This window comes from Spea bombifrons, chromosome 1 (assembly GCF_027358695.1).
Source record: "Spea bombifrons isolate aSpeBom1 chromosome 1, aSpeBom1.2.pri, whole genome shotgun sequence".
Classification (NCBI taxonomy): Eukaryota; Metazoa; Chordata; class Amphibia; order Anura; family Pelobatidae; genus Spea; species Spea bombifrons.
Genome location: NC_071087.1, coordinates 79,158,277 through 79,209,716, shown reverse-complemented (window position 1 = coordinate 79,209,716; position 51,440 = coordinate 79,158,277). Strand labels below are relative to the sequence as shown.

The 51,440-nt window shown below is 40.8% G+C and overlaps 2 protein-coding genes across 2 annotated transcripts in view; one reads left to right on the top strand and one right to left on the bottom strand.

Annotated features, from left to right (window-relative positions):
* Positions 1–333, top strand: part of C1H19orf25 (chromosome 1 C19orf25 homolog) — a 2,111-nt gene extending 1,778 nt beyond the window's left edge. Inside the window, exon 3 of the mRNA XM_053465066.1 lies at positions 1–333. This exon is cut by the window's left edge and continues 608 nt beyond it. The gene's annotated coding sequence lies outside the window, so the exon portion shown is untranslated.
* Positions 334–13,285: 12,952 nt separating this feature from the next.
* Positions 13,286–42,834, bottom strand: APC2 (APC regulator of WNT signaling pathway 2). Its single transcript, XM_053464769.1, has 16 exons — positions 42,750–42,834; positions 41,730–41,795; positions 29,024–29,182; positions 27,720–27,804; positions 27,418–27,601; positions 26,683–26,791; positions 26,341–26,454; positions 24,599–24,682; positions 23,336–23,422; positions 22,488–22,866; positions 21,999–22,094; positions 21,738–21,877; positions 20,755–20,832; positions 20,528–20,644; positions 20,109–20,323; positions 13,286–19,055 (listed from the first exon to the last, which is right to left on the bottom strand). Exons 2-16 carry the CDS (start codon positions 41,733–41,735, stop codon positions 13,880–13,882), a joined length of 7,029 nt encoding a protein of 2,342 aa, XP_053320744.1. The 5' UTR covers positions 41,736–41,795; positions 42,750–42,834; the 3' UTR covers positions 13,286–13,879.
* Positions 42,835–51,440: the final 8,606 nt, after the last annotated feature.

Below are 51,440 nucleotides of genomic sequence, written 5' to 3'. Positions count from 1 at the left end.
GGGTATCCTTTCTTCTTATGTCTCCTCATTCCATCCAAAACCCATGGTACCAGCGGGTTTCAGAGTGGTGTATGGTGAACTCTATAGATGGAAAGCCAACTAGGGTAGTGCCAATATATTTTGGACTCCAAGAAGATCAACGGCCACAAATAGTAAGGATTTTGACTAGTATTAACTACAACAGTAGATTCTTTAACAAAAAACTCCTGGATAGTATGAAGTTTAAGATGTGTTGATTACTTGGCACATATATTGTATGATACTATTCAGATTGACTATATTTGTATAATGGTGAATGGTCTTTCATTAGTCTAACCATGTATGTCTATTTATGACCTCATTGGGTATTGTTTTTATAATTTCCTAGTTACTTATGCAGTGCTAATCCTCTGTATTATTAATACTAATGTTGCCTTGCATTAACCCGTTGACAACAATTAACGTGCCTGCCATTTAATGCATTTCTACAGGTTTGGAAAGTGATGAAATCGGTTCTAGCAAATGATGTTGCTTTTCACCAACACCGAAAACTGAGACAGGGGCCCTGCCTGGAGCGTCAGTGCGTTCCATATTAAATATGGCGCCGGCCTCCAGCTTTAAAAGAAGTTAACCTTAAACTGTGTTGCTGAAATGTCTTGATACCCATCCCAAGGTGTACTGTGACCACTCCAGAGAGCAGTCGCGAGCACCATAGCAGGACATGGAAAGGGTCAGCATTTGAAATACTTTTAGGTGTCTAGTATAGGGTTGCAACAACTAATTGATAAAATCGATATTAATCGACAATGAAAATTGTTGCCAATGATTTTCATTATCCATTAGTCGAATCGATTTTATTGAAGATGAGGGTTTTTTTTCTTTTAGATCAAATTCTCTAAAAAATATCCCTCGCCTTATAATCAGACCACAAATATAGGTCAGATAATAAAACTAAGACCCAGATCCCCTGCAGTGCAGGGGCCTGGATCCTCCTCTCTGGCAGACGGTGAACGTCTGTGTGATGTGCGTAGACATCCTCCGCTACTGCCCTCTACTTCCGCCGAGGCTTCTGTGATGGAGCACCAGCGTGACATGACCTTCCGGTACTCCAACATAGAACCCCCTGCGGAAGTACCGCCCAGCAGCAGCGGAGGTTGTCTGCGCGCATTGCGCAATGTTCACCGGCTGCCAGAGAGGAGAATCCGCTGTAGGGAACCTGGATCCTTCTCTCTGGCAGCCAGTGGGTGTCTGTATGATGGGCGCAGACAACCACCGCTACTGCCGGCACTTCCACTGGGGCTTCTATGATGGAGCACCAGCGTCACATGACCTTCCGGTTCTCAGTCATAGAAGCTCCAGCGAAAGTGCTGGCAGATGCTCACTGGCTGCCCCACTAGACACCAAAGAGTCTGGCGCATGGGGGGGTAAGTCTGGGGGGGGGGCAGAGTGGCATATCTGGGGGTATAAGGCATATACCTGGGGCACAGTGGCATATAGGGGGTTATAAGGCAAGTCTAGGGGGCACAGTGGCTTATCAGAGGGCACAGTGGCATATCTGGGGAGGGCAGAGTGGCATATCTTGGGGTATAAGGCATACAGGAGGTATAAGGCTTTTCTGGGCTCAGATGTGCATAACTGGAGGAGTAGAAACCAGAAATGCATTTTTCTCAGTTTTTTTTTTTTTTTTTTTTTCACATCCAGTTTGTTCATTAAACACATCTCCCAAGTCTGGCCCCATATAGCCTGACAAACCTATGCATAGCTGTTATCGCTGTACTCGGGACACTTGGCTAAACAAATCTTGGGGTGTGTGACATATACCAAAGTAGAATTGGTGCTTAGAAGGAGTTAAAATTAACTGCATTTGAAATACCCTGGGTGTTTAGTTTTCAAACATATATATGCTTCATGGGGGTAAATTAAATTGGCTAGCTGCAAGGATGTCCCAAATAGGAGCAGGGTGCAGGTACACCAGATGTCAAAATTCCATGTTGAAAAGCTAAAATGCCGATGTTAGTCAATGTTTGCAGTTGTAAATTTTTGGTGTTTTTTTCCCACACACATTCTAGTTCAGGTATGAATTTATACCTCCTGGTATATGTCACCGTCAAACACCCGAATATATGTTCGGCAATGCCTCACATACATACGTCAGTTTTGGGGAAGCTATGGGGCCAAAGCAATAACATGCGCAACTCTGTTTTCAAATTAGGAGTTTTCAGAAACTGGTTTTCTTGGCAGCCACCAATTCAAAATCCTCCCAGAAATTATATGTTTTTACAAACGTAGATAACTCAAGGCGTTCAACGTTCATTTGGGCACTTCTCAGGCAGCCATTTCTTAACTGATGTCTGCCAAAGTTTGCAGGAACTTTATTATTTTTTATGCATACATTTCAATGTTGCTTTAAAAAAATTTGCCAAGCTTATGTGCAACTCCAGAAAACCTAACAATGTGTGTCTAGCTACATTTCCCGAGTACAGCAGTACCCCACATACATAGGACAGGCATGTTTTGGGGAAGTTGGAGTGCCAAAGCTGGGACATGTGCATTTCAGTTTTAAAATTTAGAATTTTGGGAAATTAGTTTGCTGGGACCATATCCCATTTTGGACATTTTAGTCCCCATAAAAGTCTATGTTCGGGAACTGTAGACAACCCCAAAAATAGATTAATTTATAAAAAACATTAACCAAAAATTATAAAGAGGGCCCAATAATAAATAAATAAAAAAATTGAATGGGACATATGTTTACTGATGAGATACTTGATGGAAAAGGAAAAAATGAAATGTAGTAATTCTAAACAATATGATAGATCTTGAAACAGTACAATACAGAACCCAGGCTGATCAGGACAGTGAAACCTTGTTTCGTTCTTGTAGCACACCCTACAATGTTTCTATGTATCTTTCTTTTTTGGGGTTGGGGAATTTTGCAAGGAAAATGTGCTGCCCTAATTCTATTAGGGATTGTTGGAGGCACCAAATGCCCAGAAGGTACGTGCTCTATTATCTCAGAAAGTAACCGGAGCTGATATCGCAAGAATGTGCACCTTATTCGAGGGTTTGATTTAAAAAAAAAAAAAAAAAAAACTGTTTAAACCACAATCTTCCCTAATATCTCACAAGGGATTCTTTTATACATATTTCCTTCAAAGGGGTTTATACCTCTGCAAACTTTCTGGATGTGACTATTTAGGGGCTGAATATTAAATAGCCATCATATTGGAGGTCTGAATTGGGCAGATACTGGCTGTTATTATTAAAACGTATGAAATGCAATAGCATTTCATAGCTGGATCTTGGCATTCTTTGAGGGAAAATAAGAGTGGAGCAAAAGGCATCAGTGCTCCAGTATGACCGTAAAGACAGTTTCTTTATAATCCCCAGCATAGTGTGTGTGTGTATATTTTTTTTATTATTATTATTATTATTTTTTTTAAATTCCCACACATTTGCCATAGACCTTGTCTTGAAATATAGGAATTAGGATTGGTGGCAAGATATTGGGCTGCATACAGATTAGCCTGGAAAGCTATTTCCTCCCATAGATCATCCATGTACAATCCCATAAATTGAATGGAGGTGACATTGGTGACACCTACAGGAATTCCTGAAGTGACAGTCAAAGCAGGAATTTCAGGGAAAGTACCAGCTGCATGGATCCACTCAAAAGGGTCAAGGTTTGTGCTGGAGGTACTACAGCTCTTTTAAACAGGGGACACCTTTTTTTAAAAGATCATATTGCATTATACATCCACCTCCGTCAGTCAAGAAATTGAAACTGTGTGTTTGAGCGTAGCCCAAGGTGTCTGCAGTGCATATACATGTATTTAACTTTTTGCTTGGTGCATTAGGAGGCTATGCAGGTCTTAGGAAATTAGTTCTGAACTAGTCATGCTGTTTATCAATTAAGATTCATAAGTAAAATAGAGGGTAACTTATTATAACTGGACCTTATAAATAAATCAAAATGGAATCCATATTGGTGTTGGAGTTGGGGTAATTGATATATTCTGGTGTAATTGATATGTTTTGTGATAAACTGACATCTCTGTGTGACAAATGGGCAATGCATTTCTTTTATTTTAAGGTTCTGTTCCACTTCTATTGAAGTTTACACTTTTGTAACTAACTCAAACATTATAAATATAATTTCTAGCACAGTTGAATGTCCAAACCCTTCCCAGGATTAATTATTTAAAGGATCATTGCATATTCGAGCCTCCTGTGTCTACTGAAAGCAAGGAGCATACCTCAAGATGTTTCTTAGATTGGCTGCTGCTACTCGCAAAAGTTAATCAAATGTATTTTTTTTTAAAAAAACATGAGTGAGCAAGGAAAACACATTTTTTATTTCTTATGGGATTCATATTCAACTGTAGCTTATAACAGAATGGCACAATCATAAAGCAAAACATGGCAACAAAGAAAACAATGAAATGTCTCCTGTTCAAAAGTCTGCATGCCCTTAGTTCCTAATACTGTGTCCCCCTTTAGCATCAATGACCATGTGCAGTCTTTTGTAATAGTTGTCTATGAGCCCCCAAATTCTTGCAGGTGGTATAGCTGCCCATTCATCATGGCAAAAATGCCTCCAGGTCATGCTAAGTCTTTGCATGAGCCGCATGTTTGAGATCTCCCCAGAGTTACTCGATGATATTAAAGTCAGGAGACTGTGATGGCCACTCCAGAGCCTTCACTTTTTTCTGCTTTAACCTCTGATGGGTAACTTGGCTATGTGCTTAAGGTCATTGTCGTGCTGGAAAGTCCAAGAGCGTCCCATGTGCAGCTTTCGTGCTGAAGAATGCAAATTCTCTGCATTAAAGTAAAGGCATCTAGCAACTTGCCATGCAGCTCATTTTTGTTCAAGTATCTTCGTATTGTGCTCCTTGAAACAACCACACTGTCTTTTTTCCAGAGCAACCTTTATTTCTCCTGAGGTTACCTGTGGGTTTTTCTTTCTATCCCCAACAATTCTTCTGGCTATTGTGGCTGAAACTGTGGTCTGCCTGGCCTTGGCTTGGTATCAAGAGATCCCCAAATTTTTCACTTCTTAAGTGATTGAAAAGTACTGATTGGCGTTTTCAAGGCTTTGGATAGTGTTTTATATCCTTTTCTGTCTTTTTAAAGTCATATTACCGTGTTACACAGGTCTTTTGGCGGTTCTTTTATGCTCCTCCCATTGCCTCCATATCTAGTCTGCTCAATGCATCCACATGAGAGCTAACAAACTCATTGACTATTTATACACAGACGCTAATTGCAATTAAAAAAGCCACACGTGTGGGAAATTAACCATTAATCGCCATTTTAAACTGTGTGTCTGTAACAAGGCCAAACATTTAAGGGTATGTAAACTTTTAATCAGGGCCAGTTGGGTGATATCTCTTATATGTATCATTTAAAAGAGCCAAACCACTATGTGATAATAAATTACTTCATATGACTGCTAGCCTTAAATAAAAGACTTGAGATTTACAAAATCAATGCCAACATTTCACAGTTTCTGCCAGGGAGTTGAAAAACCTTCAGTCTAATCAATGAAGCGGGAAACCCAGAAACACTCAAACATTGAGTTTGCTATTCTCAAGAAGAACTGTTCTTCACAATCAAGAACTGTTGGTTTGCATAGAAGAGGAAAGGGTTAGAAAGTAATCTCACAGAGTAACATATTAATCAGTCCACAGTTAGACAAATTGTTTAAAAATGGAGAGGCTTTAGTACTGTGGCTACTCTCCACAGACTAAAAAAACACTAGAGTAACCGCTTAAGTCTTGAAGGAATTATTGGAATTGGTTAGCCTCTGTTCACACTGGTTAGCCTCTGAGTCTACTGTACACAAAACATTGAGCAGGCATAGAATCCATGGTAGGACACCGCAGAGGAAGCCTCTACTCTCTAACTTAACATTGCTGTTTGCCAAAGAGCACCTTGACTCTTCACAACGCTACTGGGAAAATGCATGAACTGAAGGTTGAATTGTTTGGGAAGAACACACAGCACTACATATGGTTTTTTTAAAAAAAAAAAAGGGCACTGCATACCCACATGAAAGTGTTAGTTCTACTTATCGAGAGCTGCTTTTCCCTGGTGACACACGACAGATAGACTCCTCCGCCATACCTGAGATAGGGCAGAAATCAAATTATAAAACCCCTCCCCAACTGGTGACCTTCAGTGAATAACTAGGTTCACCTCAGGAGACCATGTAGATGCAAAGAAAAAATGTATTCATAGAAAAAAAGGGGGAAGGAATGAGCGTGTCACCAGGGATCAGCAGGGAAAAGCAGCTCTCAATAAATATAACTTACTGTATCCCTGCAATCCCTGGTAACACACTACAGATAGATGTAACAAACAACAAAATGGGAGGGAAATGCAAGAACAGATTCGAAAATATTTCCCCCCCAAAGGCAGAGTCCTCTCTGGCCAGGTAGTCGAGTCTATAATGTCAAGAAAAGGTATCGGGGCTACTTTTACAGACTTGGTCAGGAGGAATCAACAATCTTTCCGCGCAGGAGGTCAAGAACCTAACCACGCAGGAGCGTTTGTAAACATTTAAACCTTTATAAACAAAGTCCTCTCCAGATAGACAGTAATGCATCTCTTCAGAAGTGTGAAGACGCTCTTCTGCCGCATTTTGGGGAGATGGGGAAAAAATGGCAGGGTGCCATACTAGGTCTTATAGGATAAAGAGTGGACTTTAGGTGCAAATTCCAGGGGCAGCGAAATGACCACTTTATCTGGGAAGATCCAAAGAAAAGGCTCTGCTGTGGACAATGCCTGTAGCTCACCTATGCGCCTAGCAGAGGTAATGGCAATCAGGAATGCTGTTTCCAATGACAGAAAGGGGAGAGAAACAGATTGAAGAAGCTCAAACGGAGGGAGAGAGTTGTTCCAGAACAAGATTAAGGTCCCAGAGAACCATCTTGATCCGGACCATAGCTTTAGAGAAATGTCTGATGGGTAGAAGAGCTGCCAATTCAAGACCTCATGTAGCGCTGATGACTGATATCTAGAATTATATAATAAATGGTTGCAGAACTTCATAAAAACATTCCTGGAGAAAGTAAAAAATCGGGAGAGGTGAACATGAGGAACTAGAGCTGACTCTTGAGCTACACCAGGAACAGAATTTCTTCCAAATTTTTTACAGCTAAGGAGGAGGGTCTCCGTGACTGATGGGGTGAATCCTTTGCCAATTAAGGACATGCAAGTTCGTATGGAGCTTCTGTTGGAAAACAAGACCTGATGGACCAATGGCATGATGTCTTCCCTTTTTGAAGGTATCAAGAAGGCTTTCCCTGAACGTGTGTCCAGGGGTAGGCTCCAAAATACAATCTGTTGAGTTGAGATGAGGCTCGAATTGTCCCAATTTATCGGCCATCCCAAAAACTGCAACATGGAGATGACTTAAGGATGCCAGACAAGCCAGTCCAAATACGGGATGACCAATATGCCCTGGAGTCTGAGTTGTGTAGCCACAACTGCTAAATGTTTTGTAAAGACCATAGGGGCTGAGTTGAATCCAAAGGGAAAGGCCTGAAATTGAAGGTGGATCACTCCTGAGGGAAATAGAACCGCTATACGCAGGTATCTCTGGAGCATCTGGATAGGTTACGTCTGCACTCTGGATGATTCCATTTCTGTTTTATGATGTCTGACAAAACAGGGTGGACAGGAAAGCAGGGATTCTGTTTGGAGAAGACGGGGAAAAAGGGTCTAATTTCTTAGGTCTAGATTCCTCCTCAATGTGCATTGCAGCTTTAACAGCAGTCATTTTCCAATTCAGGTTACTCAAATTCAGAGTCAGAAAATGGCATGATAGGCTGAACATGGACAGTTCTGGTGGAAGCACAGAGTGTAAACCAGAAGGAGTAGGCATAGATTGTTTGAAGGCGGACAATGTGGCTTGCATCTCATCCTTTAGCCAGGCAAATAATTCTTTACCCCTGGCATGCTCACTGTCTCTGCCACAGACAGGATGAACACAGTTTTTTCTTAGGGTCTTGAAGAGACTTATGGCAGCCAGAACATTGAATGTGTTTAGTTTTGGCTAGCACCTTTTGGCGTTTTTCTTTCACGGGAGGGGTAACAGTGTTATGAGGGGCCTATATCCTACAACAATAAAACATAACTCATGGAGAAAATACTAACTGGATATATAGCTAGGAGAGTGCAACAGCACCACTAGCAGAGCAAAAAAAAAATAATAATCCTGTTAGGAAGGAGCAACAGCACCCCTAGCAAAAAAAAAAAACAATATACATAATAATTAGCTCGGTGGGTAAACCAGCACCCTTAAGGAATAATAAATATAACGTCTTACGAGGAAGATTCCAAAGCACCATTAGGCAAACATGAAACATGTAATACATAGCTAGGAGGAAGCAACAATAATATACATTACCTCCTGCTAGGAGGATGCAACAGCACCATTGAAATACAATAATACACATAATCTGTTGCTAGGAGGGTGCAACATCACCACAACAAAACAATAATACACATAATCTCTTGCTAGGGTGGTGCAGCAGCACCACCAGCAGGATGGAATAAAAACAATATATTGCCAGGAGAGTGCAACCGCACCACTAGAAAAGCAAAACATGAAACCATAAGAAAAATGAGTCTTCCCTACCAGAGGTAGGGCAGAAAAACACTGAGGGTCACCAGGTGGAGAGAGAGGTTTTCCCAGGTATGCTTACGGTATGTTCCCTATGGGTGCTGGGAAAGTATGGAAATTCTATATAAATTAGGTATTTCTGAAATCAGAACACCTGAATTTATAATCTTGGAGGAGATTTTCCATCACTACCTAATTTTCGCTAGTTTTTACACAATTTCTCATCCTAAATTTTCATCTAATTATCTAGCTATGGTATCAAAATATATAGTTCACATGGGTACACTATTCACAGGAAAGGAGAATAATCTCTGAACTGACATACTGCTAAATTGCTCTGGGACTTTGAGGTACCAAAAAACCCTGGGACTGAAGGGGTTAATGGGCGTGTACAATAAAGACATGAACGATTATCATTGTTTGTTTATCTATATCTTTATATCTTTGTTTACCAGCCTACACTTCTTTAGTGTGCAAAATTGTATAACTTTTTAGAAATTATTATAACATGTTTATTCTAATTATTATCATTAAAATGATAAGTCAATGATTAATTTTTGCAGGTAAATGCCTGACCAGGAATTACTTTTCTGAAAATATGATCCTCCTGTTGATTACAGTTTTATAGACTGAACATATTTGTCTTCAAAATTATTACCTAACAAAATCTGCCCCAGATGAAGTCTGATTAAACATGAAGATCACTGCAGGCAGTGTTATTTTTTTTTACCTGATAGATTTTAATCTATGTGTGAAACATTTTTCTACTTGCTGACATTAACCATGGTTATTTTAAAATATTTTCCAAAAACTACCAGAGTAGTTTTCATGTTTTTACTATGTATTCATTTAACTTTGATTTCCTGCTAACTCATTTATTGCACCCCCAAAAATTATATGATTTTTTTGTTTTTTTCCAGGACAAATTTTTTTTTTTGGTTTTCAATCATAAGTAATATACACTACCTATCAATCAAGAAAAGTGCATTTTGTCCATTCAAATAACATGAAATGGATGAGAAATACACTGTAAACATTGCTGGAAATGGCTGGGGTATCCGCGTACCCACTTTTGCAGTCTGCAGCAGGCACCTCCATGGTTCCCTTTAACATTAGGCCTGAAAACAAACAAATTGGGATCATGACCAGCACTATGGGACCCGCATGCGCTTATGCACCCTTTTATAGGGTTTGCAGCAGAAACATGGTAAGGCTCACGAAGATGACATCACACAATGGGGTGGATTAATAATCAAACACTGTATAAAAGGGACAAACAAGACTTACTCAGTGCGCAGTTATTGCGTTGAAATTGCTGCAGTCAGATGTTTCTGCGATCCAAGTCCCTACCTTCCTTATCAAGACTATTTCAGTTGCAAGTAATAGTGGTCTTTAGACTTGGTCTTTAACCCCATCACTGCTGAAAGTATTTTTGGTCTCTGTTTTCATATTCATACTGCCGGTGATTTCCTGGATCTCGGTATCCTCACCTTTGATCCTAACAATGAGATATCTTCAGAGGCCCTTTTATCAGCAACAATCACTCCTGTGTTCAACGGCACGTTGTATCTGCTAATCCATCTTGGAAAACCCTTTTGCAACGTTACTTTAGCACACCTAGAACTTCCTTGTTACCACAAACTTTTGAAGAGTGTTTATATGTAAACCACTATTTTATATAAAAAGAAATAACGCTAAGTATTTACAGTTTAACCTATAAAGGCTACAACATAGCCAGTGCAAATGCAAAAATTTATGTATTCAGGTATTTCTCCTGATTTTGAAAACACCTCATAAGTATTGTATTTCTATTTATTTTGGTTGTTTCAAGGCTAAAATATGAATAATGTTCATCCCTGTTTACAAACTACATATTTTTTAAAAATGTGATATACTTACGGTTATGCCCCAGTCAAAGTGCTGAAAATACTATATATATTATAATTTATATATTATTTTGAAAGTTTACAAGCAAAAGTATTTTACTAGGGGCATTTAACACTTTTTATTTAGCCATTTTAGCCATAGTCTGTGCCGAACATTGCAGGATTTCAGTAGATAACTTGCACTTAACCTTGTACCCCATGTGGCACCAGGACATGTTGTTGGACGTTGCGGGGTGAAAATTGGCACATGCACATTAGAGTTTTCAATCTTAAAGTATGGATTACCTGATCATTTGTAAACCGCAAGTTTAAGCCACTGGCATTGATAATGATCAATAATCAGTTACCTGAAGTGTCACTCATACACCGATCAGCCATAACATTAATGTGATTCATCAGCCCAGGCCACCTTCTTCCTTTGCTCCGTGGTTCAGTTCTTATACTCACGGGCCCATTGTAGATGCTTTCGGCAGTGGACAGAGGTCAACATGGGCACCCTGATTGGTGTGCTACGCAGCCCCATATGCAACAAACTGCGATGCACTGTGTGTTCTAACAACTTTTGAATTAGCATTACCTTTTTCAGCTATTTGAGCAACAGTAGCTCATCTGTTGGATTTGACCACATGGGCCACCCTCTGCTCCCCCACGTGCATCACTTTTCCTTCCTTTGACCATTTTTGGTACTAACCAGTGCAGGCCGGGAACATCCAGCAAGAGCTCAAGTTTTGGAGATGCTCTGACCCAGTCCTCTAGCCATCATAATTTGGCCCTTGTCAAAGTCACTCCGATCCTTACACTTGCCCATTTTTGTCCTGCTTCTAACCCATCAACTTTAAGGACAAAATGTTCACTTGCTGCCTAATTTATCCCACCCACTGACAGGTACCATGATAAAAAGTGTCTGTGATTGCGAGTGTGATGGAAGTTAAGGTGCCTGACTTAGTATAAAGTAATGGGAGTTATAGTGTACCACTGTCAATGTCTGGTTAAGTCACGAGAGTTATGCTGTACCATCGTCAATGTCTGGCTCAGTAGATAATAATAGGAGTTATGCTGTACCACTGTCTGTCTGGCTTCTGTTCCCTGTTTTGCATGCGATCTATCACCAAATCTTTGTTTTACGGAATATACGTTCAGCTGAATAGACCTCCTGTTCAGGACAGACTGGCCATCTGACACACCAGGCAAATGCCTGTGTAGGTCGGTGGCTGACAGCACCACATATTCATTTGATCTGCCACTCAAGCCCAGCTGAGAGTTACATGAGCACAAAAATATAGAATAGGGCTGCAGATATGTAGTCAGGTGGCCACTGACCTTAAAGTGTGAGGGGGTCCTTGTCATTGCCAGTCCAGTAACTGCGTGTGAGTCTGTTCAAACCCAAGTGTGCACATACAGAAATCAAGCAGCCAGTCAGTTGCAGGAATCATCAGACCACAGGGGATGGAGACAGCTGTGATTGCAGACACACACATGCAGACAAATACATATACTTAAATCCATACAGACTCATGCAACTCACTTACCCTGTCTACAGCTTGCTTTCCATGCAACTCACTGCTGTGCTACACACAGGATTACACAGGATTATGTGACTCTGCTCAGCCCTACCTCCGTATTAAGATAGTGTCATAAAATGGTTACGTCCGGGACTTTATCACTACTTGTAAAGCATGCCGTTGGCTTTCTTGGGTTGGGAGGGGGCGACAATGGCCTGGATCATGCTTGGGGTGGCAAATTGCTGCCGCTGTAAAATTGCTGCCTGGGTCCCATGTAAGGACTAGCTCTGCTTGCAGTCCTAATGTAGTTTTATAATAAACATAGGATGTTCACTATTTTCTTTGTTTGTTTTTTTTTTCTTTATTTTTTTCTTTAAATTTCATACATACAGTTGACTGGTATTCTGGTATTTTCAGAATTGTAAATAAATTGGTGCAAATCTTCTTTTGTATGCTAACAAAACCACCTGATGTCCCAAAAGCCTTGGCCAGCATAATAAATGTCATTATTCAGCCTGCTTTTCAGTACTATAACACAAAGTGCTAAGACCTTATACATATTTTGTTAAAGGAGCTTAACCCCTACAATTCATGAAACCCACATCTATGTCTTTCCTTCACAAATATATGTAAAATGGCTGCCTGGGGGACCATATCAATGCCATGTGTAGTTGACCCAGTTATGTTATGTAATGCACACAAGGCATCTATTTTGTATATAGTAACGCATAAGCCTATAAATTATTGGCTACATAAGTGGTAATAAATGAACACATCTGTTGTTAGAATCAGTGCCGGCACTAGGGATTCCCCACGCACTGACAGAACAAGCTTTATACCACCCCCAACCCAGGATATTAAGCAAGCCTTAACTAATGCCATAGAAAAATGTTATGGATAACTAGGGTCTTAGCATGCCTGGGGAATAGCACTGTATTACATAGGAATGTGGTGCTCTACAAACTTTTTGGTCTTTTCAGTAATCCATAACAAGATTTTGCAGTGGGTAGGTCTTCCCAGCATACCAGATTGGATTTTTTTTTCAGGAACACATAAATGCTAAAGCTGCTTGGCACAAAGGACACATTTATAGAGTTAAATAACGACTTCAAGTAGCACAAAAAAGTATTGAAAATTGGAATTTTTTTTAGATTCTGGAAGCAGTTGCTTGAGTATTTATTTGGCAATTCAAAAAAAAAAGTTTTGCTGAAGCATTTTTTCATGGCACTGCAGCTGTGGACTGCCTGTAGATCTGCCTGTTTTTTTTTTTTTGTTTTTTTTTTACAATATGCTGTGCTGTGGTTACATTAAGATAGGGCAGACAGGATGTGTAGAATGCATGCAGCATATACCCTAATTAAGGCATTGCTTAAAGCATTTTAAGAGTTCAATATAAGCTGTTAATTGTGATTGTACACTGGGAATTAAAGTCTGTGCAGTATCCTCAACAACTCAGTTATAGGCTCTGAGGAAAATGTGCCATATTGTATTTTGTTCAGTATGACAACCTGAGCTCCGGTACGAATTTGCATGTGAGGGCATAAATCTTTTTTTTTTTTAAATAATGACCTCAAAAATATCCCTCACAATCTTCAAAATGTATGTCACTGGGTAATGTCAATCTTTCTCAACATTTTGCAGATTCTTTGTCAACCTTGTCATCACCATAAAGTGCGAATATCATCTGCATGGAAAATCCATGATTCAGCCACTTCTGGGAAGTGACATCAGCTGTGGAAAAGTCTTCGTTCAAAGGTGCACATGATTTGTGAGTAAGAACCAAGTCAGGTCCAGATGGATCAAATCCAGAAATATAGGACTTTTGCATCAGAACCAGAACTTTTGGGGTATATCCACAAACCAAGTTCCATATATCCAATTAATCACTCAGTGGTTACCTTACCTGCTGCTTCCTCTGTGACTGTGATAATTGGACTAGGAACATAGTTAAATGGAGTGATTCGAGCAGCCTTGCTTGGAGAACTATGTCTACTGGTGGGTAAATTCACAACAGCAAGAGCTGCTTTACCCAGCTCTGGTACTGCTGAAGCCACACCTGGCCTATTTCTAACACCCATGGGATTGTTTTCCAGCGTGGGTGATGTGCTGGAATTCGTCTTTGTGATGATGAAGTCTTCTGTCTGAACTACAGCATCACTTGTTTTCCTTCGCGGTTCAATGGACTCTTCTGCTAATGGCAGAGCACAAGCAGGCAAGGTGCTTCGAAGAATATGTGGAATATCTTCATCACGAATCCTTCGCCAGGTTGCTTTACCTGAGCTATCAAGTCTTGTAACTCTTGTGCCTTCACACTTTGAAAGGCATTGACTTGTCCTGCTTTCCCCACGTGGCCCAGGAAGATTGATGTGAGGAGAAGAAGAATGTCTCTTGAAAGGTTCTGGTGCAGATGGCATATTTCGGACAGGAAGGCGGGATGGACTCTCAGAACTTGTCCTTCGTGGTGGTCGACTTGGAGATGGAGGACCATTGGCTTTAGAAGATTTGTGCACTTTGAGTTCCTCACAACGTGAAGAACAGAGAAAAACTGCAGGCAGAGCTGCGCTACTTCGAGGGGGAACACCGTGCTGACGCTGGGAAAGGGACAAGTCTGAGTGCTGCCTTCTAATGCTTCCTTTTGTTTCTTTGATGAAAGTTAATTGTCGGAGGAATCCGGTTTTCCCAGACTCACTGTTCCGAACCTGGTTGAATCGACTATTATGGAGACCAGGTTTTTTGATAGGGCTCTGTCGAGGGCTGACAGATTCCATGGCAAGTGGAGAAGGGGCAGGTGTGCCTCGTGGACTTGGCTTTTTCATGTAGGGTATGCGCACAGGAGACTTCTGAGTTTTATTACCAGGAGACGCCTGTGTGTTCCTTGTAGCCTTTGACTTTGGTGATGGTGGATTTACTGGGTCCTGTGGTTTGCGTGATGGTGTTGAGTTTTGTGAAGAACCAGCTGAGGGAGCAGAACTTATACGGGCTGGAGGGGTTGCACTTCTTTTGGGTAAAGTGAGCTCTGTTCCAAGGTCTGAAGATTTGCCTAGACGATGAAGGCTGCGAGAGCGCACAGTGTTAGGGACCTTTATGACATCCTGAACAGGTTGATTTGAAGGTTGTTTGTTGGCAGGATTTTTGTCCTGAGTGGGCATGTAGATCACAGTTCTTCCTCGAAAGACCATAGGGATATGACCCTGCTTGTGGTTTGGGGTAACTGCTGTATTACCCCTAGCAGATTTGGTTACCTCATTACCACTATCAACTGGGACTTGATTAGAGCGCTGCAACCTTGAACGTAAAGCCAATTCCCTAGTTTGTCTGCTGCGTGGTTGTAAAGGATGCCGAGTGGAGACTGAAGGACTAGACATCAAAGAATCAGATGATGGGCCTCTGGAGATGGTTGAGGAGTCTCTGGAAATAGAAGCTGAAGCTTGGTGTATCCAACTGACAATCGAGTTAGCACCTTCTCTGATAGCTTCCCAGTCCACACTGTCTAGATCAGACAAGTCCCCTACATCTTGTGCCCTTTGTTCTTTTGAGTTATTCTGTGTTTCCCCTTTATCAGCATTCCTGAGCTTGTGCTTCCTCTTGCGAGCTGAAAGTTTTCTCTTCCTGGCCACTGCTGAGTTTGTGCAGTTGTCTTCTTCTGATGTATGGCTAGCAGATGCTTCCCTGTTTCCTATTCGACTGCTTGCAACTCGGCATTGTGGCTTAGGTGCATGTCTGCTAGAATTGTTTGCTTTTTCCTGTGTATAAACAGGTTCCAGGTCACTAAGAGAGCTCATGGATGAGCTGAGTGAGTAGCAGGGCATAGGCTCATCTTCTATCATATTCTGAAATCTAGTTGGAGGAGGACCAGGTTTGATGATTAAAGTGGTCTCTCTGGTTTTAGTTCCAAAGTACTGACCTTTGCAAGTAGATTGTTCCACCTTCTTTTTTGGAGAGTCTTTGCTTAAATTTGTTGTGTCTGCATCGTCTTCGTAGAAACAGTACACTTCCTCCTCAGTGGGTGTTGTGTGACAGAATGACTGGAAAGCTAAGTTCCCATGAACATACTCACTTTGCCTTACATCGTGCCTTGTTGGGTGAATAGCAGAACAAATCCCCTGTTTACTGTTTGCAGTTACTTTTTTACTTGAATCGAGACTTCTTATCTTATCATCTGTGCGGTGCGCTTTTACAGGAAGCACTTGGTTCATAGTGTTACCTTTTCTAGTAATCTTTGAATTCACATAAATACATTTCATCTTATTCTCCTCAGTGGTTGCTACATTTCCAACTGAATATACCCCAAGTCCTTCTACTTGTTCAGGAGTGCCTAGCATGGTCCCATACTCTCTACTCTCTGTTCGGCTCCTTGACCTATCCCTTGGCTCTTGATCATCTTTCAATGAATACTGCAAAGTTTCATCACTTAGTGAAGCAGCGCTTGAGAAGTTCACAGGGGTCCCTTCAGCTGAGTCAGTGAAAGATGAGTCGTCCTTAAGTAAGTCCCTTTTCAAATGGAAATTCTTGGATGCATGAAGTTGTGTATGTGCTGGAACCAGCATGTATACCGGGACCTGCATTGACTTTTTGGCCTGTCTATTAAAGACTGGGGTACTGACTTTACAGAGTCTGGAAGGCATGGCTGAGTTAATACACTCTTTAAGAATATCAATGTCATCATCTGAAACAAGCTCAAGCTCAGATTTCTTCATCATCCCTAAGAGTCTTTCCTCACGACTCTCTCCACTTTTCTCATGTGCTACAAAATTTAAACAGTTCTTCTCAGGAAAAGGAGGAATAAGTTTAAGCTCCACATCCTTTTGAATATAATGCTCATGCAAGGGCAATGCACTCAGACTAGATGCACATGAGAAATTCTCTGTAGGATTCTCCACTGTAAAGTAAATCATGGAGTCAATGTCTTTGGGAATCTGGAACCTCTCCTTGAAATCTGTTATTTCCATGAACTTCTTTACATTATTTTCCCACTGAATGTTGAATTGATTGGTCTCCTTTTCTAAGAAGCCACCAGGATCACAATTTGGGGTTTTGCTCCTGCTTGGTGGCATGGTCTGTCCAGGGCTGTCTGGTAGCTCACTGGGGCTTATGGTTCCACTGATCATTTCACTACATGGGTCACTCTGAATTGAACTGGCAATGGAATGGCTTTCAAAACTCCCAAGGGAGCTGACAGAACTGCATCGGCTCATTACCAAAGGTGTTTCCTGAATATAGTTTTCAGAAGAGCTGGATGGGGTCATATCGTCATGTCTAGAAGGTGAAACATCCCGGAGGAAGAGTTTCTCTGATTTTGGCAGAGGGATTGCAATAGGCAAACTGGCACTGGGTGAAACATCATCCTTTTGGTAATTTCTGTCTGATGCATCCTCTCTCCCTTGTTTACTCGTATTGTGGTCTGGGTTACCCTCATCCACTTCCAAAATCTCCAGAGAGGAGTCACTGTCCAACTCATTCTCACTACGGCTTTGCCCATCTAATAGATTGTCACCAGAAGATAGTGAAGAGAGAGAACTGCACCGAGAAAAACAAATTGGGGTGCCCTCAACTTCATATTTTTGTAGTGATTCTTGCTCCCCTGCTGAAGAAGAGTAGACAGAGGTCTTTTCTGACGTTTTTATGAAGGTGTCTGTCTGTAATGACCCCAGCCATGCATTTTTTTTACCAGACAAAGCATTTTGAAAAATGTTTCCAGGGAACCCTGTACTTTTTTTCGCAATGCTTTCAGTGCCCGAGATGTGCTTGTAAGATGGAGACAACTTTATGGTATGCACCAATGAGTCTGTTGGAATTTTACTGCTAGAATTTACCATTGTATGGTCTTTGTTGTGTACCACACCATCTGTGTTCTTCAAGCTAAGAAACGTTAAATTTCTTTTCAGTGAGTTGTGAGTTTCTCTTGAATCTTCTTTATGAATTATCTCCTCCAGCTGACCCTCAGCTGAATTACTTTGCTCTGGCTTAACCAACACACTCTTTAGATCCAAACGACTCGGACGTTTTTGATACCTTTGTAGTTCTTCTTTGTAATCCATGATGGCAGGCCTGCTACAGGGTTTCATGTGCTCCCTTGGGCAGTATCCATCACTTGTGCTCCCACTGTTTAAACTGTCATTGGAGAGACTGGTGTAGGCAGTTTTTAGACGCAGAAGTGCTTGAGCTCTACTTAGGTTATCTCTCCTCATTATGCCACTATTGTCAGAAAGTCTACAAGGAGAACAGGACTGAGCTCTGGCCTCATGAAGCTCATCTGAGCCATAAGGCCAATCAATGCAGTGGTCTTCAGAGCTTAAACTAAAGCTGTCATCTGAGGATGTATGCATGATGGAAATGTCTTCTACCAGTCTGTCTATTTTGGCCACTGTACAAGTTATCTTATTGACCATTTTGTCAGGTGTTACTGAAACCTCACCATGTGGTTTCTTCAATTCACGTATATTGCTGTCAGGTTTTTCCGCTTCTGGCCCTCTCTTTATTGACCCAGCACATGGCATAGGTTGCCCTTGGTTAAAGGAGGAGTTTAGGTACATGGACAGAATTGAGGAGTTCCCAGTTTCTGCACTGCCAGATGTGTTTGGGATGTCATCATCATCAAAACACCCTGAGTCAGAGGCATAATCTTTTACCAGGCTCTCCATGTGCCTTAATGGGCCCTTCATAGGCTGAGATTTAAGTCCTTGTTTATCCATGGAGTCAAAAGTTTCTGCAAGATGTTTAGCATCCAGCTCAGCTTCCAGTGCCTTTTGCTTTCTCATATAAAGAGAGGGCATACAGGATCCTGGTGAGATGACAGAAGCATCCTTGTATTTTAGAGGCCTGTGAGCAAGCAAGTTTCTTAGAGCAGCTGCACTGCCCATTGCAATCATTTTATGCTTGGAGTGAATAAGGTTGCGCAGCATGCTGACGGCTCCTAAATCCCAAAGTAGTTCTTGGTCTTGTGGACACCGAGCAGAAAGATTCCACAGTGTCCCACATGCGTTGCTGACGATGGTCAGGCTGTGTGATTTAAGGTGCTGCAACAAAGTCTGGAGGCAGTTGTGATCACGGAGAATCTTTCTGTAAAACAAGGAATTCGTCTATTTATCAAGGAGAAACAATAATTGGCACATTAGGGATAATTGTTCCATAATTAATTCACTAAAGCAGGAAAGCACAGGTGAGTAAAATATTTGGACTCACTCACTTCACTATGAATTATGAAGAGCGGATTCTACCAAAACATTATTAGTGAATAAATGTCCACATTTATTGCTCCAATTCAAAACCCAGGTGAACAAATCTAAGTTAGAATAAGCAGCATAGAGCTTTTCTCCTCCGGTAAACATTACAGTGGGTAAGAAAAATACTAACCGTGTCTTAAGTTGTCATTTTTATATATAATTTTTTATGTCATTTTTATATATCATTTTTATGTCATTTTTATATATCATTTTTTGTCATTTTTATATATATTGTCTATACCTTTTTAACTAGGGCTGCAACAACTAATCTATGAAGTCGATAAAAATTGATAATGAAAATAGTTGCCAACGACACGACCTTCCGGTGCTCCACCATAGAAGCCCCAGCAGAAGTACCGGCCAACAGCAGCGGAGGTTATCTTGGGGGCAAAGTGGCATATCGGGGGTATAAGACATATTAGAGGGCATAGTGGCATATCAGAGGGCACAGTGGCATATCAGGGGGTATGAGGCATATAAGAGGGCAATATGGCATATAGGAGGGTATAAGGCATATCTGTGGGGGACAGAGTGGCATATCTGGGAGGCAGACAGAGTGGCATATCTGGGGGTATAAGACATATCTGGAGGTATAAGGCATATAGGGGGTATAAGGAATATCTGGGGAGGGCAGAGTGGCATATGTGCCAATTTAAGGGCTATATAATGCTTACATCACCAGGATTACTAATGACGTTTGGAAGAGTTTAAGACTATAGGTATATCTATGCATATCATTCTCAGGAAAGGGATGTACGAAGTATCAGGAGCACCATGAAGGGAGAGGGAGGGTTTGAAAGAATGCTATTCACAAAGAGCAGGATACATACGAAGGGAAAATGGATGCAAATGTATGACACTGGGGTAGCCATAAGTTGTGGGTCCTTACCTGTAGTCATCACGGGTAGCAATGAGACTGGACACATTTCGTAAGATGCCTCCGCCACTCTCTATGATGGACAGGGAGTTGCTTTGACACTTGTAGGTGAGAGTGCTCACCAGGAAGCCCAGAGATCCCTCCACAGAGCAGACAGATGCCTTGTTCTCGGTGCTGTGAGCAGACAAGTTCCACAGGGCACTGAGCACACTTTTGAGTGTTGACTCCTAGAAAAAAGGGAAAAACTGATCACTATTGTTTACACAGAGTATATAGGTGCCACTAGGCACTGCTAGGCACTGCTATATGCAGTAACTAGTGAACCTTGTTGATTTAGCCATATGTCATTTATCCATGCGTCATGCATTTTTCTGCATTGGTACAATTGGTACAATTGATATCCTTTAAACAATTCCTGATGATCATCTTACCTTTGTGGCCCGCAGGGCACACTGCATCAGACTGATTACACTGCCAACTTCTCGCAAAATCTTCTTGCTGTTCATGTCTGCTCGCCAGGATAGATTTCTCAAAATGCTTGATGCAACCTGTGATTTGCAAGATGAAGATCCAATTATAGCCTTTAAAGACCAAACTCTAAACCTAGTATAAAATGAACAAAGTGACCCACTACAGGGAATTAAATGGAAGACTGCACCTGGTGAAGTTCTTCACTCTCAGAGGCAAGGTGAGCCACAATTGCCTGCATACAACCACGTCTGGAACAAAGTGTAGCCTGTATGACAAAGAAAAAGTACTGTGATTACAGACACAGACATAGACATTCAGATTACCCTAGTTATTGCACTGAGGTTTGTGATACCAGACCTTTAACCGACACCCATAAGGTAAAAAAGGAGTTTTCTACGTTTTATATTGTGTAATTTTAAGCTAATCATACTAAACATGAATATACTGTATTTAAGACATTACTTTGGTTGAGTGTAGGCACAATGGACCCTAGTTTACTGCACAATAACAATATTTGAAAAGATTCACTGAAATAAAAAAACCTGATGTGTGGGGATCATAGAAAATACCCAAATAATGGACCCACATTCCAAATATCATGTGTTCCCCAAACATTCCTATCCTAGAACTTTGTGAATGAGCTCGCCACGAGACTCTTCAATACTTTATAACAAAGCAGCTTCTGCAACGTCTCTAAATGTCCTTGTGGAAACATTTACTTGTCAGGAGTAATTCTGAATGAATTCAGGCAGGGTTTTCAGCCATAATATACTACTGAATACCATTAGGGATATTCAAACATCATTAAATCAATGTGAATAAGTCAGCTCCAGACTATGTGACCCTGGAAATCTTCCCAATCACCCTGATATTATAGTTATAAACCCAGAGACCCAGGTTTGTTATATATAGAATTATTGCATAGTCCCCACTCCCAAGAATACAAAGGGAAACAGTGCATGTTAGGTGATTCCTTCTCCCAAAAGCATATAAGCAGATCTCATTAGACAATGATAAATAAACAATATTTAATTACATATAATTTGGTTTGTTTAGTAATCAGCTTGTCATCACTTTTGCCTTTGTGTGCATTAGAAGCCTGGATTTAACCATGCAAGGGGCTACTCAGACGGACTTGCATGTGACATTACACAGTGAGGTTTGTCTCACCTTGTTAACCACATCTCCAAAGGTCAGATTGGTGAGAGCCATTCCTGCATAGCGTCTTAGTGCCAAGCTGAGGGGATCACTAGTCATCTTGTGCATCTGATAATCCACCTCTAGGAGCTCTGCTATAGCGTGAAGGGCACCTACAGGAAGCAAGGCAATTTCGCACTATAAAGAGGGCCAGGCAATGACAGTAATTACAATGCAACATATCTGTCTTGGGTCGTCATTAATTATATTTCAGTGTTTTATTACCCAACCTACCCAGTTCATTCATTGCTCTGCGATATTCCTCATCAAATGATAGCTTCATAACAGCACAGCTTGCCTGACAAATCTGTGGTTCAACAGGGACTGGAGCTGAAAGAAGAATGTAATGTGTTATACACTGCTGATAAAGGCATAAAACACAGAGACTGGAAAAATTACACATTGTGTATTGTCAGACTGCTCTGTAGCTCCTACCTTCTAACATCCCTTAATTTCCACTTCTCCCGAACATGTGAAATTTTAAAGCAAATACTTGCTTCAGAAATGCTCGAGGTTCATTTTCCCCTCAACTTATTTCAACATTCATGCAAACCTTTTGGTATTATCTAAAGACACCCCCTACATCTGAACATGTAAGAAAGCAGATATCTCTTCTCAAATTCCTCTTCTCAAATATCCTTCTGATATTGTTAAGCAGTCTTGTAGTCTTTTCTTTGCTCATTTGACACAGATGTTTGTGGCTGTCTTTCTCCTCATACTTACCTGGGCTGCCCTCTTGTGCATCCCCACTTTGTTCATGTCCTAGCATCCATTCCCAGCAGGTTTCCGTGTAAGATCGGATTTGCTCCAGGATGTGAAGAACTCTCATCTCCTTTTTGGCTTGTCCTTCATCTGGTTGTGAGAAGATAACATTGTGCAGTGCAGCATTTGCTCGCATTCTGGCATCTTTGAGTTTCTGGGACTCCTGAGGCTGCACATCTCGTTCTGCTTCATGTAGTATCTGGAGCAGTAGGGGTAAGCAACCAGACCTCCGCATTGCCTGACAACTTTCTTGAGAACTGGACATGGCAAGCAAAGTGCGTGACATGTCATCCTTGTCACGTGTGGCCAACATGGACAAAAGCCAGAACACAACCTCCGCCTACGGAGAATAAGATGGCACATGCTATTTAGTTATACTATTTGTGCAACCAAGCAGTCCAAAACATGTGGTCATCAGCTAAACAACACCCCATAGAAAAATGCTTTGTATTATATGTACCACCCTATAAACCATCTTTCACGTGATCTCTGCAACTGAATTAGGTGGAACCTTTCAATACAATAAACCCTGTCAAGTTCACCGCAACATCTTTAATGAATAGCATGCTTCAGATAACTTTGGTAGGGGCCAGTGTTTGTGTTAGGAATTTACAAATTCAGCTGAAAACACTTTGAAGTTGGGTTATCATGGAAAGTCTATTTCCAACTTCTAAAACAGTGAATCTGTTGCGTTATTACTATGTTAAAGTTGGGGATGAGTTGCAATTGAAGTATAATACGCTATAGTTAATACTCAGGCTTTAGCGGACAGATGCTGATGGTACCGTCTGTATTTTGACTGCTCTTACCTTATTTTCTGGCTGTGCTGAGCTGTCTTCAGGCTGGGGAATGTTCGGAGCATTAACCTTGTCTGTGGGCTCAAGACTTTCAATTATCTAATGTTAAGACATAAAGACTCCTTTACAAAGACATAATAGTTGTACTATGTGTTACAATGGGTATTGTTACTATAACATGCTGAGCCATGCTATGGTGTAGCTCAATGTCTGGTGGCTGGAAAGCAGTCAAGTCAAACATTTTTTTAGGATGCAAATATAGGCATAGATCTCCTAAGTATGTATTGCTTTCATTGCACCTCTTTTGGGCACCAGACTGATGTCTACACATTGGGGGCAGTTTCCGGGCGACGCCACCCTGACTTCTGTGGCTACCCCTAGCAGGATATCATCTCATCACTTGCTGAGGGGATTATCTCTGGCAGACAGCCAGGATCTGCAACCAGGGAGTGACTGCCATTGTTTTACTTTAATATCAGACCCAAGATGGTGTACTAATATGTTGTTTAAGTCAGTCCCCCCCAGTTCCTCCACTATAGACATTTACCCCGGCCAATCCCTGGAACTGATTTTGACCAGTAATAGATAGTGGAGGTTGGGACTCTATTGTATTGTTGTCTCTGGGGGCGGTTTGTACCCCAATATCTTGTTTTATGTTGATGTGTGCTTTGCTGGCTATATCCAGCCCTACACTGAGTCTCGGCTAGTTACTGGGAAACCGGGGAAAGAGTGTGTTGTCCCAGGCTAAGGAAGCACAAGTCAGCAGAGGTAGTCGGTCAGACTATCCAGCTCCATGACAATTATATCAATAAATTATTTTTCTCTCTTATCACCTGCTGACTTTCGAATATCTCCTTACTGCCAATTTGGACTCAGTCCTTAAACCTGACAAGTGGTCCAGCTTTTCATAATCTCCTCATCTGAGCACACAATGAGGCACCGTTTGACCCTATGCTGAACCTACAAAAACATGCTCTGAAATCAATAAATGTATACAATCTTAGGTTGGACCTCCCTTACCCCGCAGCATTCCTATTGGACCATCAAATATTCTTCTACCATTCTTATGTATTCACCAATGTATACCTTGCTCCAAAACTCAAAGTATCTCTGTGCAAAAGACCTTCTTTATACCCAAGCATACTGTATTTGTTTCTCTTTATAACTATTTGTCCTGGAGAATAAATTTAGACTTACCAATGGTTGTAACATAACAATAATAGATACCTGTCACCATTATTGAAAATCCTTCAGATGTTTCAAATACAGTATTACCTCTTGGACCTGATGATCCTTGCTCTCTACTCTCTTTACTTCTTCCAGCTGCTGTTCGATCTGCTCCAAACGAGAGGCTCGAATCTGAAAGGATTAAGTAAGTAGGACATAATTTCAAATTCAGAAAGGCGGATTCACCAACATTAATAAATAACACACTAAAAGCCCCAAAACAGACCCTGATTTTGTGTGCTTTCGCCAACAATCACAGGTGTGAAGGGCATTATATACTAGTCTTGTGCCTTTGGATTCATACAAATTGCAAATGTAATGAAATTTGTTGATTTCGTCAATTTATACAAATCTCTGAAAACAAGGCCAGACCCCCCACGAAACAGACAAAAACCGACCAAAAGCTACAAGTTTTCATCTGAATTTCGCGGGCTCGCTCTCTGAATGTTTTCCTACCTTCTCTGCCGGCCACTTCTGCTCCCATGTCTTGCATCTGAGCTGGAACCCTTGAGTGCCTGGAGCCTTTATTTATTTTGGTAATGGGAATCTTTGACATTTTGCCCTAATTGTGAACTTCCGCCAAAATGACAGACGTCCTCTCCCCTGATTGGAGGATCAGGACGTTACTGGAAGCTCCATCATCTTGGCAGAAGTTAGGGAGGTTACATCCACAAATAGAGACGAAGAGAGACGAAAGAAGAGAAAAAAGAGAGTATAGAGGAGAAAGGAGTAGATGTGGAACAAGACGATGTGAGACGTGGAAGTGGTTGGCAGAAAATTTAGGGAGATATTCAGAGAGCATGAGAGAGAGTGAACAAAAATTGAGATTGTGAGAGTAAATCTAACAAAGAATTTCGTTCCCGAATTTTAAATGGTCCCTGAAAAAATTATAAAAACTAAAAGTATTGCGTCTTGTTACTTTTAGTCCACCGTACATTGAATAAAAGCATATTAAAAATGGTATTCTTAATGAGTTTAGGGGGATTTCATTGACAATGTCCAAACGTCTCTGCATTTGGGTATTTACACAGGCTTTAGCTAAAGTTTTTAGTTCAGTTTTTAATTCAGTTGAATTTTTTGATTGTGGAAGACTTTCTATGCCTTTGCTGTCCCACTGAGATAAAATGTCCAATATTTTAATAAAATGGCAGGTCTGCTGAAAGTTTGCTTCATCCCTCTGCAGGAATATTACCATATCATTTCACCTTCCAGTTCATATGGCAGCAACCTATAAGTTCATGTAATATTTTCCCAACACAAAATATGACTATGACAATATTTTATATGATTAAAGATGTATGCAAGGAACTGTCAAGGTCTCTTCTTAGGATTATCTATCTAGACCAGCATCTTATCATATGTTGACTATGATGACTTGAGGTTTATTGACTAAAGCTGTTGACTTGGCAGTAGAGTTTCAACTTACACTACTATAGATTATGAAGTTCCAACCCCAGTGTTGGATTCTGCAAGAATCTAAACATAATTGAGATGACAAGTTTTGGAAAAAATAATTTGCCTGTGCAAATTAATGTGGACGACCTATGTCGACAACAAAATGCAATGATTGCTATTTTGGCCCATGGCAGAGAACGGGGGTATGATGCAATGTCCTAGCGCTTTGCTCAGAAGGACAGCTGGGCACTCACCTCAATTCCTGTGACCGCGGTTCTCACCATGAATTGTGCAGGCAAATTACAAGAAAGCACATAATACCCCAGAGCAAACATAATTTTTTACAGCACCTATAATTCACTTATACAGTGCTTTTGCTTCAGATGTACTCTTACCTGTGCTCTCTGCACCATCTCATCTGCTGTCCCAAATCTCTCCTCCAACACACAGCTCAAGTGTTCAGATTCAAACTCTAGCTGCTGCCGTATAAGATCAATCTGCAGAGAGAACTGAGAGCAGGTGAAAGGTACCAGGAGTGAGGAAGGTGCAATAGAGACACAGAAATGTACAAGAATAGCAGGGAGTAAAGTAGTTCTGATAAAACAAAGTGTGTTCGCACACCATCAAAATGACATACAAGAAGTCAGTGCCACAGCCATGGAAAATCAGTATCAACAATGTACATAAAACATGACAAAGAATAAGAACATAGATTTACGAGACTAGAAAATGCTCACAGTCTCGACATGTGGCAGCTCCTTCAGACGCTTGGACAGACTCTGAAGTTGTGAGTAGTACCAGAGTTTCTCCTTCTCCTCCTTTTCAATCTCCGCCAACAACAGTGCCCTGCAATGCCAGGCATATTAACTTCTTTTGTGCTAAAATATATACTGTATGACAGTGATTGTTAATGTGTGATGTCCATGTCACTGCTGATGCTTATGGCCATTTGTTTTTCAGACAGACCATATATGCTATATAACGGTAGTGAGCTTGCCAAGAAGGACCAGAAATGAAATAACTAAATGACTAAAAATAGTTACACATTCAACCTATGAGTCACAACGTGACCTCATTTTTCCCTTATTATAACTTATAGACTATATTACAATAACTAAATAACAAAGTCCTGCAAAGTAAATAACATTTTATGATGTGGATGTTTGCATTTTAAGATGTGAACGGTGGCACTCTTTAGATCTACTGTGATAGTTGCCCAAATAGCATCTCTTATAGGTTGTTTTAATACTCATGAGCCAAATAACAGACTAGCTGCTTTAAGCAAATGCCTATTATGTGGTTTGATTCAGTCAGCCATTAAACCAAGAAGTTGTAGCTTGATGCAATATAGTAATAAATAATGAGCAACTGTTGCCGACGTGAGTGATTATTGTCAATGTAACCTTTCTGTCTGCATTGCAAGTTACATTTCATGTCATATAGTTTGTTGTGTATAACAGACCTAACCTCACCTTTCCTTGTCCAATTCTATTTTAAGTTGCCCAGTCGATCTGGCCTCCTCCCTTCCTCTCTTCTGCGGGGTCTCTGACTGCAGTGGGGCTGCTCCGGATGGACAACCCATTATCTCAGAAACATCTGAACCAAGGGCAGGAGATGAATACTGGTTGTACAGGCCAGGCATATCACCCTGCAGAACTGGATGTACAATACAGACAGGGTAGTTTATATTACATACTAATGCAACTGCTACTTGATATGAAATAATGATGAAACAGTATTAGAACAGTTAAATAATTTAACGGACATCTTTCACCTTTTATTTGGTCAAACATTTCAGGCTGACATGATGACCCACCAACATCTTGTTCAAGTTTGTCTTGAAGATGTTTCAAAACCTCCTAGAACCAAAGACAGAAAAAAATCAAGTGTATTTTTGTATGTACCATACGTCCATGCCAGACTTGCAACAATGTTACACCTATGCAATAAATAGGTAAGGAAATCTCCCAAATGAGGTTTCTTTTTTCCCCAGCCTAATGATCTGTTATATTTCCCTGGGGAAAATTACCATGATATTACAGAATGTTACAGGGAAATCCGAAGATCACGATAATTTTCAGATTTGATGTGTTTTCCACATTGTATGGTTGTTTAACAAAAGTGAATGGAGAAAGAGGTATGTCTTCATAACCCAAAACAATAAGTAGGACTCTTTGCGCCCTTGTGCTTTACTAGGAATAGGGAGAATATATATGGAGGAACAATATTTCCATATCTACTGCTGTCTTCCTGTAGGCCAGGGCCACTACTATCTGCAAATGAAAGTGATATATATTGGTCTCATCTGACAACTATTTGGTAAATGCAAAGACAGAATCTTTACATATTCCCTTAAATAATTCTGCTGCTCATTAAATGTCAGCATTTCAGGACAATGTCCCGACTTGAGGTCACATCAATAAATATTAGAAAGATTCAGTTGTCTTGAAAACAACCCAACCTTGCCCTAGTACCACTTGTCACTTTAGTATGTAAAGAAGGGTCCTTAAAACCAATTAAAGTAATGGAGGGGATATCTGAGATATGCTAATCAACAAAAACTTTTCAACAGCCTCTGTAATACCATCCAACATAGATTCAGAATAGCCACATGCTTAGGCATAACTAAGACAAGACCACAGACTGATTTAGGTTGAGTCTTTACATCAGGCAAACTAAAAGGATTGAATGGTTGTTGTCTGCCATCAAATTCTGTTTTTTCTGCTTTAGTACACTTCTTTTGTTACTTGGTCAGTGTAGGGTAAAGAATGTTGCACATTTTGCTAATTAAGGAACATGATAGCAAATTTATTCCATGTTGGTTTTGTGGCCTTGTGACTGAACACAAGGACATGTCACACTGCACTGGGCTCTTGTGTTCTTATAGGGTAGCCTGCAAGCTTTTCATGCATGGTGCTTGGCTAGGCTTAAACATAACATGCTAGTTGTGTGCCTCTTTATCATGAATAAACACTGACACGCATTATGCTTCATAATAAGAGGTTGAAATTCCTGCTAAGTGACCCATGGCTATTACAATGTATGTTTCGCTGCCATCTACAGTCCACCATCCTTCACCTTCATATCAGATGTGTCATGTTCAAGCCGGCTCAGTTGGCTGCTGTTATCCTGCAGCTCCCTCCTGAGGTGAGAATTCTCCTTCTTCAAGTCTTCCACCTGGCGGACCAGCTGGTCATATGAGGCTGCCGTGCCAACAAGCCCAACTCTCGCACACACCTGCATGGAACACAGGACATGCACAGCCATGAGTAAAACCAGAATATCGTAAGGAAGAAACACACATGTTTTAGATGACTTCCATCTTCGCAGGCTCCTTGGACAAGCATTACAACATATAAAACATCCCAAATATTTCAATAACTATATTTTATATTTGTTATTAAAGCATGAATATGACAAATGTTGGACAGTAGGAAGTTGTTCTGCATACAGTTTGGTTAAAAAATAAAAAAATAAAAAATTATATATATATATATATATATATATATATACACACACACCGGTATATGCCTTTTAAAAACATTTAGAACAGGAGTACAATGTCAAAACACAAGGATGTTCTCTGTCCCTGCTTTATCTGTGTAAAGAACATAGAAGAACATATTACCGTAATCACTATTTTACAAGCAAGTACAGAATCTGTTAATTTGTGCATGCTTCTGCCAGAGAAGGGATTATTTTTGCAGCACTACAAGTTTGATGTCACTGTGTGTGGATAAAGAACCGAGGTTGCCCCCCCCCACACCTCATTTGAAAGCTGTACAACCAATCAGACCTACTGGAGACAGAGTTGTTTTCATGGCAACAGTCTTTCAGAATCAACTCTTCCAAGCTGTAGCAGGAAAATGAAACCCAATGACGCGAATAGCATTACTATGTGACAGACAGGAAAATCTTTTGGCACAAAGAAAGATCCAAACAAGAATAAAATACTCATGCCAGGAACCTTTGCAATGAGAACACTGGGGATGACCCTGTGATAGGATAAAATAACCTACCAAAGGCAGTGTGGGAGTAAAAAAAAAAAGCTCCATTCTCAGGATTAGGCAACAACGGGATGTGTGGAGAACATTTCACTAAATAGCTCATCTGCACCAGTGACCACACATATCATGTCAGTCTGGTGTCCTTGTATGGACACTTTGCTTATCCCAATGGTGGATCCAGATCCTGATCTCTGGAGGTTCGCCCACATTAACACACACACCAAGACACTCAAGGTAACACACGCAGGCAGTAACCGACCCATACAACTGACCTATACACACACTAACACAAATGCATCCAGACACTCACTCCAAGACACATATGCTAACATACCCAGACACACTAACATAACGTACACAAACATGCACACTACCATACCCTGACAGACAGATCTCCCCCAGGCTTACCCCTGCACATTCTACAATTACCTAATAGACCTTCCACAGATTTATTAGAGTCCTAGATATCCCCTACTGTCAACCTCAAATAGGTCACTGAAGAGAAGTCCCTCATAAAATTATTATACCATCAGCTCTCACAAAGACACCCTCACAATAAGGCTGCATTACCCTTAGTTAGGATGAACATACACATTTATGTGTATTAATAATAAACATATTGTAGATCGAGAACCAATCCAGTCACTCTTTCGAAGTCAATGTTGATTGATATTTTTTAATCATTTGAAGATTAGCATTTGTTCTTTCATGAGTCCTATCAAAAATGGACTGGGCAACAGTAGAGCATTCCCTAAAGGAAAACCAGAGGAATTCTGGACATGATGAATTTGAGAACCATAGTCTTCCAATCACACAGCTTGCTGACTTTGGTAACAAAATGGCGCTCCAAGTGTCCACTGCAGACTTCGGGTGAGAGAACAGAAGTGCCAGTGGAGACACAGACCTCTCAGCATCACATGAGACCACTGGACATCCCCTATCATAGTAATCATGCAATTTGACTTTTTATTTGATATTATTTGTTTTATTTTAGCACACAGAACATAAGTTGTGGTGGGGTAAAGGTGATGGAAAACCCCTCCACTTAAAATTAAGGGGGTAGCAGAGGCACTAATTAACACACCTAAGAACTTTTGGGTACCCGGGGACTGCCCCTTGACATCAGGAGGAAATGGGCGGGGAATGGGGTATGTTGGGACCCCGCTCCCGCGACCCAGAGGATTCAGGATTGACCCAGAGAATTAGATTAACAAAGATCACATTTTTGCCTCCATAGTAACTTTATACATGAATCCCTTGAAGCAAATGTATGCTGTACTAGACAGCATTTACAGAGCTCAGGACAGAGGTGCAGGTGCCAGATCACCACTCATCACAGCTGTTTCATCCTTAACGGGACTCATCAGCATGAGGTTTGATACTGGCTTATAGGTTGAGGCTTAGTGCATATATAACAGCTGTCAGGGAGCAGTCATCCGGCTTTTGCTGATCTGTCCTGAGCTCGGTTTAAAGGCTGTCTAGTATAGTATAGTATACATTTGCTCCAAGTATTGGGACACCCCTCCTAATTATTGCGTTTAGGTGTTTTGGCCACACCATTGCTAACTAGTATATAAAACCAAGCACATAGGCAGCCATCTCCGTCTACTAACTTTGCCATGTTTAACCCCTTCAGGCTCAGCGGTTTTCATAACCAAAGGACAAAAAATATTTTTGCCATTTTTATCATCTGTTTATTAAACTATGATTCTCCTTTTCCATATTTATTGGAAAAATTATACATCTTGTTCAGGAGAAGGAGGGCCTTCTTTTAAAGAATACACAACACATATATGTGATGGTCAGGTATCCACATAAATTTGGTGACATAGTGTACATACAGGCCGAATGCCTGGCCAGCAGTCAGTGGCACCTCGTACGTAGTTCTACTGCCGCTTGTGCAGCCAATCAATGCTTTAACGTGCAACCACATGCTGCAAAAATAGGAGAGTGTATCATGGGGCTGCATGTATTCATCGACCTTAAAGTGTCATCTCCAGTCTATTGCTGCATACATAAATACAAATAAATGAAGCCACAGCTTCGCACATACATGCATGCAGCATGTATAGGTTTAATTCAAGAACTCTACATAGGCCTGCATTGAGACTGTACTGGCTCATGGACTCACACGCCCTGGCTGGTGCCCTCACTTGAGAAACATCTGTGCCAGATGGAGCAGAAAGATCTGTTCTTAAATAGCAAATACGGTAATACAGAGCAAACATGCTCATAAACACTGCAAGCTTACCTAAAACACGTCTCTAAATTTGAAATTGAATTTTTGCACTGACTTGGGTGCAAAGTCTTAGCAGTGACGGGGGGGGCAGAAGTCTCCAGTCTACTGCCCTGCTTCTGGGAGATCGGGGGAAGGTGAAAGAATAAATGACAAATGGAAGAAAGGCGACAATGCAAGCAATGTTTATGTTTGTTGTGTGCACAGAGCGTGTGCATGTAAGAAAGTACTTGTTAAAGTCCTGTTGAAACTTGTATCTAACTGCTTTCCCTTCTCACCGTCACTAATTCAAATTTAGGTTGCAATATTAGCCCAAGTGAATGAGTTTATCATTCCGCCATTAGCTGAAAATGTTACTTTGTAGAAACCAGCTAAGATTTATTTTTGTTCTATGTTTATGTGTTAATGTGTTTACACTACACGTTTTTTTTTACAGTGTTTTTTTTAAACATGATACATATGGAGGTAGTTAATGGTGCATCATATCACCCTCATGCATCATTGTAAATAACGTAAATGCAAGCAAACTACATCTAAATGTGACATTTTGCTGCACTTTAGTCATTAATGTCATATTACTATATCATTCACTTTGTGTAAATGTACTTCATTTCTAATATTCTGTTGCTGTAATCTCTTTTAGCATCATCATGACATCATATTTAAATGTGCCGTTTCATGTACTGTAATGAATTTTTGGTATGTAAGACAGCATTAGAAGCATCAGTCCTAGTACTGTGGAATATCCAGAATTATTGGATTGCCAGAATTATTTCTTTAGCCATGTAAAGCTTAAGCACATGCATGAATTTTGCTGGGAACACCTAATTAAAATGTGACAGAAAAGCAGGCACTGACTTCTACCGTAAAAACTAAAAAGGCTTCCAAAATGTTACCGTGTTTTTTTTTACTTGGTCACAAATTTAGAGAAAAGCCTAAAATATGAGCTCACCTAAGGTTTATTTGGCTTAAAATTTTGCAATTGGTTGGACCAGCGTACTCTTGAAGGAAGAAGACTGCAGTGGGGTTATGTGACCCAACATTACATGATCCTGCAGTGAAATAAGGTGTTCCACACAACTCTGACCATAGTAAGGGTGTGAGGTAGTGATGTATGAGGTTCTGATGTGTGAGGTAATGAGGTAGTAAAGTGTGATGTGTGAGGTAATGAGATAATGAGGTAGTAAGGTGTGATGTATGAGTTTGTGATGTAGTAAAGTGGCAAGGTGTCATTGATACAATGGAGTACATTCTAGTGTTAGTGTGTGTGAGGGAGTTTGTATATACAGTTGTCTTACAGTAAGTATGTATGTGTGTAATTATGGGGAAACGGCTTTTTGATCCAAGGAGAAATCTGACTGCCATTTTGGGGTCAAGAAGGAATTTTTCCCCTGGTTAGTGCAAAATTGGAAAGAGCCAAACTGGGGGTTTTTGCCTTCTTTTGGATCAACAGCAACAAATTAACAGATATAGGAAAGGCTGAACTTGATGGACGCATGTCTTTTTTCAGCCTATATAACTATGTAACTATGTTATAGTGAGTGTGTGTGCTAGCATGTTCGTTCCTTGGGAGAGAGGACCCACTCATCTGTACCCCCACCCCGGGCGAGTAGGTGCCAGCAGACCCCTGCTTAAAAGGACACAACTGTTCACAATGCTAAATCCCACAGGGGGACATGGGTATGACCTGTTATTCACTTCCAAAAAGTTACCTACTGGCCAAATCAAGTGTTTTAAAACATTAAAATAACAAATATAAATATATTTCTATAAATTTAATGAAAAATAAAACATTAAAATATCAGTTTCAAAACTATGATAATATTCAAATCTTCAAAAGCTCCTCCATTTGGCCGAGCCACTAGTCATGAGTCTTCACTCTCTTATTTAGAAACGTATAGCTTGTCACGAAATAAAAACATTTCTTCCTTGTAATTTGCCATTTTTTCCTGTTATAAAGTATTTCCTCGAAAAGTATTTAGTCCCCAGCCTCATCCCTGCATGTTTAATTCCCTCACTGCATTAATCTATACCACTTCTGCTGGGAGGCTATTCCACTTATCTACCACCCTCTTATTCATGTAAAACTCCATGAAATTATATCTAGGTTTTAGAAAGCTGTGGTTTTAGATCTTTTTCTCCTCATTTACGTGTGTGGTGTGAAGACACAATTACCGTGTCTGATATTGTCTCCACTGTCCACATAACGCTTAGCTGCTTGGCTAAGCATCTATAAAACTACTGATAGATGGGCTATATGTTTGTTATATACTACTTGTTATGTCCTGTACACCCATACAGCTCCACAGAATATGATGGCACTATATAAAACAATAAATAATAATAATACGGTTATAGATGGGGCTAAGGTAAATCAGTGGCCCAAGAACCCAATCTATGTTTTAATTAAAGAGCCATACATGGCTGCACGACTACTAGCTGCTGCATAATCCGGCGCATTCGCCTACATTGCTTTGATTATGGTATGGGTTTTATTTCTATTGAACCACAACTTCCCCCCATGCTTTAGCCTCCTGGGCTGTCACAAAGTGACTGATTTGAATCAGTCCTTGCATGAAAGCACACTGACACTAATGATGCGTTGATGTGAAAGCCATGACTACCTTAAGGCAGTAATGGGCTGTTGTACTAGAAGAGCTTCAGATAATGCCCCCCTCCCCCTTCTTAAACTAGATCTGACCATAAACCAGAATAACTCACATCGTCTCCCAGTATCAGAAAAAGCTCTACCAAACAAACCTAATGTTGGCAAAACAAACCCGTACATTTTGCTGATTCAGTAGCAGTGACCGTACATCCATCTTTTAAAAGAACATTCACTATAGGTTGGAATAAATATTTATTTTGCGTGCCGTTGTCCCCCACCCCTGTGTGTCAGCAAACTATGCGTGTCTCTCCAGAAGCATGAGGTTGGTTTGATCATGCATGAAGACATATAAAGGGCTGGCACAAGCCAGGATTTAATGACCATCTGCGGCACACGCACAAGTCAATGAGTTTGCTTAAATTAGCTGTTTATAGGAATAACCCTCTGGGATTCAAGGGCTCATTATGAACAGTGCTGTGCCCTGAAGGGCAAAAGACACAAGTAGACAAAAGGAGAATGCAAAAAGAGTTTGTGTGTAAAATAAAGGGTCATTTACAAAGTGCAGTCAATACAATAGTCAGACACTTGACACCGGTAGTGGGACAGATAGAAGACTAAACAGCAACAGCCACTGGTGCTATACGGAGCCATGGAGTCTTGTATGTGTAAGTGGCCTCATATAACAACTCAGGTCAGCTTATTGTATATATAGCCAGATGTAGGCCTACAGTAGACTTACATCTGGCTATGTACATTAAACCGACCTGGGAAGCAGATATATATACAGTGGATATAAAAAGTCTACACACCCCTGTTAAAATGTCAGATAAATCACGATAGAGACTTTTTCCACCTTTAATGTGACCTATAACGTAAACAATTCAATTGCAAAACAAGCTGAAACACTCACAATAACCCGGTTGCATAAGTGTGCACACCCTTAAACTAATACTTTGTTGAAGCACCTTTTGATTTTATTACAGCAGTCAGTCTTTTTGGGTAGGATTCTATTAGCATGGCACATCTTGACGTGGCAATATATGGCCACTCTTCTTTGCAAAAGCGCTCCAAATCTGTCAGATTGCGAGGATATCTCCTGTGCACAGCCCTCTTCAGATCACCCCACGGATGTTCAATTGGATTCAGGTCTGGGCTCTGGCTGGGCCATTCCAAAATGTTCATATTCTTCTGGTGAAGCCATGCTTTTGTGGATTTGGATGTGTGCTTTGGGTCGTCGTCGCGCTGAAAGGTGAACTTCCTCTTCATCTTCCTAACGGACGCCTGAAGGTTTTGTGCCAAAATTGCCTGGTATTTGGAACTGTTCATAATTTCCTCCACCCTGACCCGGTTCCAGCTGAAGAAAAACAGCCCCAAATCATGATGCTGCCACCCCCATGCTTCACTGTGGGGATGGTGTTCTTTGGGTGACGTGCAGTGTTGTTTTTGTGCCAAACATACCTTTTGGAATTATGGCCAAAAAGTTCAACATTGGTTTCGTCAGACCATAACACATTTTCCCACGTGCTTTTGGTGGGCTTGATGTTTGTTTTTGCAAACTTCAGCCGGGCTTGGATGGGTTTTTTTTGTAAGAAAAGGCTTCCATCTTGCCACCCTACCCCATAGCCCATTAATATGAAGAATACGGGAGATTGTTGTCACATGTAGCACACAGCCTGTACTTCCTGCAGTTCCTTTAATGTTGCAGTAGGCCTCTTGTAAGCCTCCCTGACCAGTTTTCTTCTCGTCTTTTCATCAATTTTGAAGGGAGGTCCAGTTCTTGGTAATGTCTCTGTTGTGCCATATTGTCTCCACTTGATGACTGTCTTCACTGTGTTCCATAATATATCTAATGCTTTGAAAATTCTTTTGTACCCTTCTCCCGACTGATATCTTTCAACAATGAGATGCCTCTGATGCTTTGGAAGCTATCTGCGGACTATGGCTTTTGCTTTGAGATGCAACTAAGCAAATGTCAGGTAAATCCTACTAGAACAGCTGAACTTTATTTGTGATTAATTAGAGTCACTTTAAATGATGGCAGGTGTGTAATGACTTCTATTTAACATGAGTTTGAATGTGATTGGTTAATTCTGAGCACAGCCACAGCCTCAGTTATAAGAGGGTGTGCACACTTATGCAACCAGGTTATTGTTAGTTTTTTTTTCTTTTTTCCCCCTCAAAGATTTCAGCTTGTTTTGCAATTGAATTGTTCACGTTATAGGTCACATTAAAAGTGGACAAAGTTCTGACATGATTTATCTTTGTCTCATTCTTTAAAATCACAAGAACCTGGCAGGGTGTGTAGACTTTTTATATCCACTGTATATGTATGTTTGCAACATATATATTCTAAACAAATCACGCACTAACAGGTCTTCTTCGCAAATAAAGATTAATAGTTTATTCCCAGAAACTTCTGCTACAGTTCGCTACAGTTCTTGAGCTCAATAGAGCTTGATGAGAGTACATGGGTTCCACAGCCCAATCTCGGGCAGAGTCGGCTCTAGGCTTTGGTCCTTAGTGAATCTCCTCCTGCGTATGCATATGCTGGTACTGGTATCCTTACCTGCTCAGCACCCAAGGCAGCCATTAGCTCATCTGTATGGTACGACAGACCTCGGACTAAAGCAGAACCTCTTATCGTAACGAATGTTCAACAATACCAAAATACTAGAGAAAATGGTGCCCTCTGATGAGCTTTTTCCTGGGCTGCATTCGGGATCTATTATATTCCAGCAACCCAAAAGAATTAACTCTACAATGGTTGTATTTAACTTCAAAAGTGCACAATGGAAGTCTAGACAATTTGAATGCATTGTTATGTTTCGCTTTTCTTGACGTTTTCTACTCTAGCCTCCATCTGCTAGCAGATCCTAATTATTGAGCCTGTGCTCAGACATTTTGTGCCAGTGTTCCCTGGGTAGCTCCAACCAAATAGAAAAGATGTGTTGCTCCCGGCAGCCAAACAAGGAACGCATTATATAAGCGTCCGCTCTCTGACACTGCCCACACCCCTCCCTCTGTGTTCTACTTCCCAGGCACTCCTCTGACGGCAGAATATTTACAGGAGGAACCATTAGGCCATCCAGGGACCACTAAATGCATATGAAAAAATGTAATCCGTGTGCATTTGCGTTAATTGAAAGCAGGAAAAAGCTGAATATTTCAGCACATTGGACAGATCCTGAACTGGTTGGGGAATATTTTCACATTAAAAGGCATTAGGCTATCATATGCTTGTGTACAGTAGGTCAGCAGTGCTGCTATTTAGATTAATAAACACTACATTACATTAACCATTGTATAGATATTTGAAAGATAATAAAGTAACAGTAAACTCGGAAGAATGAGGCTCTCCTTATGTGTCAGTATTTCTTATATTTGTTACTGTTATTAATTGTATATTGTTTTATATTTTAGTGGCACAGACAATATTGTAATATCCTGTTTGTAATAGTGTTATAGTGCCTGCCGGTGATTAAAGTAAAATGTAATAATGATAGATAGATAGATAGATAGATAGATAGATAGATAGATAGATAGATAGACAGATAGATAGATAGATAGAATAGAATGGGTCTGCATTTATATGACAGACCCCAAGGGAATAATAACCAAGCTGCATTCTCCAAAAGTCATAAGGTCAGGATAAGGCTGCTGTCACAGCCAGCTCTCTTGGTCCCACTGATTACTGAAGGATGAATCCTTGCTCCTAGTATTATTAACCCATTTGTCCACAGCTTTCCATTTAAGATTAAAGTATTCCTAAGGTCCATCGATATTCTATATCACAAAGGTTTGGTTCAAATTTGTAGTTCCTCGCTTGACAAATGTCCTGGGTGTCACTGCTAGAACATCAACTAGAAGTCAGTGACATGTTCCACTGAGAACAAAGAACCTCACATAGACAGTCAGTGAACATAACAGTAGGTGGAACGCATGAGGAAGCACACGGAAATTACATGAAACCCACAATACTGTAGCGATATGCACAAAGTAGTGACATTTAAAGAATAAAAGAAAAGCAAAGACTACAGCAAGTGATTGTGTGTATATATATATATATATATATATATATATATATATATATATATAGTATCTAAGTAGTTACATCACAGTAAGCATTGGTAACACAGCAATAAGAACACCAAGTTACACAAAGAATCTAAGCTGATTCCAAAATGGCTCAAAAGCCTTCGAACAAATCTGTGTACAAAATCCACAGAAGCCACAACACTGCATCTAGATTGTTGAAAAACACACTAAACAAAAACAACAAACAGCAATGTAAACCACGATAAAATCCGGGCACACATCATAATGCATAGGATTTCTATGGTAAACACAAAAAGCATAACACACCCAAGGCCTAAGCAGGAAGCATAAGATTCACCTGACGTAAGATACAAGGATAAATATAAAGCAAACACGTCAGACACAAGGCAATCTGTCAAAAAGAAGCAATGAAACCAGGTCCACACCTGCAGTATATACTTAAGATTCTGTAAATAGGAAACACCATAGGGTACACATAGTGCAGATATATCATTATACGTTTCCTTTATTCATAACTTAAACTACATATAATACAAGCCATTCTGGTATTGGAAGTATGTGGAAATCTAAAATAGTGGAAGAACGCTGATTCAAAACTAAAAACCCAGATTAAACTGCTGATGACAATGTAAACCAAGATACAATAAGGGCACACAACATAATGCATAGGATTTGTATGGAAAATGCTAAATTGTGTGAGATGCAGAAACTCACAGAAGGGCAGATCTCCTCACTGGTCAGCAACATATTAAAATGAAAAATAAAAACCCAGTAAGATAATAACAAAAGGCAACAAATTGTTTGTGATTGAGATGCTAACCCCAGCCCTTACGAGTAAGCATTAATGTGGAATAATCACTGTGCACCTGGAGATAGAACACACATCAATATCAGTTTTAATAATGTATTTCCAAGCTGCACTCAGCAGTCGTACAACACACCGCAGAGAAATGAAAAGGAAATATATTGTGTGTCTCATAGATGTGTTGTCTAAATATACTTTATCTGCTGCATCATGGGCTGTATAAAGACTAGCATGCCCTAGCATGTCTTCTCCTGTAAATACTATCCCTTACTGTTTTTATATATGTGAAGGTTCCTGCCACATTATACAAAAGTCCTCACTTTCAGGATCACATCTTCTGGCCTTCAAGGTGAAGCTTACAACAGGGACATGTAAGCTGGCATTATTTGCAACATTTTGGCACCATTGCTATGCAGAGTGACTGATGTAGAGTTTGGCAGCAGAGGGCCACCTGGCTGTGTTTGCTCCTTAGGCTACATGGTGACAAACCATCCCCTGGCATAAAAGTATATGTCAAAGTTGATTACTAAGGGTATTTGGGAGTTAACATTTTGAGCTTTAGCTAAGACTATACTGAAATGCAAGTCATCCTGGGTGGACTTCAAGGACTCTTTGGCTGCACTCTGTAAATACAGGACCCGTTAGGATGTCCAAAGCTGGACACTGATTTACCTCAGTAAAAAATTCATCCAAGGCTGAATTCAGGACAAATCATTAGTGTGTACCTATTTCAGCTTGTCGGGGCAGGGTCTCAGTCATGGAGCTGCAGAGGGTGCAGCTGTATAGGGAATAACCTAAGCCGGACTCATGTTACTATGTTATGATATATGCCTGATGTCTCTACATGGCTGTGGTTTATGGTTGTAAGGTATGGCAGCATGTAGAGTATTTCATGTGTATTGATGGCTGCAAGTGATCAGAAAAGGATAACAGTGGCCTAAATGCATGACAAAGATCAACAGGGAGCTGATGTGTGACGGGTAGCAAGAGAACAGGTTCATATTAAGCTGCAAATTTAAAATAGTTGTGCTCACTCAAGTCAACTCAATATTGACTACCCACTGAAACTAGCATGACCCCACGTCAAGTTAGCTTTAATAAAGCCCCAAGTAACTTGCTCTTCAAATGAGAATCCATTTTGATACCTGTTTCTATATTTAACTCTTGAGGTAACAAGGATAAAAGTATATTAAAACACTCTGAATATACAAGTATTCACGAAGCACAAATAAACAAGCTAAGCCTTTCAACTACGCAGTCACAAAAAGCAGTAAAGTTCACAATGGTAACAAAATACAATAAGGAAGCATAAAAGGTTAATAAAATTATAAAATTAAACACTCAAAAGAAAAATATAAGACATATACAAGAAACTAGGTGTAGAGCAAGTAATCCCAAATAAAACAACAATCTAAGAAAGAGGATACAGCTCAGTGGCTGAGGTTAGGTTGGGCCAGTCCCTTCGGCAGGAGCCAAGCCAGCTGGAAACTATGTTTCCTTTGGTTAAGGAGTCCACCTTGGCTCACCAAGTCAACAGTTAGGCCCAACAAGACTCAAAAACCTGGTGGCTCTTTCACCGATCCAGAAATTATTCAGCTAAACACAGAAAAAGTAACACGGATAGGGAATGGGGAAATACCTCCAGTAATTATGAATCCCCATAAAAAATACAGAATTTGCTTTCCCCAAACTCAATAAAATGATCTCTATTACCACTGAAATAACACGTTCCTAGCCACAGACCATATGCACGCCTGCTGGACTAGACAAACAATGGGAATTTACATCACAAAACATTAATTTGCAGAACAGCCACCAAATCTTGGATAACCGCCAGCTGTAAAGGTCCCAGCACTTAACAATTCTGTTCTGTCATTCAGGACCACTGTTGTGCGTTACTGTTGTATGACATCATTTTTATATTAGGGAAAATCTTAAACAATAATAAAATGATATGACATTTGGTGTCACCTCTGTTATCCACAGGAACTGAGTGGTTGCCATTTTGCTCTGATAATCCCAAAACCCGTGTATAGTCTCATACATTTGAAATGTTTATTTTTAGTTCATACCTCCATTCTTGACGCAGGAAGGCAGCTCAATGACAACACAAAGCGTAGTCCACAATAAGCTTCATTCTGGAGGAGAACAAACAACAGATTGTGTAAGTGCTAAAAACTGTGAGATTCTAGGTAAGAGAAAATATTTCAAAAGGGAAGCCGAAGTGCATTTCAGTATACCTGTGTATGTCTTCTTGGCCTTCCTATAACCACGGGGCTGTCCAATCCCTTACTACCAAAAGCTATATCATCTCTCTGTTATTTCAGGCTACACTCAATTGTATCTAAGAAAGCAACACCCACCGTTACATCCTTTAGAGCATTTAACTGCAACTTCCAAGTATTTCTTTCTTTTCATTCAATCTTTGTGGTTGTTCATTGCTATTCTAGACACACATACGTCTCTGTGACCGGACCTCCCTGCTATTCATAAGCCCCCTAACCTGCCTCCTTCTTTGCCCTCCAGCTCCCAAAAACACTTACTCAAGTCCCTGTCAGGTATATTGTTTCATTCCAGATATCCTTCGACAAGCAAACACCCCGCTGCCATTTCCCACTTCTCAATCAAATAAACAGATACACAGTTCAACTCTCTTTCTATTTCCATACATACAAATATTGTTCCTCCAATTTTGTCAGTGATCATCCCTACACTCTGCTGTCCAGCCCTGACCCTGTACCTGCAGCTGAGTATTAATCTCCATTCGTCACCTCTGGATTTCTTTGTTTACAATATATCCATTCCATCATATGCAAGTAACAATACAACCAACGCCATTATCCTCAAATCCTCTATTTCCCACTAACCCCCCCCTTCAGCTCACATACATTACACATTATATTCCCAGCCACAAAGCACGAGCTCTCGACTCCATTATTATGTCTTAGATTGAGCCGTATCCAGATAATGGAGAGGAAGATGAATTGAAAAAAAGGAAAAACAACAAGAAGGCAAAAAGCATGATCAACCCATAAATATTACCTTTATCATCCATATGCTAAAAACATGTTGAGAATATTATAACTATTCACCTGCTGCAAAAAACAGGAAGGATGCTTTGAGATCCTGAATTTACAGCCTCCTCCATGGAATATTTCTCTCCCTTTCTCTCCCTCCTCCTATGTCTGACTCCCCACAATACCCCTCCCTGTATCCTTCAATCCCTCCTCTCTTCCTTAGTCTGTATCCCCTCCTCTCTTGCACTGTCACTACCCTTCTCTATCATAATAATCCTCCATCAGCCTTACTGTATCCCCTGCCTCACCCTGTAGCTAGCCATTCCCTCTCCACAAAGCATCTGCCTCCGCCTTCTTCTCTGTATGTGCATCCCTTGTTCCATTCTCCTTTGCCTGTCTCTCACAATGCATTGACAAATGTATTTATATTTTATGTTTTTTTCAGTTTTTTCAATGTCTCCAATACATCACTTTTCTCTTGCATCTCTATGCCCATTTATTCTAAATGTATATGAAATCAAAGCTTGTAAAATATTTAATAGGTTTGACGCTGTTGGAGATGCAAAATTTGTCTTCCTCTGATTCTCGGTTTATCTCTATTAATATAAAATGCATGTCACTATGGGAATTGTTGGTCACGCCGGGTGGGGCACAAAGCCAACATCCAATCAACATCCAATCAACACTGATAGTCAGTGTTCAACACTGTAGTCACAGAACGCGACAGTGGACAAGGGTATAATCAGATCTGAATACCTGAAACTTCCCAGAGCAGACTACCTGGAGTTCTCCCTCTTCTGAAGAAGTGGCTTTGGGAGGCTGAGGCTACCATGTGATCCTTAGCTATGTGCTGGGTTAAGAGGGGAGTTGGCAAGGCTTAACACCAATCCCCTGCCCCAATAAAGAAAGAGTGTGCCTGGGGATTTTTGTTGGTGATTCCCATTCACTTGTTTTGCATTTAATTTTCAGATAACCAACAGATATTTCTCCCGGTATTTTGGAATAACATGGTATTAGAGAATGTGTGTGTGATCTTATAGTGGTAGAGTATGGTATTAGAGTGTGTGAGCATATGGTGTTAGTGTGAGTGCTACTGTATGGTATTAGCATGTGTGAGTGTATGCTGTTTACTTGTGTGTGTTACTGTATATGGTGCTAGGTGTGAGCCTAGGATTAGTGGTGCGAGGGTAAGGAGGAAGGGACATGGTGCTTGAATGGATGAACTAACCTTAGACTCACCTTTGAACAATAGCAAACCTAAGAGTCATGGGCAAACCTAGGAACTTTCGGGTTTTGCCTGGAGACTCAAGATAAAGTGCTGCTTCTCCAGGTCACTGTTGGGAAACTATTGGAGAATGTACTGCGTATCCGCTGTATCATTGCCAGCTTGAGTGACACACTACCTACCTTCGGTGTCCTGACTCAGCTAGGGTTTTTCACTAGGACTATTTTGATATTTTTCAGGCAGCTATTTCATCACCAATCTCTTTCAAAATTTGGGATAACGTTCACACATTTATTGCAATGTTGGGTTGGATTTTTTGTACAGAATATGTGCAACTGCAGGAGAAAACTCTAGCTTGTATATATATATATATATATGTAAGTATGGTACAGTGCCCCATAGTGTATTGCTGAGGAGAAGTGGTGTGCCGAGAAGTCTCATCATCCAATAGGGTGATCTGCATCCGGTTATGTGGCTGAAGGGATGTCCTATGGAAGAATACACAACTGCAGCCCCCAATTTAATTTATGAAAATATATGTTTCTAAAAAAAAGAAATGCATCCATTTTTTTCCACCATTTTTCTTTTTCGTGCTGGAGCTGTTGTTACTCCTAGACAACTCCACCTTACCATAATAGCACTTACAGTGCATTGGAGCAGATCTAGCAGGTCAGAAATACAGACTTGTGGTAAAGTTTGCATCCTTATGCCACATATTAAGTCCCTGAGCTCTTTAGTATGACTCTTTCTACTGCCGATGCTTGTCTATGAATAGTCGATGGCTGTCTATTTGCTTGATTTTATAAAAAAAAGTGTGTCTGAACCCTAAACTCAATAATTAGGATGGGTGTTCATAGACCTTTGGTCATCTAACATAGATTGGGATCTCTACTGATACAGGTTTCTTCTCCCTTACCTACTTACCAGTGGTGTTGCTAGGGTTTTTTGCAAGGGGTTAGGTTATTCCTTGCCCCCGCCGAATTTGGAATAAAGTCGCAATGCGACATTAAATCCTGTGCGGAGGAGAGAGAGGGGTGTCTAGCAACCGCTCAGCGCCCCTCATTCTCCTTGATGCGGAGGAGAGAGAGGGGTGCCTAGCAACCGTTCGGCGCCCCTCATTCTCCCCCGCTAGGCCTCTACCTCCGTCATGGTGCCGGCATTTCATGCTGAGCGCCGGAATATGACGTCATTTTCTGGCGCTCAGCAGTGAAGCAGCGGGCACTGCTGCAGGTGCTAATATTGATATATATATATCAGTAGCAGGATCTAATATTTATATATATCGGCAGCAGGGTCTAATATTAACGAAACTGCCAGTTCAGCTGTAATTTTGAAATCATGTTTCAATCATAGTCTTTACTTCAAAGAGATAAGTACTCATTATGTAGTTAAAAATGCATGTCTAATGCATATATGCGATAGGGCCATCACATAAATCAATAATAAAGGGAGGGGCTTGCTGGGGGCATTAATACAAATAGTGGTGGCTGGAGGCAATCATACAAGGGTGTGGGGGCACCACATTAATCTATGCTAAAAGGGTGCTGGCTGGGGTATCAATACACAAGAGGCAAAAACGACAATGCAGTGTGAAAAATCCATCCTGATGTAGACGTCTGTGACGTAGATTGTGTCCTGCTGTTTGTGTGTTTTTGGTTATCAGTGTAGTAGAGCCTGTCCTGGAGTGTGTGTGAATTGGTGTTGGTGTGGCAGAGCCTGTCCTGGTGTGTGTTTGGGTGTTGGTGTGGCAGAGCCTGTCCTCGGGTGTGTGTGTATAGGTGTTGGTGTGGCAGAGCCTGTCCTGGTGTGTGTTTGGGTGTTGGTGTGGCAGAGCCTGTGCTGATGTGTGTGTTCGGGTGTCAGTGTGTCAGAGCCTGTCCTGGTGTGTGTGTGTGTGTGTGTGTTTGGATGTGGGTGTGGCAGAGCCTGTCCTGATGTGTGTGTGTTTGGGTGTCAGTGTGGCAAAGCCTGTCCTGTGTGTGTGTGTGCGTGTGTGTTTGGGTGTCGGTGTGGCAGAGCCTGTCCTGATGTGTGTGTGTTTGGGTGTTGGTGTGGCAGAGCCTGTCCTGGTGTGTGTGTTTGGATGTGGGTGTGGCACAGCCTGTCCTTGGGTGTGTGTTTGGGTGTCAGTGTGTCAGAGCCTGTCCTGGTGTGTGTTTGGATGTGGGTGTGGCAGAGCCTGTCCTGATGTGTGTGTTTGGGTGTCGGTGTGGCAAAGCCTGTCCTGTGTGTGTGTGTTTGGGTGTCGATGTGGCAGAGCCTGTCCTGGTGTATGTGTTTGGGTGTTGGTGTGGCAGAGCCTGTCCTGGTGTATGTGTTTGGGTGTCAGTGTGGTAGAGCCTGTCCTGGTGTGTGTGTCTGGGTGTCTGTGTGACAGAGCCTGTGTTGGTGTGTGTGTGTTTGGTCATTTGTTTCCTGGCACTTAACTTACAATAGGAGTTATTTCATTTATTTCAAGGATTAGTCGTACTAAATTGTGGCTTCAGGCTTCCCATGTTGAATGATCAAGTATTACGTTAGCCCAATAACAAAAGTATCATTCCATAGCACATTACTTTTGGCAAAATATATATATATATATATATATATATATATATGTATGTTTTTTCAGTGGTATGATTTAATGGTAAAATTATTAATGTCCCCCCAGTTTGACTGTGGTATCTCGTGTGCCCCCCCCTATATATTGTTTCTAGAGTCGCCACTGCTACTAACCCAGAAGGTTTTCTTTAAAGTATTTTTTTACTTGCTTTTAAAAAGAGTTTTTTTTTTGTTTAAGTGGCATGTTTTAGTTGGGGTCATCCTCTAGTGACGTTAGCTTTCGTTTGTTGAAGGTGATGGTAATTAGTACAGGAGCAAAAATGGTCCTGCTCTCGTAAACTTACAATTTTTTTAAAGCAACAACTGGATTAAGAGGCCACTGAATGAAAACCAAAACATTTTTTGGGCAGTCCTACATTTTTTCTCTCCTCACTGCCTTAATCCAAATTCTACATAATTCCTTAAATTCTGCAACATTTTCAATTCATTTGTAGGAAATAATGTAAAATCAAATTCCTGTAAGCAGCTTATATATTTAGTTCTGTTAAAACCACATCAGTATTTCAGTACATTTAACGGTGGTTATATTGTCCCTAAATTTAATTAAAATATGAAAAATACATATGTGTAACAAAACAAATACCCAAGTAACATTTAAATATGCCCTGATTTCTATAATTAAAATGGTAATACAGATACACAATGGCTTTTTTATATATGCATGACCCACTTACCCCTGGTCCATATCGTTGAGATCTTATTTCCTTAATTATAACGGTAATTACTGCAAACAATTGTATACACGTGTATGACGTGTAAGAATCCTTTGGCCATCTAGTTCACCAGTTTCCCTCAAACTTTAATCAGCATTTGGTTTTGTAATTAATTCAGTAAAGCAGTATGCCTTTCCCATAAATTCCCTTAATGCTTCTACTGGGAGGCTGTTCCAGTTATCCACCACTTTACATCTAATTTGGTATATATTGCCTACAAGCTAGAAAATATTATCCAAAGTTGTGCTGGAACGGTAAATAAAGTAGTGAAGATTCTACACCCCAAAGTAGGTATTATTTAAAATTCAAACTAAAATGTTTTGCACAAGCACCTGGATACACCTAGAATAAAATGGTGCCATTAGTTTGAGGCACACCAACATTATCAAAGCAAAAATGCAATTCACAAAACATGATCTACAAATCTCAGATAAATTCAATTTACAAAGGAACTACATTTGACATATAAACATAAAAAAAATATTAGAAAACCCAGAAAATAAGAGCTTATTAAAAGACCTGATTAGGGGCATGTCTAGGTCTCAATGAAGCTTTGTAAAGATAATACTAATGGACTCGTCTGTAAATTACTTTTTATTTATTTATTATGAGGTATACACAAGTTATTATTATTATTACACTTGCTTATTTTTGGGTTGTTTAGACCCAAAACAAAGGAGAAAAGTGTGTGGTGGCATCAGCAAAAAACTGGTTGTGGGGGAGGGGAAAGAATTTTATGTCACATCACTGCTGGGGCAAATGGATTAAAGAAAGTGTATTGGATTTTTTTCCTCCACGTGAAATGAGTGATTATTTACTTTCAAACACTTTTCACTGTTGTAGCTTCCCGCACCATAGAATGCTGTAGGAATTGGCTGTTGACCTGTTCCATGCAGCCTGTGACATTATATGTAACTCTATAAGTCATAATGATATTGCCCTTTTTTACAAATGAGCTACACCTACTACAAATAGCCATTACTTAAAGGTATAACAATTTACACACCATCGTATTTTCACTTTTGATGGCCCACTATGTCTGGATATTTTTTTTCCATGTTCCACACTAGGTAAAATTCATTCATTAAGAAAATGAAGTAATTATGCTTTATAAAGAAAAAACGTTTGGATGCTCAGCTATCCTTAAACACCAATTGCCATGTTAACATTTTTAAATCATATATTACTAAATATAACAAACTCGATATACCGTATTGGCTCGGATATAGGCCGCCCCCGTATATAGGCCGCACCCTAAAAGTTTGGTGCTTTTTTTAAAGAAAAAGTTTTTTTTCTTTAAAAAAGCACCAAAAAAAAACATGCTGCCACTGTCCTCCCTCCCCGAGATACGCTGCCGCTGTCCTCCCTCCCCGAGATACGCAGCCGCTGTCCTCCCTCCCCGAGATACGCTGCCGCTGTCCTCCCTCCCCGCGATACGCTGCCGCTGTCCTCCCTCCCCGCGATACGCTGCCGCTGTCCTCCTCTGCCCCCCCCTCCTCGACTTACCGGAGCAGACTCCCGGGTGTCTTGCGGGGCCGGCGAGGGACATCTACGCAATACGCGTATGCAACTTCCGGTACCGGTACCGGAAGTTGCATGCGCGTATTGCGTAGATGTCTCCCGCCGGCCCCGCAAGACACCCGGGAGTCTGCTCCGGTAAGTCGGGGGTGGGCAGAGGTAAAACGCTTAAACAACCTCCCGTGCCGGCACCCCCCCCCGTGGGAAGTGCTGGCAGGGGAGGCTGTCTGAGCGTATCGGGGAGAAGGATGCAGGTCCCCTGCACCGCTGCGGGGGATCTGTATCTTAACCCCGCTGCCTGCCCGGCGCCCGGGATTGCATGTCCCGGGCGTCGGGCGCTAGACCCCGAATATAGGCCGCACCCCCACTTTAAAAACTTAAAGTGGGGGAAAAAAGTGCGGCCTATATTCGAGCCAATACGGTATATTAACAGGGGAACATTTTAAGTCCAAAATGAACCTCAAATGGGGGTTGGGGAATGTTTTTCTTCTTAGGAGACCAGGCAATTTTTGTAGTTTTGCTATAGTTAGTTGCAGGGCTGGACTGGGAATGAAAAGCAGCCCTGGAAATATTTGGACACCATATATGTTATTGCGTGGTCATGCTCATGTGCCCGCAGGCCACACTAGTGGCTTAACTAGAATCCACAGGGCCCCAGTGCCAAAATTGCCCGGGGCACCCCAACTTCATTAGCAACATGTCCCACAGTGCCACCTTTGCCCTAAACAGCTTGTCCCCAAACTTGTGTGTGTCCCAAACAGCCTGCCTGTGCCCCATCTGCCCCCTAAACAGTCTGCCTGTGCCCCATCTGCCCCTACACACTTTGCCTGTGTCACCTCTGTCCCCTTAACAGTATACCTGTGCCCCCTCTGTCCCTAGACACCCTGCCTGTGTCACCTCTGCCCCTTTAACAGCCTGCCTGTGCCATTTCTGCCCCCAAACACTTCATTCATTCACCCTCCTGCACCCCCTTACCTCACATGCAGATTTCACTGATGCAGTGGCCTGGTTAGATGGCACCCATAAACAGTTTACCTGTTACCAATGGACAAAGCCTTGGCTAGCTCATTTTGCGCCCAAGACAAGAACAGAAAATAGTGAGCATCCCGCTATATTTTTGCAGAGCTTATTTTATTTACACTGCCCTTACACAATCCTGCCCATAAACACACATACACTGCCCTTACACGCAAATGCCCACACATATGTCCTGCCATATACACAGACCTGCCCATTTACACACATATACACTGCCCATATACACAGCACTTACACACACATACAATTCCCTTACGCACGCCTGCCCATATACACACACACATATGCACACTGCCCATACACACACATACTGGTTGGCAGCACCCCTTTCTGCTTTTCTTTCCACCGCCTTCACTTCCTCTTCTTCATATTTCTTGTGCGCTAAGCGTTAAGCCTGTGTCTGTTGTTTCAGACCTCACCTTTGCACTCCGTCAGTGCACACAGCAACTGATGCCGAGCGTAGGGATACAATGTCATGTCCTGGCGCACAGCGACAGTGAGCACATAAGCTTTTTGGATATTTTATCCAGAAAAAACTTTTTTTTTTAATTGTCCATTTTTTTTGTTATTTAAGTTTCTGTTAAATACACAAGGCTTTCTCTAAAAATGAAATGATATCATGGTTGCTGCAGCAGCCTCAACTACATTACAAAACCGGTCCCTGCTGGGGTCCACTTTGCCAACAACTTATCACATATGTTGTTGGCACTAAAAGGGTTAAACAGTATAACATTTAGAACATATATGGTCACATAAGGCCCCTATTGACTGAGCAAAACATATTATGACAGAAACACACAAGGAAACCATAAATGCCCAGTAAAGCAAAACAAAATAAAAAAAAGTTTACATTGACAGACCACCCAATGTATGCCCATACAATAAGAAGAATCAGTCACAGACGTCTATCGAAGCCATATTGCAGACCGTTACCCAGATCCGCACCCCCCCCCCAAAACTCCTATCTTTAATTTTAGGTAGGCTCCTACAGCCATAAATTACCACACAACCTTTATTCCTTAAATATTAGGACACAATGAAAAACAAATCTTCTAGAACATATAAACCTAGGTCTTACGCTAAGAGCATGACTACATTTAATTGAAATGATACGTGTCAAAGTATTATATCCCCTATAAGTCCTCCCACTTTTACTTACAGCAAAGATAATAAAATAACATTAATAATGCACTTTTTGGAACAGGGGTGCTCCAAAAATCTTCACGTACAGGTGCTTTTAGTCATATCCCACAAACACACAATTCTGGAAACAGGTATAATACGCCTTTAGCACAAGACAGACATAAGAAATGGTTTATTACATTACCAATGCCTTGTTTCATAACATAATGTGAGTATTACCACCATATGTCGTCACCTGGTAACATGATATACCATTTCTTTGTTTTTGTCAAAAACCTCCACATAAGAAAATGAATATTAAAGCTTTTGGATTAACAATTTATTTCTAGGAACTTTTTGCAGCACTCGAAAATATGTTAATGGTCCATTTAGTTATAAAATGGTCGCATTCAGCAGAGAAAGTGGAATGGCTCCTTTAATATGTTCAGCGCTTAAATGCTAATGACTTTTTCTGATAAAGATTGTGAATGATCTAGCCTATTTAAACCAGCGTAGGCATAACAGTGCACCCATTCTTTTCTATTATCA

What these genes read in the sequence shown, in the direction of transcription:
- APC2 (XM_053464769.1), bottom strand. An exon ending in TTGGAGATGTGGTTAACAAG is followed by an intron (nt 20,833 to 21,737) that starts GTGAGACAAACC and finishes TTTGTCATACAG; the next exon opens with GCTACACTTTGTTCCAGACG. An exon ending in GTGCCCTGCGGGCCACAAAG is followed by an intron (nt 20,324 to 20,527) that starts GTAAGATGATCA and finishes CCTTTTTTCTAG; the next exon opens with GAGTCAACACTCAAAAGTGT.